The 72,089-nt window shown below is 42.1% G+C and overlaps 2 protein-coding genes across 2 annotated transcripts; one reads left to right on the top strand and one right to left on the bottom strand.

Annotated features, from left to right (window-relative positions):
* The first annotated feature begins 30,296 nt into the window (after positions 1-30,296).
* LOC139638092 (class E basic helix-loop-helix protein 23-like) lies at positions 30,297-31,113 on the top strand. The gene has a single exon (XM_071512126.1). The coding sequence runs from the start codon at positions 30,370-30,372 to the stop codon at positions 31,036-31,038; it is 669 nt and encodes a 222-aa protein (XP_071368227.1). The 5' UTR covers positions 30,297-30,369; the 3' UTR covers positions 31,039-31,113.
* A 3,328-nt stretch (positions 31,114-34,441) lies between these two features.
* Positions 34,442-58,613, bottom strand: cyp7b1 (cytochrome P450, family 7, subfamily B, polypeptide 1). Its single transcript, XM_071512113.1, has 6 exons — positions 58,403-58,613; positions 42,229-42,365; positions 40,243-40,863; positions 39,462-39,671; positions 36,669-36,847; positions 34,442-34,907 (listed from the first exon to the last, which is right to left on the bottom strand). The coding sequence occupies exons 1-6, from the start codon at positions 58,468-58,470 to the stop codon at positions 34,614-34,616; spliced, it is 1,509 nt and encodes a 502-aa protein (XP_071368214.1). The 5' UTR covers positions 58,471-58,613; the 3' UTR covers positions 34,442-34,613.
* Positions 58,614-72,089: the final 13,476 nt, after the last annotated feature.

Genomic DNA, 72,089 nt, shown 5'->3' with positions numbered 1-72,089 from the left:
AGGGGAAGTGTCTAAATCCCACTACTTGTCCACAGGGGTACCTCAAGGGTCAGTGCTTGGACCCCTTCTCTTTTCATTATACACCACCTCATTGGGTGCAGTGATCCGCTCACATGGCTTCTCTTATCATTCATATGCTGACGATACCCAGCTCCTCCTGTCGTTCCTGCCAGACGACCTCACAGTCTCGGCGCGGATATCGGCACGCCTCGCCGACATCTCGGCTTGGATGAAGGAACGCCACCTTCAGCTTAACCTGTCAAAGACTGAGCTCCTTGTCATCCCAGCCAGTCCCTCTGTTCAACAACAAATCAGTATCCAGCTCGAATCAACTGAGCTCATACCCACAAAGTCTGCCAGAAACTTGGGTGTCATGATTGATGACCAGCTAACCTTCAAGGAGCATGTGACTAATGTTGCTCGGTCATGCCGATTTGCTCTATACAATATCAGGAAGATCAGACCCTACCTGTCTGAGCATGCAGCACAACTCCTGGTACAGGCTCTTGTAATATCACGCCTTGACTACTGCAACTCCTTACTGGCAGGGCTCCCTGCCTGTACTTTCAAACCTCTGCAGATGATCCAGAACGCGGCGGCGCGTCTGGTCTTCAACCAGCCCAAAAGAGCACATGTCACTCCGCTATTCATATCCCTCCACTGGCTCCCAGTTGCTGCCCGCATCAAGTTCAAGTCCTTGATGCTCGCCTACAAAACAATAACCAAAACGGCTCCGACCTACCTGAACTCCCTCATTCAGGTCTATGCTCCCTCCCGCTCACTTCGCTCTGCCATGGAGCGGCGCCTGGTGCTGCCACCACAGCAAGGCCCTAAGTCTCTAGCCAGACTCTTCTCTTCTGTGGTTCCCCGGTGGTGGAACGAGTTGCCAAACTCCATTCGATCCGCAGAATCCCTCTCTATCCTTAAGAAAAGGCTAAAGACCCAGCTCTTTAGCAAATACCTTCTTTCATTAAAAAAAAAAAAATACATTTTTGCACTCTATGCATTGCCTCATAGCACTGCCTTGTAGCACTCCCTCGTAGCACCTATGTCCTGTTGGACCAGAACTTAGCTTGTTGCACTGTCTCGTAGCACCTTTGTCCTGTTGGACCAGAACTTAGCTCTATAGTACTTACTCTCGTTGTTCTCTCCTATCTAGAAACTTGCTTGTGTTGTATGCAAATCTCATGTGTAAGTCGCTTTGGATAAAAGCGTCTGCCAAATGTGAAATTGTAAATTGTAAAAGTTAAGAAATGTCAAGTTGAGCACCACTGTCTGCTTTCATCAGTGACAAAAGACAGTTAAAGGTGCAGTTGGACACTTTGCAGTTTGGTGTCCCCAAGTGGCAGCAGGAGTTAATTTACTGGCTTTAATTTGACAAATTGAGAATCTACTGCAGCTAAATTAGATAGGATGGGACACTGCTTATTATTTTTTTTTTATTATACACCAGTAATAAACTTAAAAAGTGAGAAGGAATTGAGATCGGTGCTTTAACAACAAGGAGAAGACCTAATACAGAAAAATGTACAAAATGGTTTGTCTGTTGAGCACCAATGTCTCTGTGAGTCCATTTTTCTTATGGATTTCATTGCCAACGTACAGATGTGTTATCTTCTTCTCCTGCCTGCCAGGTTTTTGTTCAGTGACTCTGGGTTTCCTGTCACTGTGGGCTGCACAGCACAGTAGTACAGAGCAGAGTCTGTCAGCAGCAGAGGAGATCTCCAGATCCACACGTCGCTGGTCTTTGACATGTTGGATGCTCAGTCCTGGTATGGGATTATTTACAATTCCTGAGTAGTCCAGTATGAGGAACTGGGGAACTGATCCAGGATACTGGCGGTACCATAACAGACTGTTAACTAGAGAGCTGTTGTATCTGCAGGAGAGCTTCACTTTACTGCCCTCAATAGCTTGTTCAACATCCTTCTCTGGTCTGATGGTGTCTTCAACACTTTGACCTGTAATGAAAAGTTTGAGTGAATGGAACTGAATCCAAAAGTCCTCAGAGAGTTTCACTAACTAATCCTGCATGCTAAACATATTCTTGAAAAAAAGAAACAAAAAAAAAAACACGTTTCTTTGCAAAATCCATGTGTGGTCTGATGGTATCAATTGATGAAAACAATGTCTCATTAAATTATATATTCTTACCCCATAATATGCAGCATAAAATAATTGAACACAGAATCTTCATAGTTAACTCAATGAACAGTACAATATGAGTAGAAAATCAAAAGGAATGATTTTCTTCTGAAGGATTCACATAAAAGTCTCTTCATCATCTGTAACTATGCTCCTCCTCTTGAGACATTTTGAATCATCATTATGCGTCTATCAGTAAATGTTGTCAGTGTGCAGAAGAATCCAACAGGAGGAGCCACAGTCAAGGCAATGGGTGAACTGTAGCCTCTATATCTTGTGCCAGAGGTTGTCAGGTTTTTGTACAGTGACTCTGGGTTTCCTGTCACTGTGGGCCTCACAGCACAGTAGTACAGAGCAGAGTCTGTCACTGCAGCAGAGGAGATCTCCAGATCCACAACACGCTTTCCTTCAGCCAGTTTAGTAGAGAACCTTGTGTCTGATTTCAGAAACTCTGCTGACGTTTTATAACCTGAGATGGACAGGAGGAATTCTGGTGGTTTTCCTGGATATTGTCGATACCAGAAGAAATAATCACTACCATCAGCAGTTTTGGAGTAATTGTATGACAGAGTAACTGTGCTGCCTTCTAAACTGTACTCTTCATTCTTGACTGGAGTGAGTTCTTCACAGCTGACACCTAAAGGAAGAGATGACTCTGTTATTTCATGCTCCAAAGTATTTTAGCAATGAAACTCTTTTAAAATCAATGAGATTTAAAGTTTCTAAAGCATTATCTCGAGGAAGAGATGACTCTGTTACTTCATGCTCCATAGGTTTTTAAACTCTATTAAAATCAATTTGATTAATCTTTTCTAATGCATTATCTCACATACTATACCTGTTAGCATGGTCAGAAACAAAGGAGAAAACACACACAAGTGCAGTGACACCATCTTAAAGAGAGAAACAAGTTGTGTTCTGTGTATTAAACACAACTGACTATGGAAGTTCCTTTCTCTTCTGTACTTCATTGGCAGTTTTACTCCTTCAATCTATCCCTCCCCTCATAGCACTGTCTTGTTTAACCCCACATTCACACTGCAAGCAACTGACTTGATGTGTTGCCCTATTCTGACTGTTTGTGGGTGGATCCAGAGTCTCAGAGGGCATATATGCAGAAGTCTGCAGTTTTGGTGCTTTGGTATAACATTACATTGTTTTGATGAGCTAACATTGCGAGCCAATAAATTAGCATTCATTGAAATAATCAGAAACAAACCTCAATAACATTATTTAGATGCTCAACATCGACCACAACAATGGATGCAGCCAGTCTCCCAGCATTATTTTTGAGATGTTTGTTCCTGTAGACATTGAAATAAAACTTGGGAAACTTTGAACTTTGCACTTGCCAAGTAGACTATGTTTATGAACTATTGTTCATGAAAACAAATCACATTGGTAGGGAAACAATAAAGTACGCAAACTGGATTGGAAATTCATGGGCAATGACCATGAAAAATTTAGCCATTGCCATCTTTTCTCAGCTGACAAGCTTGTTGACCATCCATACATCAGCCAAGTCTCCCTGGGAAATAAATTAACTTCCAATGACTTGTTCCTCCTGTTACTCACAGTGTGAACTCAGGGTAAATTATCTTAATAACAGTTCTTGTACCTAAACCTCCTGCCTGTCAGGTTTTTGATACCTACATAAAAATAATTTAATACAGTTAGTTATTGAATGAATTGATTGAATGATTTATGGACACTGTCCCAAGCATTTCATTGACAACTGCTCCATGCTATACTGTTACTGTGCATATGAAGAAGAGGCTGTTCATTCTCCTTATATGACGCTTCAGTTCGATTTAAAAAAAAAAAATTAAATTCGCTATGTACACTACGTTTTAATAATTTAGGATATTAAACTATATATTCTATTATTATACTATATAGTCTAATATTATCTGGCCCAGCAGGAGCATATACATTGAGAATAGAATAGGTCCCAGGATGGAACCCTGTGGTACTCCACATGTAACCCAGGCTAGAGACAATCTGGATGTTACAACTGTTAGAAAGAATGTTGTGTTCGTCAGGTAATAGGAAAACCAGTCAAGAGCAGTACCATGGATGCCGACCCAGTGTTTGAGATGATCTAATAAGAGGAGATGATCAACCGTGTGGAAGGCTGCGCTTAAATCAAGAACTGAGGATTTCCCAGAGTGAGCAACCAAAATCAGGTCATTTAAAACTTTGAGAAGGGCTGCATGCTGTGCAAGGCCCTAAAACCAGATTGAAACCTCTCAAAAAGAGGATTGCTGCACATAAATGTTATTGGGTTGCCACAGTCTTCTCCAATACTTGGGTGGTAGCTTTGATATTGATCTGCATTGGTCTGTAGTTATTTAAGGAGTCAGGGTCATGGGAGTGTTTCTTAACCGATAAGAAACGCTGCATTAACTGCTGTCTTAAAATATACAGGAACCACGCCAGAGGTTAAAGACGGATGACAGGAGCAACCAAAATAAAAAATTATTTCAGAAATATAGTTGGCAGCATGTCAAGGGAACAGGAGGTACTTCATTTTAGCTATGGTCTCATTCAAAACACCTGCAGAGATGCTATTAAAACACACAATTGTGCCCTAAATATGAGAAGCAACAGATGTGTTCTGGGCCGCTGGGGTGATATGCAGTCTAATATCATCAGTTTTCCCAACAAAGAAATTGAAAAACTGAATATTGAAATTGAAAAATTAAAAGTAAGTTCTAAAAAGATGATTCAGTTATGACATTAGGAGGAACATCTGCAAAGTCAGTGACAATCATCACAGCTCTCAGTCAGCAGTGTGTGTGATGTCTGCTTCTGTTTTTGTACAGTGACTCTGGGTTTCCTGTCACTGTGGGCTGCACAGCACAGTAGTACAGAGCAGAGTCTGTCACTGCAGCAGAGGAGATCTCCAGATCCACATGACTCTGCTCTTTGACATGTTGGATGCTCAGTCCTGGTATGGGATTAGTTATGACTCCTGAGTTTTCCAGTATGAGGAACTGTGGAGCTGATCCAGGATACTGGCGGTACCATAACAGACTGTAAACAGCTGAGCTGTTGTATCTGCAGGAGAGCTTCACTTTACTGCCCTCAATAGCTTGTTCAACATCCTTCTCTGGTGTGATGGTGTCTTCAACACTTTGACCTGTAATGAAAAGTTTGAGTGAATTCAAGCCTGCTGGATCCAGGTATCATGTGAAATCGTCTTCACTTAATTCTCTATCCTGAATTATTCTTTGCATATTTCAATTTTCTAGCAAAATTCACAATATATCTGAGTGTGGTGACAATATCTGTTACAGAAAACAATTCTCCTTTGAATTGAATTTTTTTGTATTTTGTGTGGGATATTTACCAACACATTTAATTCAAAATTCCTAATACTACAATCAAAACATTCCTCTACTGATATTTATAGAGTATATTCTTACCCCATAGCACGCTGATTAAAATGATTGAATAGAGAATCATCTTCTCTAAGTCAATGAACAGTGTTAAATGAGTAGAAAATGAACAGGAATGATTTTCCTCTGAAGGACTCACACTAAAGTTCTCTCCATCATATGGTCTAATGTCTACTATGCTCCTCCTTTTGACACATTTTGAATCATCATTATGAGTCCATCAGTAAATGTTGTCAGTGTCCAGAAGAATCCAGTAGGAGGCGCCACAGTCACAGGAAATGCTGAACTGTAGTGTCTATAACTTCTGCCAGAGGTTTTTGTACAGTGACTCTGGGTTTCCTGTCACTGTGGGCCTCACAGCACAGTAGTACAGAGCAGAGTCTGTCACTGCAGCAGAGGAGATCTCCAGATCCATTTGGGTTTTCTCCTTAGTCACATTAACAGACAGTCCAGAGTTTGGATCGGCTCTGTTCAATAGTGGACCTGTCCCCAAGTGAGAGATGAGGAACTGTGGTGGTTTTCCTGGGTCTTGGCGATACCAGTAGAAGTAATCATTACCAGCTGCAGTTTTGGAGTATTTGTATGACAGAGTAACAGTGCTGCCTTCTAAACTGTACTCTTCATTCTTGACTGGATCGAGTTCTTCACAGCTGACACCTAAAGGAAGAGAAACTCTGTGTTATAACATGTTGCAAAGTCTTGTGGGAACCACAACTAAATTCAAAGTTTTTCTTAATCTAGTAACATACCTGTAAGTATGATCAGAAACAGTAGACATAATACGCAAAAGTACAGTGACACCATCTTAAATGAAGGTATTGGTTATGGTTTGTATATTCAGCACTGATGAATGTGGAAGTATGTTTCTCTTCTATTGTTCAGTTACAGATTTGCTCCTCCCTGAATCCTCCCTCCCCTCCTAAAACTGGGTTTTCAGGTCTCAAAGTTACAGTTATTGAACCTCAAACTCTGAAAATGACAGTGATGCTGTAATCATCATCGAGTATAATCAATATGTATTATCGTATAGTATGTATTACTTATTATACACATACATAATGTGGGTTTTTTTTCTAACATAGAGACATACAGATAAAATACAATTTCGAATTCTAATTGTTATGCGGGGGCATCCTGGTGGCTTAATGGTCTTGGGCGTACCATGTAAATGTGACGTCCTGGATTTGAATCTGGCCCAAGTCCTGCCGTTCATGTCATCCTCCTCTCTCTCCCCAATCTTTCCTTTCTCTCTCTGATTTGAAGTATGAAATTAAGGCAAAAATGCAAAAACAAAAATGCTGATCTAATAACTCCAACTGATGGCACTATTGGTATTAAAATGAAGAACTGAAGTGTCTAAATAATATGTCAGGAGATGTCAGGTTTTTGTACAGTGACTCTGGGTTTCCTGTCACTGTGGGCTGCACAGCACAGTAGTACAGAGCAGAGTCTGTCACTGCAGCAGAGGAGATCTCCAGATCCATTTGGGTTTTCTCCTTCACTTTAACAGACAGTCCAGAGTTTGGATCTGCTCTGTTCAATAGTGGACCTGTCCCCAGGTGAGAGATGAGGAACTGTGGTGGTTTTCCTGGGTCTTGGCGATACCAGTAGAATTCATCAGTACCAGTTGCATTTGTATAGTATTTGTATGACAGAGTAACAGTGCTGCCTTCTAAACTGTACTCTTCATTCTTCACTGGAGTGAGTTCTTCACAGCTGACACCTAAAGGAAGAGATAACTGTGTTATAACATGTTGCAAAAGTCTTGTGGAATGACTAATGTTCAAAAGGCGTTGGAATTAAAACGTTTTCTTAGTACAGAATCTAACATACCTGTAAGAATGGTCAGAAACAGTAGACAAAACACACAATCATACAGTGACACCATCCTAAATACAGGTAATAGTTATGTTTTATAGATGCAACACTGATGAATATGGAAGTTCCTTTCTCTTCTATAGTTCAGTAACAGTTTTGCTCCTCCCTGAATCTCTCCCTCCACTCGCAGCACTGTATTTTCTCTGAGTTACAGTTCTGGTACATTAAGCTCTGGAAATGGCAGTAATGCTACAATCAGCATTGTGTAAATTAATGTATTACTCATGATGCATATAAATAAGGTGTTTTTCCAGCATAGACACATACAGATACAATACATCTAAGTGTTAAAATGATGGTAAAGGTTCCTGTATATAACATGAGGTCCACTAGGAAATCTCATCCACAACAGCAGTAACAAAAATAGTGGAGATAAAGAACACACTTGTCAAGTGTAGCATGTAGATGTAGGCTACATACTGACTCATAGTACAAGGACAACAGCAGCTCACATTCTGTACAGAGCAACACAGACAACAGACAGCTGACTGTACATTTCAGTCTACAGATGTACATTCAGCATTCAGTCAACATGAGTGTTCAGGCAGAGGGACATCAGGTCTGGTTGTAGCTGTAGAGCAGGGGTACTCAAATACAAATCTTAAAGGTCCACAAAGAAAATTTTCAATAAGACAAAGGTCCGTTTATTAAGGTCAGTCAAGCTTTTAAACAATTATAATTAAATTAAAAATATAAAATTAAATATAAAATATATATAATATAAAATGAAATTATATAAAATATATAAAATGAAATTAAATAAAACATAAAGTGACATATACAATTTAATTAAATAAAACATAAAATTACATATAAAATCAAATTATATAAAACATGAAATTACATATAAAATTAAATTAAATGGGATCTACAAATCACCATTTCCCCATTTTCGCCACCCCCCCCCCCAACCGGATCACCCACCCACCCACCAAAGGTGAATCAAACCATCCCAAGAATCAAAGTCCAAATAAGTCCAGAACTATTGTACATTGTATCAAGCACTGATGCTTAATGAGAGAAGTGGCACCTTTGGTCTGTTGCCAAGACTTTGAACTTTGGCACAAAAGGTGTGATGGCCAGGCGGAGACACTGATGCAAGTGTTCACCGGTGAGTCGGCTGTGGTACTTGTTCTTCACCATGTTCACTGTTGAGAATGCAGACTCACAGCTGTAGGTTGAGCCAAACATTGTGAGAATGTGAAGAGCCATCTTATGCAGGAGAGGAAAATTAGCTGCAGTAACCATCTTTGTCCAGAAGGTGGGAACGTCACAGTCAGCCTCTTTCAGTGCAAGGTTTTCCTGGAGGTCTATCAACTCACTTTGCAGAGAAGCAGCACTGGCCCATGGGAAGATTTGTTGTGCTCTGACATTTCTGACCAGAAATGGGTTTTCAATGTACAGTAGGACTTGTTTTCCTAATGTGAAGTCATCAAAGCGAGTCTTGAAATTTTCAATCAGCTTCTCCAGGAATTCAACATGATTCCGATGATGTTCTTCTCCTTTGGTCTGTTCCAAAAGTTTTGGGAAGTGGAGCAGTCCCTCCTGTAGGTAAAAAGGGTATGATGAAGTTTTGCAAGACATCTTTTTGTTTCAATGAAGACAGTATCAAACGGTGTTCATTGGAATCCAGGGAATGTGTGTGGTACTGCAGAAAAGTTTAAAAAGGCTTACCTGTAGGTCACTTTTGAAAACCTCCAGTTTCCTCTGGAAAGCACGCACTGCTGAGATGAGCTCACACACTGTGTTGTTCTTGCCCTGTAGCTTGAGATTTAGGTCATTGAGATGAGATGTTATATCAGCCAAAAATGCAACAGTTTCCATCTTTTCTTCATTTTGCATGAATTCCATGAACTGTTTTGCTTTTGCACTGTTTTGCTCTCACAGAAACACTTGCAGCTCTTTCCTAATGGCCCAAAAACGCTCCAGGACCTTGCCTTTGCTCAGCCATCTGACATTGTTGTGCAGGAGCAATTCATTAAAACCTGCATTGACCTCTGTCAGGAATGTGCGCAGCAAGCGATGCTGCAGTGAAGATGATGCTCTCAAAAGGTTTATGAGTTTCATCACTTTTGCCATGATTTCAGAGTACACTTCTCCAAGACTTGCATAAAGGACAGACTGGTGGATTATGCAGTGGTAAGATATCAGGTCAGGGTGGTGGTGTTTCAGGCGCTGAACCAGTCCTCTCTCTCTCCCCATCATGGCTGGAGCTCCATCAGTAGCAATTGACACCACTTTCTTCAAATCTATCCCTCTTTCATTCAGCATTCCCATGATTGCTTCATAAATGTCTTCCCCCCTTGTGTGTCCACTGAGGTTTGTCAGGCCCAACACATCTTCAACAAACTCCCCTTTTGCCTCATCATAAAACCTCACACACACCAGCAACTGAGCATTGTCAATGCTGTCAGTGGACTCATCCACAGCTAAGGAAATGCACTGTGCATTTTTTATTCCATCACAAAGCTGTTTAATCAAATCGCCAGCCAGTATTTCAGTTCTTCTGGTTGCTGTGGAATCTGAGAGGGGGATTTGCTTGATTTTACCTGTCATTTCCTCTTTTTGTTTGCCTTCAAACATGGTCTCCATCACTTCAGTCATACATTATTTTATTATTTCTGCATCAGAGAATGGCTTCTTGTGTTTACCCAACACCCATGCCACTCTGAGTGAGGACTCAGTTGCTTTTTCTCGTTGTGACATAGATGTAAAAAGAATTCTGCTTGCGGCTTGATATGACGATTTCATCCCATTGATTTTTGTGGTTCTTAGCTGTGAATTTTGAGGAAAGGTCGCTTCAAAATAATTGTGTTTTGTTTCAAAGTGACGTTTCAAATTGACACTCTTCACAAGAGCTACTGTTTCTTGGCATATTAGGGACATCGGTTTGGTGCTCATTGGAGGGAGGATGAACGCATATTTTTCAGTCCATTCTTCTTTGAATTGGCGATTTTCACTGTCGACTTTTCTTTTACTGGCCACCTTTGAACACGCCATTTTAAATTGACTCACGTTCGAAATCTAGACTACTAGCTAACTGCTAAACGAGCTGCGCTGTCAACTGCATTTGACCGGTCTTTCCTTGTATAAATAAAGTTTGAAAAAAAAGCGCGGCTCTATGACGCCGCGTCTGCGACCATCGTTGTCATGGAGATGACGGGACGCGGAATGTGATTGGACCAAAACAAAGCTGCTTGCAGTGGAGAAAGCGGAGAATTTTGACTCGTTGCGTTGCGGCGATGTCTCAGGTAATACAAATAATACATAATGAAAAGTATAATTTGCTCAGAGTCCGGAGACAGTTGTGGTTTGGTCCGGATCTGAATCGGAGTCCAGACTTTGAGGATGACCGCTGTAGAGGGACATGGTGAGAGTCCAGCAGGGCACTGGACCAATGTATCATGACACAGATATACTGAGGAGGATAAACTGGATAACATATGAGAATTATGTACATGTATGATCATGTTTCCAGAAGCTGTAATTTGTCAAGTGTACAAAGATCTGCCCAGACCAAACTGTGACCTTTTTTTATTATTTCATCTTTTGGAGAAAATCAGAAACACTTCACTGGCTTATTTGATGATTGAAATCTTCTGATTCAGATTTTGGAAAAAGCAGAACTTTTTGAAATCTGAAAAGCTGTAAAGCTATAAGAAAAGGGAAGATGAGTCCAAATTAAATTATAGTTGAAATGAATTAATTAACTGATCAGAAATTTGAAGGTTATTATTTAGTGAAGAAACATACTCTTTTATTTTTGTGCATTCAGTGTTTTTTTTTAGGGTGGTGTGTTTGTACCATCATAAAGTTGATTTGTCATTTATTTGGATTTCCTGCACATGAATCCTCCCACAGTGTTTCATTAGCAGGTGTAACCACAGTGGCTCTGATAAACCATGAATAACAGAATCCATCTGATATGAAGTTGTGGTTTGAATACCACTTCCCTCCTCTTTGAAGAATAGTGAGATATCTGTGTTCAGGTTTTTGTACAGCCTCTTCTAGACTTTCTATCACTGTGTTTCTAGAGCACAGTAGTAGAGAGCTGTGTCTGCCAGGGTGAGGCCTGTTATGGTGAGTTTGGTTGATGTTCTGGACGTTGTGGATTGATAACGATAATCAGGAATATATTGATCACTGCTCAGTGACCCAGCTCCTTTCAAGAGAATAAACTGAGGAGCCTGGTTAGATTGATGTCTGTACCAGTAAAGGTAAACACCCCCGCTGTTTGTATTATAGGAGCAGCTCAGTGTCACAGATTCTCCCTCTCTTCCACTGACTTCATCTTCTACAGGAGAGATGTTGTCTCCAGCTATTAGTCCTGGAAAAAGTAGAGAAAATGAATCCATTAGAGTAACATTGTCCATGAGGCTTAGAGGAGGAGACAGTGGAAAATTTCAACTGTACAGTGTTACTCTATGGCCACCAACACCTGAACTGTTCAGATTGTTTTCTGTCCTATGTATTTTCATATGAATATGAATAAAAAAAACAAATTATGTCCTTTCTACCATACCAAAGAGAAGTGCAGCAAGAATAATCCACAGCCAATGTTCCATCTCTACAACAAGGTTTAAAGCAACAGGAGAAACTAACTGATGTTCAACATTCAGTCTGAGAGTTGTTCTCTTCATGGCAGCAGTTATTAATGACAGAATGGTCAAACACAGTGCAGCAACAGTGCAACGCCTACTTGATAATGTCGCCCTCTAGTGGAGGTTAAAAGTTCAATTCAACAACGTAGAAAAAGGCTTCCAGCAGCTTGTCAGTATGTCAGCTTCTGTTTTTGTACAGTGACTCTGGGTTTCCTGTCACTGTGGGCTGCACAGCACAGTAGTACAGAGCAGAGTCTGTCACTGCAGCAGAGGAGATCTCCAGATCCATTTGGGTTTTCTCCTTATTCACTTTAAAAGACAGTCTAGAGTTTGGACCTGCTCTGTTCAACGGTGAACCTGTTCCCGAGTGAGAGATGAGGAACTGTGGTGGTTTTCCTGGGTCTTGGCGATACCAGTAGAAGTAATCATTGCCAGCTGCAGTTTGTGAGTATTTGTATGACAGAGTAACAGTGCTGCCTTCTAAACTGTACTCTTCATTCTTGACTGGAGTGAGTTCTTCACAGCTGACACCTAAAGGAAGAGAAACTCTGTGTTATAACATGTTGCAAAAGTCTTGTGGAAACGGCAATGAAATTCAAACTTTTTCTTAATCTAGTAACATACCTGTAAGTATGATCAGAAATAGTAGACAGAATACGCAAAAGTACAGTGACACCATCTTAAATGAAGGTGTTAGTTAAGGTTTGTGTTTTCAACACTGATGAATGTGGAAGTATGTTTTTCTTCTATTGTTCAGTTACAGTTTTGCTCCTCCCTGAATCCTCCCTCCCCTCCTAAAACTGGGTTATCAGTTCTCAAAGTTACAGTTATTGAACCTGAATCTCTGTAAAAGACAGTGATGCTGTAATCATCATAGAGTATAATCAATATGTATTATCTTATAGTATGTATTACTTATTATACACATAAATAATGTGGGTTTTTATCTAACATAGAGACATACAGATAAAATACAATTTAGAATTCTAATTATTTTACGGGGGCGTCCTGGTGGCTTAATTGTCTTGGGCGTACCATGTAAATGTGACGTTTTGGGTTTGAACCCGGCCCAAGTCCTGCCGTTCATGTCATCCTCCCTCCTCTCTCTCCCCAATCTTTCCTGTCTCTCTCTGATTTGAAGTATGAAATTAAGGCAAAAATACAAAAACAAAAATGCTGATCTAATAACTCCACCTGATGGCACTATTGGTATTAAAATGAAGAACTGAAGCATATAAATATTCTCTCAGGAGATGTCAGGTTTTTGTACAGTGACTCTGGGTTTCCTGTCACTGTGGGCCTCAAAGCACAGTAGTACAAAGCAGAGTCTGACAGCTGCAGCTTCTGGATCCTCAGAGGAACTGATGTGTTGTTGATTTTGGCATCAAATCTCTCTTTCTGGAACTCTGGAGTACTATCTCCTGATCCAGAGGTGTAGCGCCACAACATATACTTGGGAACATCATTTACTTCTTGTTTGTACCAGAACAAATAGGTATTTGTGCTAGTTGTCTCAAATGTACAAACAAGTGTAACTGTCTCTCCTTCAATAGCAATGACATCTCCTGTTGGCTGGGTCACTCTGTCTTCTCCTTTACACTCTGGATGAATAGAACATACAGAAGAAGAAATTAATCAATAATGATAAATGACTGAAGGAGAACAAATCAGTAGGTTTAAAGAGTTACCTCGCCAGAGAGTAAGAATCAGGATGTTTCTCAGCCAGTGTTTCATGTCTGCAGTGAGAGGGGAGGAGAGAGAGGAAGAACACTGATACTCTGATGGATCTGGGCCTTCACATCATTGGCTCTTCCTCTTTATCATTTGTTGAGGGACTCTTAACATTTAAATCACATTTACATTTCAGGTATTTAGCTGAAAGTCGTATCCAGAACTCACTTGTACCTGTGCCTTTCAGTTATGGGATAGTCTAGCCTCTGTAACCACTAGACCACCTTGTCGTAATTATTAAACCATTGATAATTGTTCCAATATTTGTTGCTTGTTCACTGGCACAATGATTAACAACAATTCAGTAACAATTCAGCCTTGATAGAGAATATACTCATTTGTGTATCCAGACATTTCACATGGTCAGATTTGGGTATCTGGACAAGTTGATCGTGTCATTCTGAGTGCATGTAGTTTTTGTGTGTTTTGTGTTTTCTGCAGTAATTGCTCTCAATTAAATTCTGCCAAAATAGATTTGACTCACTATCATGTATTTAAACATTTCGCCAGATTACATTTGACATAGTGGGTTAAAAAGAGATGTTTCGCATGTAAAATTGACTTTGTATACCAAGTGATTTATAACAGGGTTTACTTTTAACAATACACAACAGCAACAGTGTGTACAATGATAACATGTTGGATGAAATTCCACACTCTATTCACTTCTTGTGTTTATTGGTGGTCCCTCCCCTTTTCATGACATTGGTGCTGTCACAGTGTGTTTTAAGTTCTCCAAAGGTTTTTGTACAGTGACTCTGGGTTTCCTGTCACTGTGGGCTTCACAGCACAGTAGTACAGAGCAGAGTCTGTCACTGCAGCAGAGGAGATCTCCAGATCCACACGTCGCTGGTCTTTGACATGTTTGATGCTCAGTCCTGGTATGGGATTATTTACGATTCCTATGTACTCCAGTATGAGGAATTGTGGAGCTGATCCAGGATACTGGCGGTACCATAACAGACTGTTAACTGTTGAGCTGTTGTATCTGCAGGAGAGCTTCACTTTACTGCCCTCAATAGCTTGTTCAACATCCTTCTCTGGTGTGATGGTGTCTTCAACACTTTGACCTGTAATGAAAAGTTTGAGTGAATGGAACTGGATTCAAAAGTCCTTTGAGGGTTACATCAAGTAATTTTGTATGTTAAAATATTCTTTCAAACATTTCAATGTTTCCAAAAGACTTCACAAGATGTGTATGTGGTCTGATGGTATCAGTTCAAGAAAACAATTCCTCATTAAATTAGATATTCTTACCCCATAATATGCAGAATACAATAATTGAACAGAGAATCATCATAGCTACAGTACAATATGAGTAGAGCAGGAATGATTTTCCTCTGAAGGATTCACACAAAAGTCTCATCATCATCTGTTCTAATGTGCAACTATGCTCCTCCTCTTCACACATTTTGAATCATCATTATGAGTCCATCAGTAAATGGTGTCAATGTCCACAAGAATCCAGTAGGAGGCGCCACAGTCAAAATGAAAGGTGAACTGTAGTGTCTATAACTTCTGCCAGAGGTTGTCAGGTTTTTGTACAGTGACTCTGGGTTTCCTGTCACTGTGGGCTTCACAGCACAGTAGTACAGAGCAGAGTCTGTCACTGCAGCAGAGGAGATCTCCAGATGAAACCTTTCTGGGTCACGTTTAAAAGTCAATCCAGGTATGTTGCTGAAGTCTGTGATGAGAAAGTCTGGAGCTGAACTGGGGAACTGGAGATACCAGAAGAAGTAGTTTGCTGAAGAGTAGTTACAGGAGAGAGTAACTGTGTCTCCTTCTAGAGCCTGAACTCTGTCTTGGAGTGACTGGATGGTTTGCTGATAACTGGAACCTGCAGATGTGAAGAATTGGATGAGATATTTGTTTATCATGTTGGATAAATAACTTCATTCAGTAAGTAAAATAATGCAAACAAATGTAATATAAATGTATGTATGCACTGTAAATAAATGTCAAAAATAATGATAATAATAATAATAATAAGTAAATAAATAAATGGTCAGAAATGGGTCTTTCTAAAATTGGGGAGTTAGTCTAAAATGAACAGTGCTGCCAAAAACATCACTTACCAGCAAACACACCAAATAAAATAATAGAGAGGATGAACTGCATAGCTGATGTTGGACCTCATGCATATACTGTAACAACAACCAACTAATCTATCAGCAGTTGTTTTTACAGATCATTTCTGTTCTCCTGCCTGTCAGGCTCCACCTCCTGGTGAAATGGTAACAAGGACTGGAAAAGCGAGGATATCACCATATAGTTTACTGACTCTGTAGGTTTAAAGTATTAATCCACAACTGTAGGTTGTGACTGGCTCCCTTCCAGAAGCTGGATAATTTCCAGAGTATAGACTGAATTGCCTGCTTAGAATGATGTCTGTACAACTAAAGGAAAATATCCTTTTCGTTTGTATCATAGGAGCATTTCAGTGTCACAGATTCTCCCTCTCTTCCACTGACTTCATCTTCTACAGGAGAGATATTGTCTCCAGCTATTAGCCCTGGAAAAAGTAGAGAAAATTAAGGCAAGGCAAGGCAAGGCAAGTTTATTTATATAGCACATTTCAGCAACAAGGCAATTCAAAGTGCTTTACATAAAACATTAAAAGCATCGAGACAAAATGAAAACGATAAAATTCAAATAAAAGACCAAGAAAAATAAAGTTCATTAAAGAGCTAAGAGAATAAAAAAAAAAAAAAAAAATAGGCTAAAATAGAATAGCCTTGATTTAAAAGAACTGAGAGTTGCAGCAGACCTGCAGTTTTCTGGGAGTTTGTTCCAGATATGTGGAGCATAAAAACTGAACGCTGCTTCTCCATGTTTAGTTTTGACTCTGGGGACAGAAAGCAGACCTGTCCCAGACGACCTGAGAGGTCTGGATGGTTCATAACATAGCAGAAGATCAGAAATGTATTTTGGCCCTAAACCATTCAGTGCTTTATAAACCAACAGTAGTATTTTGAAATCAATTCTTTGACAGACAGGAAGCCAGTGTAAAGACCTCAGAACTGGAGTGATGTGATCCACTTTCTTGGTCTTAGTGAGGATTCGAGCAGCAGCGTTCTGAATCAGCTGCAGCTGTCTGATCGATTTTTTAGGGAGACCTGTAAAGACTCCGTTACAGTAGTCCAGTCTACTGAAGATAAATGCATGGACAAGTTTTTCCAAATCCTGCTGAGACATAAGTCCTTTAATCCTTGATATATTCTTAAGGTGATAGTAGGCTGACTTAGTAATTGTCTTAATGTGGCTGTTGAAATTCAAGTCTGAGTCCATGACTACTCCAAGATTTCTGGCTTGGTTTGTGGTTTTTAACATTACCGATTGAAGCTGTGCACTGACTTTTAATCGTTCTTCCTTGGCTCCAAAAACAATTACTTCAGTTTTATCTTTGTTTAATTGAAGAAAATTCTGACACATCCAGTCATTGATTTGTTCAATGCACTTACTCAGCGTTTGTATGGGATTATAGTCCCCTGGTGATATGGTTATGTAAATTTGTGTGTCGTCTGCATAATTATGGTAACATATTTTGTTGTTTTCCATAATCTGAGCCAGTGGAAGCATGTAGATGTTGAATAGAAGAGGCCCCAGAATGGAGCCTTGGGGAACTCCGCATGTCATTTTTGTCCGCTCAGATGTGTAATTACTTATAGACACAAAGTAGTCCCTGTCCTTTAAATAGGATTCAAACCAATTTAGTACTGTGCCGGAAAGTCCCACCCAGTTTTCCAGTCGGTCCAGTAATATGTTGTGGTCGACCGTGTCGAATGCAGCACTGAGATCCAGTAATACTAAGACTGAAATTCTGCCACTGTCTGTGTTTAAGTGGATGTCATTGAAGACCTTAACAAGGGCAGTCTCAGTGCTGTGGTGTGGTCGAAATCCTGACTGGAAGACATCAAAACAGTTGTTTAGTGCCAAGAAGTTGTTCAGCTGTTGAAAAACGGCTTTTTCAATGATTTTACTTAAAAACGGGAGGTTTGATATGGGCCTATAATTGTTCATTAGTGACGTGTCCAGGTTGTTCTTTTTTAAGAGTGGCTTGATGACTGCAGTTTTCAGGGCCTGTGGAAAGACACCTGAGAGAAGAGACATGTTTACAATTTGTAGAAGGTCTGAGGCCATACAATTTGAAACATTTTTGAAAAAGCCTGTTGGCAGAATATCAAGGCAGCAGGAGGAGGATTTCAGATGTTGTATAATGTCCTCCAGGTTTTTATGGTTGATCGGATAAAATTGTGTCATGGTATTTGAATTGATTTGAAGTGGACACAGGGACAACACATATCCTGTACCTGATATGGAGGCACTGACTGCTTGTCTAATTTTCTGAATTTTGTCAGTGAAGAAGGAGGCAAATTCATTGCAGGCCCTGGTGGATAGAAGTTCAGAGGCTATTGACACAGGAGGGTTTGTTAGCCTGTCAACAGTAGCAAACAAGGCGCGTGCGTTATTATTTTTTCTGGTGATGATGTCAGAGAAAAAGGACCGCCTTGCATTTCTCAGTTCCAAATTATAAATGCGAAGTCTCTCTTTATAGATGTCATAATGAACCTGGAGATTTGTTTTTCGCCACCTGCGTTCAGCCTTTCGACACTCTCTTTTTTCTATTCTGACCAGCGTGGTATTTCTCCATGGAGATCTTTTCTTACCAGAGACAACCTTCACCTTAGTGGGTGCAATGGCATCAATAACATTTGTAATTTTAGAATTGAAATTATCTACAAGCTCATTGACTGAGACCCAAGAGAGGGCGGGTGTGGAAGAGAAAGCCTGAATAAATAAATCACTGGTGTTTTCAGTGATATACCGTTTTGCGATTGCCTCTGTTTGAACATTTGTGTGCACGGAGATAGTACTCTCAAAGAAAACACAGAAATGATCAGAGAGAGCAACATCAGTCACCACAACCTTAGAAATGTTCAGACCCTTGGAGATAATTAAGTCCAAGGTGTGGCCCTTGTTGTGTGTGGGCTCCGTCACATGCTGAGTCAGTCCATAGTTATCAAGAACACAACACAGTTCTTTAGTCCCTTTGTCCTGGGGATTGTCAACATGGATGTTAAAATCACCAACAATAACTACACAGTCAAAGTCAATACAGATTATAGACAGCAGTTCTGTAAAGTCATCAAAAAAGGTTGCACAGTATTTAGGTGGCCTGTAGATATTTAGGAACATAGCTCGAGAAGAGGAATTCAACTGAAGAGCCACATATTCAAAAGAAGCAAAATTTCCATAAGATATCTGCTTGCATTGGAGGGAATCATTAAACAAAATGGCAACTCCACCTCCTTTCTTATGCACTCTAGCTTCACTCATAAAACTGAAGTTGGGAGGAGTTGACTCGATAAGAACAGCTGCACTGTTATCTTGGTCTAACCAAGTTTCAGTTAAAAACATAAAATCAAGATTGTGCTTAATGATAAAATCATTGATTACAAATGTTTTTCCTGCCAAAGACCTGACGTTTAATAAAGCTAGATTTATTGTGTTAAAAGCATTATCTGCCCAATCTTTTGGGACAGGCTGTGGCTGACGAGGAATGGATGCTAAATTTGCTAAGTTTGCAGAATCGGTTGAGTGCTTCTTGTTACTTAGCAGATTCACCATTCTTTTTCTATTACCTATCAAGACAGAAATTGAGGAAGCTATTGGCACACAGGGCCCCGGCTTAACCTGGGAAGAATCATGAGTGCCATTATCCTTGTAGCCTGGACCCAGCAGATATCAGTTAGAGCTTGTTGCATTTTGTACACAAACAACTGGACGTGCTGTGCTTTTATCAGGCTGGGGAGATAGACGATGACTCCGATGCCGTCGTGGGGGGGGGGGAGGTGGGCGCCGTAACTGTGGCAATTGTGTCAGAACTGGCTGAGGACTTGAAGGGGTTTAGGGGAGAGAAAATGGGAGTAGGGCGGGGGGTAAGTTTGGTCCCAGCAGTGACCAGCTCTTTCATCTGATAAGTGAACTCCAAGAGGGGGGAGGAGGGAGAAAGGGTGACTGGAGAGGAGGGTGACCTGGATGGGGCCTGGGGGGTTGAAGGAGGTGAATCCTCACAGGCGGTTGCGGGTGAGGGGGGTAGAGACTCTTCCTCTCGGCTCTGATGTCTCTCATGATTAAAGATCTCGTCAGGCGGGGGCCGAGGCGGCTCTCCTTCACGGTTTCTGCTGCGCTGTGTTATCTCTTCCTCCTGTTTTGATTCCTCTTGTCTCTTGTCCTTGGCAGAGGGAACAGATGGGTGACGCAGGAAGTAAAATAGGTTAGAGGTGAACAATTTTACTCCTGACTTGTTAAGGCAAAGTCCATCTGACTTAAAAAGATGTCTGCGGTCCCAGAAAAAGTTGAAATTGTCAATAAAATGCACTGAATGGACGGTACATGCAGTCGAAAGCCATGTGTTCAGTGCCAACAATCTGCTGAATCTCTCAACTCCTCTTCTGACTGGCGGTAGAGGGCCACTGATAAACACCTCAGCATTCAGAGAGCTGACTGTGTTCAACATATCAATAAAGTCTCGTTTCAGCAATTCAGACTGTTGTTTTACAACATCATTAGTCCCTATGTGCACTATGATGGTTTTCACCATCCTGCTAAGTACAGGGGTTGAAGAGGCATTCTGCCTGGATGATAATGCAGGCCAGCCAGTCGCATCACAAATCTCAGGGCGCTGGGCTCTGCCTGTTACTCGTCCTCCCATTTCCCAGGGAAGTGATCTACTCTTAGGCTTTGCACCAAGAGAGTTCCAGGGAGGACTACCACTTGTAGATTTATTACCCGGTACACAGCCCTCCTGTTTCTTGGTAGTTTTGTTGGTGCTAATTAGCCGCGTGTTAGCATTCTCTTGTCCGCTGTTCTGAGTCCATGGTAAAGTGGTGTTGTTCCCACATAGTCCATTTACTTCCACATTCACTTCTAACTGGTGAATTTTGGTTTCCAGCACTGCAATCTTCTGTAGAAGTTTGTGGTAGTCGTCCGTGGAGAAGGGGGGCATCTTGCTGCTAATTAGCTTTAGCTAAGTACCACGTATCCAGTCACTGCAGTACAGGCTTGTGCTGTTGGTAGGCCACGCTCACGTAGTACTGAGGAGGTCATAAAAATGTGGAAATATGGCAATAGCCTACTATATCTACAAATAATTACAGTCCCAGTGATTTATAAGTATCCAGGAGCCGCTGCACGTAGTTTCTCACAGAAGAAAAGCAAGAATATTAGCAGAAAAATGCAAACAGAGGCGAGAGCAAGCAGTAAAGCATCTGCACTGTAAGAAAGCAGGAAGAGAAGAGCCTATTAACCTATTAGACTAACATTGTCCATGAGGCTTAGAGGAGGAGACAGTGGAAAATGTCAATTGTACAGTGTTACTCTATGGCCAGCAACACCTGAACTGTTAAGATAGTTTACTGTAGCTGAGATCATAACATGACTAGTTTGTGCATGACTATTTGACACAGACATCTAGATTAGTTAGTAGGAGAAAGACAAAATTATTTGTTCATCGCAAACTTTTTCATGAGCAAATATTTACATACAATAAGGCAATTAGAATGTCCAGGCAACTCTGTTTTTCTAAATGAATCAGTGATAATCAGAACAATCTGTGTGCTATTTAATTCAGTTGAACGTCTGATCAACCCTGTACCCTTGAGTACAAGAGATATTTCTTCTACATTGAAATGTGAAGAATTTGCAGCTTACTTGAGAGACGGATAGAGATATAGGTAACATTAGGTATGGTATCTCTTAGGAAAACAATTTTGCTGGCACATACGAAATTCCTATAATATCATATATGGAAACATATATGATATTAGAGAAGTGGGAAACTTAGAGGAGGCTTCACACTTTGACTTAACCAACCACCAGAGTGCAGGATAACAGCTGTCCATGCATTTACAGGCAGATTTCAAACTAGTGTCAAATATTCAGTATTCAAGACACAATTGAGAATTTGCATACTTCATCTAGACAACATAGAGATGTCTGTAATTTGTTTTTGACAAAGATTGATTGCTCCATAAGCCATAAACTGATGTTTAAAGATGCTCTATTTCCATTGACTGCAATAGTTTAAGTCAAAAATTAAGTTTTTGAGATAAAATTCTGAAATTTTACACACTTCATTTGCCATGACTGGAAAATTTTGTCATTTATTTTCATGAACATTGGTAATTTATTTTGCAAGATTTTGCAGTAGCTGTGTAAAGTAATGTTTACAGTAAAACATTTTGATGCACTGTGGGCTCAATTTTTGATAATTCAAAAATCTGGCTGGATTGTTTGTGGAGGACAGTCTGAAGATGCAGTGTAGCGCGTTTGGTGTCAATAGAGCAAAAAATGTGGGAGGAGATAGGTTAAATTAGTTTTACAGTTTTTGAAAAAAAACAGAGTGATGGACTTCATAATTTGCACTAGGCTGAAGTTTACAAAAGTTTCTTCACACTTGGGCCTACATTGAGGTTGCAAAGCTGTAGTACATATGGCTGATTTTTAATTCAAAGTTCTAAACTTTGAAAATGGTTCCGGTACGCCTCCATCAGGACTATTGACCCCCAAAGCCAGTTGAGTAAGTTTGGCATGGGACTGGACCTATGTGCATAATTATATAATAATAATAATAATAATAATAATAATAATAACAATAATAATAATAATAACATTGGGAAAAACAAGAGGGACCAGCAGCAGAGCTGCCCGGCCCCTAACAAGGAGTCCAGGGCTGGCAGGTAGTTAGAGAAAAAAACTTACTAACAAAACACAGGGAATCAGGGCAGGTAATCAGGCAAGGAACACAACACGTAATAAAACTGATGAACTGGCAACACAAACTGAAACACACAAAAACCTTGACTCTTCAGTACTTAGCAATTTTAGACCAGTATCTAATCTACCATCTCTAAGCAAAATTGTAGAGAAGATTGTTTTTAAACAATTTAATGATTTTCTAAAATTATAAGGACACCCTAGAAAACTTTCAATCGGGCTTTCATACCTATCATAGCACCAAGATGGCTTTAGTAAAAGTTGCAAATGATCTCAGATGCAATCTGGATGCCAATAAACTGTCAATACTTGTACTACTCAATCTAAGTGCAGCGTTTGACACTGTTGACCACTCTATCCTCCTAGACAGACTCCATAGATATGTTGTTCTGGCTGGCACAGTTCTTAATTTGTTCAAGTCTTACCTCTCTGGCAGAGATTTCCTAGTGACCATTGATGGACATGTGTCAAAAAGTTATGCCATTACTTGTGGTGTTCCACAAGGCTCAATTTTAGGCCCTTTACTTTTTAATTTGTATATGCTCCCACTGGGTAGGATCATCAGGAGACGCAGAATATATTTTCATAGCTACGCAGACGATACTCAACTGTACATTGCGATCTCCAGATGACAAAAGCCCCACTGATGTTCTTTTTAACTGTATTTTAGATATTAATTAAAAAACTTTTTACAACTGGACCAGGATGAAACAGAAGAACTGCTTATTGGGGAAAAGACTCAGAGAGAGAAACTGACTGCTAAACTCCAATCCATATCATTAACTCTAACCCCAGATCTACACAGCATGCACTCCATTTGCATATCTGAACTTGTTGCAGCCCAGTTGCAGCACAGCAGTTTAAGATGCTACACCAACTCTGTTATAGTTCTGTCCGCGGTCTGCCCGTTGCGTTGCAAGTATCTAGGATTTTACCTATGGGTAAGTGAACACAGTTATCTACTTTTGCTTATTGTTCCAAAAACAACTCAGGTTGTACCATGAGGAACATTAATGCACCATAGAGGAGTACTTATGTCACTTTTTTTGAGAGTGTAGGAATAGGGCCAAGGCTGATAAGTTGTGTAAACAAGTTTTCAGCTTTAAGAATAAAACAGCAGTGGAGAGAGCGGACACCCATGGTGTTTGCCTCTCAGTTCTATAGGGGGTGTCATACAGCTTGCTATGTGATACTGTCCTATTTATGTAATCATACCTCATGCATTTTGTCATTAATGCTAAGAAATGAAAACTTATTATAACATACCATTGACATTTAATTGTATTTGCCTCCCTCTAGTGGACATTGTGGAGTATTGTGTTGTCTTTGCATAAAGGAAAGAGGCAGCGAAGGTTTTTGTACTGAGTTTTGGTGTTTCCTGTCACTGTAGGCCTCAAAGCACAGTAGTAGAGTCTGAGAGGGGAGGAGAGAGAGGAAGAACATTGATACTCTGATGGATCTGGGCCTTCAAATCATTGGCCCTTCCTCTTTATCATTTGATGAGGAATGCTTAACATCTAAATCACATTTACATTTCATTTATATATTTTTGCTTGCAAAATATAAAAAAATGCATTTTGGATGTAGGTTTTATTTTCTGGTAAAGCAAAGTAATAGCCTATCAATACACAGGTGACTATAACGGTATCACTGTCACTTATATCACTTATCATTTAAAATGTTTAATGAAGCGTGGAATATTATGTTTTCTATTCTGATATTTTCCATTTTAGTTACCAGAGTAAAGATAGACTGAAGACAACATAAAAGTTGGATTCTGTCACTCTGCTGCTAGTGGAACTGTTGTCCACAGGGAGGTGTTGCATTGTCACTCCATCAACATTGTCTGCTATAGGAATGAACGGACATCTGGCGTACCGTAACAGAATATTCACTTGTGAAAGAGGTGTTACCTTACCTTGATAGTTTTGCCCTCTCTTGTCTACTCGTAATTACAATTACGAGTTAGACAGGGGTTTTGATTTCATCCCATTCTGTTTGTCTGTTTGTCTGTTAGCAGGATGACTCCAAAAGTTATCCACGGATTTGCATGAAACATTGTGGAAAGATTGGTCATGGGGCAAGGAAGACCGGATTAACATTTCACACCCATTGGTCAAAGGGGGGCATGGCAGTGGGCGTGACTTCTCATAAAAAGGCATATAACTTCTGAACGGACTTTGTGGAAATGCTGATCGTGAACTACTACCTCAGTCCTTGTGCATGCACCATTTGAAACTGCTGGTCTACAACTGCTGCTCGTTTGAAAATGTGGCATATTTTTTTGAAGTTTAATGCACTTTTTGCCAGATATACAGCATCAAAAGAATTAACAAAAGTTTAATTTGGTCAGCTATCCCACGTTGAAATGGCATATCTTGACAATTGCTTACGTTGACAATTGCTGACAATTGCTAACGTTGCGCTCTATTGAGTGCCATCTTTGTAGTTCTACATTTGGAGTCAGAGAGTGGGTCATGATGAATGCTGTGAGAAATTATACTAAGCTTATAAATGATTTTAAAACATAGAGGTAAAAGAAACAAAATTATTGTGTAAATTATGTGTGATCTGTTGAGTGAGAGAAGATATAAGGGGAGTCATGTACAAAGAAATAGAGTGAGAGAGTTTTTGTACAGTGACTCTGGGTTTCCTGTCACTGTGGGCTTCACAGCACAGTAGTACAGAGCAGAGTCTGTCACTGCAGCAGAGGAGATCTCCAGATGAAACGCTTCTGGGTCACTTTTAAAAGTTAATCCAGGTTTACTGATGTCGTTTGAAATGAGAAACTGTGGAGCTGAACTGGAGTACTAGAAAAATCACAAGAAGTAAATTGCTGAAGAGTATTTACAGGAGAGAGTTACTGTGTCTCCTTCTAGAGCCTGAACTCTGTCTTGGATTGACTGGATGGTTTGCTGATAACTGGAACCTGCAGATGTGAAGAATTTGATTCGTCATTTGTTCCTCATGTTGGATAAATAACTTCATTCAGTAAGTAAAATAATGCTAATAAATGTAATATAAATGTATGTATGCAATGTAAATAAATGTAAAAAAATAAATAAATAAATAAACTGACAGAAATTTGTCTTGTCTAACATGAGTCTAAATCTAAAATGGGCAGTGCAGCCAAAATTGCTTACCAGCAAACACACCAAATAAAATAGCAGACAGGATGAACTGCATAGCTGATGTTGGATGTCAAGCATATACTGTAGCAACAACCAATTAATCTGTCAGCAGTTGTTTTTACAGATCATTTCTGTTCTCCTGCCTGTCAGGCTCCGCCTCCTGGTAAAATGGTAACAAAGACTGGAAAAGCTAGGATATCACCATTTAGTTTACTGACTTGTTTACTGACTGAAGGTTTAACAGGGAAGTAGGAACAGAAGTAGTAGTATTAGTACCTCACAGTCTGCATAGGGCAAGGGGACAGTGTGAGAAATACAACAGACAGTAGACCAGAGATGTGACTAAGTCAACTTTGCTTGAGTCCCAAGTCAGTCTCAAGTCTTGAGGCACAAGTCTCAAGTCAAGTCCCAAGTCTGAATGTAGATTACCAAGTCAAGTCCATGTCATTAATGTCAAGTCTCAAGTCAGGTCAGAACAAATCAAGAGTCCAGTATCAATTTAATATCTTAACGAAAACTAAATATCTAGGACTTTTCAATGCAATATGGTTTTAATAGGATAAAAACTTGGTAAGAGCATCATGAGTTTGATTTCTATAATCAGTTTCAACTTCAATAAATTCAATCATTCCATACAAATTCAGAAAACAGATTTTAAATTCAGTCGTCTGCTGGAACAAATCTCATCACTTTCAATCTAAGTCATTTACACAAACACAAGATCTCAAGTCAAGACTTTAGAAACCTTTTCAAGTCATCAGAGTACAAGTCAGAGTCAAGTCCCAAGTCATCAGAACCCATGTCAAGTCAAGTCTCAAGTCTTCTCTTCATGCATCAAGTCAAGTCTAAAGCAATTAAAACTGTGACTTGAGTCCAAGTCATGTAATAAATAAAACATCCTGCAGCATAAGCTAATGCAACTAACTTAATTTAAACAAATGTTAGTTATGATGGTTAGTCTTAGTTTGTATTTTCAAAATACAAAACATGTTCCATGTTGAGAAGGTTAAAGGTCATCATTGCGTCATAACTCGGAAACTCAGGTAGCAATTTTTTGTCAGGCTTTCTGATTTCATCATCTGACTTTTAATGGTGTTCATGTGGAATTTCAAGTGCAAAGTTAATTTCTTTAATATAGCACGTGTAAGAAGGTTAAGAAGAATTTATTAAACAGATGTTAAAAAAAATATATTTTACTGACGTCACCTTGCAGGATGTCTGGGTGACGAAGTCCTTCACGCTTTCCAAAATTGAAGTTATTATTTCTCACTGCCACTTGAGGCCGCCAAAGTGCAAATTTGCCTTAATATCCACTATATTATAAACGTTAAAGAGTAACTAAACCCTACCTAAATCTCACACCTCTTTCACCTAATGGTGAAAAGTAGGATACTGAACTGACCTTCTGCTATTGGCTGGTCTCTGTGCCCTGTGATGTCACCCTCTAAAGAGTACAACAGGTGGTGACATCACCTGCCGCAGCTCAATGCACTGATTTGATGGTCTTCACATACATCCACACTGTATGCTAAAGCGAACTTTATTATCATTAGGGGTTCAAGCTTGTAGGGCTGAAACCATAGACTGTAAAAAAAGATAGACGTAGTGACACCCATAGGTTTCTGAAGGGCCGTTTTCAAGCCAAAAGCGCTTACAATCAGCACCATGGTGAAATTTTTTGGAGCCAGAGCAGCCAGCGAGAAGCCGGGGGTTGACCGCAGCGCCGCCTGCTATTGGTCCATGATCAACGACCTGTCGTTGGCTGGACAGGCAACCTGTCAATCACTAGGAAATCAACCCTGTTCTATAACCGTTATAGCGAATGACGTAATTATTTTGAAACTCGCCATATGGACACACATTAGAAGAAATTAAGCTACATGGGACCATAATCTCTTGTCAAAAATGTATTGACTTCATATTTTGAGTGAAGTTGGGCTGACATTGAATTCATGGAGTTGGGAGGTTTGGAGTCTTTTTGGAGCCAACCTCTAGCGGACATTAGAGGAACTGCAGCTTTCAGCCTCTTCCTTATTGGCTTCAAAATTCACCCGTGGTTTTGGCAGCATGGCTGAGACCCTATTGAGGTGCTAAACCCCAATAACTGACTCTTCCTTTCTCTCTTTCTTTATTTATTTCTTCTTTTTCTCCACTAAAAGTGTCTGCATTTTACTACAAATAGGAACTGGTTCTAATAATAATAATAATAAACTTTATTTGTATAGCACCTTTCATACAAGAAATGCAGCTCAAAGTGCTTTACAACAAAGAAATTACATGCATGAAAATAGACATAGAATGAGCATAACACAAGATGGAAAATAAAACCACTGAATAATAATAAAAACAAAGTTAAGAAATAGAGTACATAGAATGCATAAAATCAAGTAAAATACAACATTTTAAAAGAAGTGCAGCAGTGCATAAGTGCGAAGCAAGTGCAAAAAAAAAAAAAGAGTTTAAGGCCTGTATCAGGAAAGTCGTAGCTAGTTAAAGGCTAAAGTGAAGAGATAAGTTTTTAGCTTTCTTTTAAAAATATTTAGCAAGCTGGCTTCCCTGATATCTATAGGCAGAGTGTTCCATAGCTTTGGGGCATGAATGACAAAGGCTGCATCCCCGATTTTCTTTTGGCTGTTGCTGGGAACCTCCAATAAACCAGCAGCAGATGATCACAGTGTTCTTGAAGGCAAGTAGTGAACAAGGGAGTTAGCAATGTAGCTCAGTCCTAGCCCATTAAGGGCTTTGTATATAAGGAGAAGGACCTTAAAATCAATTCTAAATGTTACAGGAAGCCAGTGTAGATGTGCTCTCTCCTCTTGGTTCTGGTTAATAGCCGAGCTGCAGAGTTTTGAATAAGTTTTGAATAAGTCTCTCAGTGTTTTTTTTCGGGAGACCAGTAAAAAGTGTGTTACAGTAATCAAGTCGGCTTGAAATAAAGGCATGAATCAGTTTTTCAGCATCTTTTTGATTTATAAATGGTCGCACTTTAGCTATGTTTCTAAGGTGGAAAAATGATGTTTTCGTCACCTTGTTAACTGACTTAACCTTGGGACTTGAAGCTTAGATCTGAATCTAGGATAACATCAAGACTTGTAACCTCAGATTTAATTCAGGGAGTCAATGTTCCCAGATTATTAAACAGCATTTCCCTTTTTGTTTTAGGGCCGACTAGTAGGATTTCAGTTTTGTCCTCGTTTAACTTAAAAAAAAATTTGCTCATCCATTTATTTATTGCCAAAAGACATGTAGTAATGGAGTTTATGGCTGCAGCATCATTTGGTTCAGCAGAGATGTACAGTTGCGTGTCATCCGCATAACTATGGAAACATACATTGTGCTCTCTAATGATGTCACCAAGTGGCAGCATGTATAGTGAGAATAATAATGGACCAAGGCAGCTCCCTTGTGCAACCCCAAAACAGATGTCATGTTTCTCAGACACATGATCTCCAAGATTGACGTAAAACTTTCTCCCTTTGATGTATGTTTTGAACCAGTTTAACACATGACACTATCATGTTATCATTACCATGCTATCCTCATCACTTACCATGGATAATACTGAAACCATGGTAATTGTCCTCTAAACAAGTGATTCTCAACCATTTTCATATCAAGGACCCTAATTTAGTCCACATTGGAGCCACGGACCCCCATTTGATGAGATTTTGTCTCTCGAACCCAAATCTGAGAATATTTTTATTTTTAGCTATGATTTTGTCCAGAATTCCATGACTATCTGTATTGTAGGTAGAGAGATAACAGAGAAACTATGATCAAAATAGTCTTTCTTGTACATTCTCTGATTGTGTTAACTTCTAGTGAATTAAATAATGGTGAAGTTTAACAGTTGATCAATTTGCTGGGGACCCCCTGGAACCCCCTCAAGGAGCCCTGGTGGTCCCCGGATCCCACGCTGAGAACCACTGCTCTAAACCATGGTAAAATCATGGTAAAAAAACAAAAAACAAAAAAAACAACAGAAACCATGATTATCATGAACCTGTGGCAATCTCATATTTACCAATACCTATCATTATTATTATTATTATTATTATTATTATTATTATTATTATTATTTGTGTTATTATTATTGTTCTCAAATTGCCAGGAGCTGGTAAATCACAGAGACATCAAAATTGGACCAATGGTAGATATTGATGTGCTAATGCTGCACAACAAATATTACCCCAATCGGACTGATGGGGTCGCTATAATTAATGGTCAAAATGTCCAATTTTGAAAGGCCATAACTCCTACACCTTGAGTCCGATTTACACCAAACCTGCTCCACATATCCAGCTCTCTTTGTGCTTCACATTTGCCTCAGAACCACGAACAAATCTTTTCCATGTTGATAATTTTTAGCGATTATATTGTTTTTACTTTCTAGTTTAATCTTTTTATCCTTGCTTTCTTGGTTTTAGACATGTTTTCATTCATTTTCATTTCATAAGTTTTATGTTTGATTTTATTTGGCTGTTAAAGCACTCTGTGTTTATATTTTATTTATTTTAATTTAGCTGTAGCCTATTTATTATTACTATTATTATCCTATTAACATTATAAACGCAAGTTTAAGCTCAGTAGCTACGATGTGTGTGTGTGTGTGTGTGTGTGTGTGTGTGTGTGTGTGTGCGTGTGCGTGACGCTGCAAGAGCGCACAGACCTCCTTCACACCGTGCAGCAGTCTGACCGGTAAGGATGGACTCTTCCAGACCGACCGCCGGTAACGAGCCACCGCCAACAGACTGGAAACACCCGGCAGATGTTTTGATCAGGAGTTTTTTCGGTCAAACGTTCGCGCTCAGAGCTGAAACAACCGGAGCTCCACCGGGAACACCGGGCTCCCCGCCCGGGCCGCCGTGCGTAAAACACGCGGTTCGGTTCACGGAGAACCCGGAGGAGGGGGAGGAGGAGGATGAGGAAGAAGAGGAGGAAGAGGAGGACGGAATCGATACCGTGCCTTCTACCGGGAGAAGGCTCGTGGCCGGTACGAAGCACGAGGGACGGAGGGTCGTGCGTCTGAACGTCAACGCGCGCGAGAGGCGGCGGATGCACGACCTGAACGACGCGCTGGACGAGCTGCGCTCGGTGATCCCGTACCCGCACGGGCCGTCGGTGCGGAAGCTGTCGAAGATCGCGACCCTGCTGCTCGCCAGGAACCACATCCTGCTGCAGAGCCGGGCGATCCGCGAGCTGAAGCGGCTCCTGCCCGGCGCGTCACCGGGACTGGGACCGGGGTTGGGCTTCTACGACCGGCCGGCAGAATACCCGGTTCCCGCCGAGGTGCCGAGCTCCGGTGCCGTTTTTAGCCCCACTGGTGTCGTGATCGGTGATCAGAGCAGCGGTTGCTCCATCGACCGGTTCTGACTGGATCCCACTTAATCCGAACTGATGAACCGATGATGCTGCAAAACCAGGATCATCTGGACCGCAGACTGAGTTCAAACCTGATCTGGTAGTTTTTAGCATTATAATGGAGAGTAAAGATCAAGCAGAAATTGACAGAAATTTATTTGGAAGCCGAGTCTAAAAAAAAAAAAAAAAAGGACCAAAATTCCCTTTAAGCTGATAGTTTGCCACACCGACTAAACATGATCTAGTCAGTCATCAGTCAGCAGGTTTAGTAGTTTTGGTGGTAAATGATCTGTTAGATGCGGGGATTAGTTTAGGGTTTTGTGAATTGATGTTCCTGCAGATTATGTGCAAAATTCAACAGGATCCTTTGGCTCAAACAGATGAGACTGATTAGATCTGATTATCCATTGCATTATGACAAAACATTTTGTTGCAACTTTGATTCACTGACAATCAGAAACCTAATGTAGAGCTGGTTAGAAACGGGGGAAAATAACAGGTTTTAGTCTGGCCATGCATTTATTGAAACAGTAGAATGAATCCACCAGACGCAACACAGTATTACATAACTCATATAACTCGTCCAGCATGTTCAGTGTGTGAGCAGCTGAATAGACGGGCTTGTCTGTTCTTAATGTGTCTCAGATTTTTCTTTACTTTCATACAGCTGGACCTGAGAATGACTCGCCTGTTTACAATCATTTGACCTCCAAAAATGTTTGAATAAAATTATCGCAAGTGAAATTCTCCATCCTCACCCTAATGTTGGCGTACTTTTGAAAAAATAAACTGGTGATGAATTGGAGATGATTTGTGATGCATTAGTGATAGTGTTGTTGTTTCAACATAAAGATCAAAATGTCAGTGTTATGTTACTTAGCATTAGGGTTTCGGTTTCACAAACCCTATAACAAAGAGTAAAGAGGCAACTGAGAAGGATCTTCAGGTTAATATGAGGTTGTCCGTTAGATAGAGCCTGCAGGTTCATGAAAGTGTAACCGGTTTTGTTCAGGATCAGGACCAAGATCAGAAGCAGTGCTGTGTAATTTATAATAAATACAACAAATAAATTCGGGCCTCTATATAAATGCTCACCTTGGATTATGACACAAGGGATATTAACATCATACCCTGTGTATTGATAAATGAAATAATAAAAATGGAATTGTGTTATTAGTGACAGCAACCTCCAATTTGCTGCAATGTGTTTGTCAGTGGGAGGCGTTTCAGATGCTGTCAGTGTGTCAGTGAGGTGTGATGAATCTCCCACGATGATGACTCACATTTAAACTGAGTGAATCCTCGGCTGAAGCATCTTATTCGCCCCCCAGCTGGAAACCCCAAACTCTCAAAGAAAAGACAAAGGACATGAAACATAATAAATAATTTACTCAAGATCGATGAGAGAAATGGTTTAGTGACACGATCATCTCAGGCCTGTTACAAGCTGCTCGTTCAGTCACACTTTTCATGACAGTAACAGAAATTTTAGTATCAACAGCAGTAGTGTAGCAACTTTAAAAACTGAAAATGATTAAAAAACAACAGATAAAGACATTATAATTCACATGAAAACACATCAGACTCTGCCGTCCTGCATGAGGCCGTCCCACCTGTACATCTGTCATAGATCTGAGGTTCAGGATCAATACAACCAGAATACGATGGGATCAAGGCAAGGCAAGGCAGCTGTATTTGTATAGCACATTTCATAGACTGGGGCAATTCACTGGGGCTTTACAGAGTAATAAAAATACAGTAAAGGTCAAAGATTTACAATTAAAAAGTGCAAAAGTACAGACAAGAGATACAAAAGATAAAAAGACTTAAAAAGTAAACTAGCGCAGTTCAAATCAAATGAGATAGAAAGATAAAAGAACACAACAAATACTCCCACTTTTAGATGCACATTGTGAGTGAACCCATATGTTTTTCTTTAATTTTCTTATCCCCCGTCCTTCCTGATACTACTCTTGATCTGATATCTGACTGTGCAGAATTCTGTTTATTTCTGAGACTCAGATCTTTCCAGCGATGCCATTGGCTGCTAGAATGTAAACAACAATTTAAAAATGTCGTTACAAAGTGACAACAATATAATTTGGATGGAGAGCTTGTGAAACTGTGACGGTCAAGAGTCTCATTAGTGATTACTACAGCAGAATAACATGGAGCTGATATCACCATTCATGTTCCTGACAGCAGAATAACATGGAGCTGATATCACCATTCATGTTCCTGACAGCAGAATAACATGGAGCTGATATCACCATTCATGTTCCTGACACAGCAGACGGATTGAAACATTTTTGTACTGAGATATATTGAATTTTGATACATCGTCCTATCACTAGTCGACAAAGAAATAGGTACAGCTGTAATGAGAGCTTGTGTGTGTGTGTGTGTGTGTGTGTGTGTGTGTGTGTGTGTGTGTGTGTGTGTGTGTGTCTATAACTGCAAGCATTTGATGGACAGCGACGTGCAGGAGGCCAAGTTCAACATCAAAAGAAAACCAGCACAAAAGTTTCACAACATGCTATTAATGCCATGTTAAAAACGATTAAAACAGCTTTGGAAACTGTTGATATCAGAAAGATATTTTGAGGTCCAGCTTTGATCTCAGGCTGCGATCCGAGCAGTCCGACGTCCCGAGTCTCAGCTGCTCATTCAGTCACTCTTCATGACAGCGACAGCCATTTTAATAGTGTGAAGTGATTAAAAAAAAAAAAAAAAAAGTGAGATTAAGACATTGTACTTCACATTAAAACACACCGTACACGTGTGCCTTTAAAGTTTAGCCTTCACTACATGGCCTTCCTCTCCTTACAGCTGTTTCTCAGTGCTCAGTTTAAAGCTCTGTGTGCCTCTGGTAGAGTCTTGGGTCGTGTCTCTTCCTCCATGATAAAACACCCAAAATCAGTGATTCTGTGATCTGTTGCTCCGGTAGAGCAGACTGACTGGAGAATTGTGTTTTTTTCTCTCTCTCCATTCACTGCCATTGTCTGGAGGAACAGTCTGAAAATCACTTCCAGCACATAAAGGAACGCCGACAAAGCAGATTCTGACTATATATAAAAAAACGAGTTTCTCACTTTTTGTACAATTTTTGGTAAACGTTTTATTTTCCTCCCAAGTTTCCTCCAACCGGATTTCGGTGTTCCACTTGTCCAGACTGAAAGGTTTAATAAACATAAAGAAAGAGATTAATTTCAAAACAATTCAGCAGCAGGACTAGTTTTTTTTATATATTATCAGAATCTGCTTTGTCGGTGTTCCTTTATGTGCTAGAAGAGATTTTCAGACTGTTCCTCCAGACAATGGGAGTGAATGGAGAGAGAGAAAAACACAATTCTCCAGTCTGCTCTACCGGAGCAACAGATCACAGAATCACTGATTTGGGGGTTTTATCATGGAGGAAGAGACACGACCCAAGACTCTACCAGAGCTACACAGAGCTTTAATATTTACAGTGCAGTATAACGTGTCACATAATATCATAAGGGATAGGCCACTTACACAGCACAACACACACACACACACACACACATACACACAAAATCCATTCGTTCATGTAGAACCTGCTCCAGTTAGGCGGTGCGCAGCCGGTAGCGGAACCGGACGTCGTTGGCGGGCAGCAGGATGCCGAGTCCGGCCCGGCCGGGGTCCAGGGCGACCTTGGTTTGACCTTCCTCCAGCTGAAGGTCGAAGTAGAGCAGCAGGAGGAACAGGAACTGCTTGATCTCGTTGACGGCGAAGTAGCGTCCGGGACACATGGTGGAGCCCGAGCCGAACGGCATGCGGTAATACTTCAGCCTCTGGCCGTCCTTGTAGAAGTCCGTCCTCTCCCGGCCGTCCCGCACGAAGCGGTCGTGGCGGTACGTCTGTCGGCACAGAGACGGGTGCAGCTTTCAAGAGAGTTCGATTCTGGTTCATTAACACAAATAATGAGAATAACTTAAAGCAGTGGATCTTCACCTTTGTTCAAATGGAGCTTTAGCGAAGGTTCAGTCAGGAGGACGATCTTTTGCATTGCATCCTGCCGTTCACTTCTCTCACACATGCTCACTCATTATTTCCTTGCTTTCTTTTCCCGGGCTGTCAATTGAGATATCAGCTGTTCACATCAGCTGGTCACATCTATCCAATAGCACAGTGACACACCTCTATCGTTAGCCTATCATCTTGCTGCTGTCTTTTTAAATATGTTTCTCTCTCCGCTGTAGTCCATCCATGCTGCTGTTATGCGCTCACCCCTCCACCTCCCCGTCTCCGCCCAGTCTTCGCAGATTCATCAGATTCATCAGATTCATCAGATTCATCAGATTCATCAGCTTCTTCACTCATCAGCCTCACCAGCTATCAGTCTCAGCAGAATCATCAGCCACCACCACCAGTGTCTGGACTCCACAGGGGGATTTATCTTGCTGCTGCTCAGGGCCGGTGCCCCTCGATTGCAAAATCTCCCTGTAGAGTCTAAGCGCCAAAGACTCTTGTTAAGTCTTAATTTTCACTATATCATCTGTTATAATAAACTATTATCTTTACTTCATTCACTTGTCTCTCCTGATTGAAATATTTTCTTGCAACAATTAGTAACAAAGTAACAATCAATTAACATTAGCCAATTTACAATCTATTCACACAAACACATTTGTACCTATACCCATCCATACAAAAACCCCTGTGCTCATTTCCCAGGAGAAAAAAAAATCTAGCTATTGATTATGTAGTATTAACAATAGCTGGAGGAAGCGTCTTGCTTTGGTTCGCACGCTGGCTTGACTGGGATGTGATTGACAGGAGGCGGGGCCTAATGTAACCGCACAGAACGTTTGCTATTGGCTGAAAGATTTAATTTTGAGAGAAAAACTTGGAAATCGGACACATGGTGAAACTTTAGATTGCTTTGTTCTCGTCTCTCGCTGTGTTTGCGAGTGCGGCGCATAAATATGACACAGCAGTGAATGGAACTTGTTTCAAAATGTAAAAGTTTATAGCCTGATATTAGCGTTCTGATGCAACTTGATGGCTTGATCAATGGCTTCTCATTCACAGTGATGGATTACCTTTACCGACTGAATTAGAAGTGAATGGGAGTGAAGGAGCTTGAGAGGCACGGCGAGCCTTGTTCATTCGTCCATATGTCACAGGCGATATCTCAGACACCACTGATCTAAATTTGAAATAACTTGGAGAAGTGATGCCTCTTACTGCTGCAATTTAACATTTTCAAAATTACACTGATCGGCCCATAGGGGGCACTACCGCTACAAGCCAAAACTAGGTGGCATATTTGTTGCTGATTGGCTGTGTAGGGGACGACATGTTTCCTGCTGTCTTTTGTTCCATTTAATACAACAGACAAGAATCATAATAATGAAGGAGGGCGGATATTCCTACACATGCACGTACACATACACACACACACAAGCATGAATGCATGGACACACACACACACACTCAGACACACACATCCCCACATACACCCCAGGAGGTGTTGTGGGTGGACAGGCCAGCTGAGGTCAGCAGCAGATAGCGTGAAGAGCTGCAGCCTCCAGCTGTTTCACCCCCCACCCCACATACACACACACACACACACACGCACACACACTGAGCGTCCGGCCGGCGGTTGGCTCTCGTACCTCCGGCTCTTCGTAGATCTCCGGGTCCATGTGCATGCTCTGCGGGTAGAGAGCGATAATGTCTCCTTTCCTGACCGCCACCGACCGCTCGCCCTCCAGCCGCAGACCGAAGTCCTCCTGAGCCACTCGGATGTTCATGGAGGCGGAGGAGAGGCGGAGGCTCTCGTTGACGGCGCTCTCTGTGAAGGCAGATCAGACCTGGTGTTACCGCGGGGCGCTTTGGGCTTCGCTGCGGTGCCTTGTCGGCCTGGAGTGGCCGAAAGACTGCGGTATGTACAGTGGAATAAAGGATGCACTTGGAGAGATGTTTTCTAAAACACTACGTCTGTTATGAAAAAAAACAAAACAAAAAGAAAACCAACATGACCTGAAGGCCATCACTGAATATCTGTAAAATATCCAGGATCCAGTGTGCAAAGAATCATTTTGTCAACCATGGACTTAGGTTTTGTGCTTTCTGTAAAGTGTAGATCCAAATGGCGCAGATCTTATTTTGGAAACAGAAGAAACCAGCGTTAGACGAGTTCTAGAAATATGAACAAAATTTTACAAAATGGTAACCTGAGACCTAGACTTGCTGTTTTATGGATTTTTGTAGTGCCGCTGTCCCATGTTCCTTGTTTTCCGATGGGATTTCTTTTTTTGTTGTGAGATGTGGAGAGCTGAATTTTCCTATTGTGCCATTTAAGTGCTGTAGCCTGTTGTTGCAGTTAAACTAAAGCTTAAACTAGTATGAATAATAATAATAATAATAATAATAATAATAATAATAATAATAATAATATTGTAAAGGGCGCACAAACTGACATAGTTCCAATATAGCCGTAAGTTACAACTTTAAACATTAAGTCCTCGAGTCGTGGCATAGAGCATCACTTGATAGATCTGATAGATCTCAAACTGATGAAGAACCAAACAATCAATTTTATCTAAATAAAAATAAAATAAAACACTTTTTTTCAGTAATAGGGTAATTACAACAGGCCTATCTACATAGCTTTTACCCTATTGAAATTAACAGTTTCACCACTTGATGTCACTATTGTTGTCTGTATTAGTTACATCTAGTTGTATACATAGATTTATGTCTGTGGTTGCAGTGGCTTTGGGAGACAAAACACAAATGAATCCTTATACTTTGTACTAGATAAAGTACCTGTTTGTTGATGTCTGGTAATGAATTATCCAGGTTCATTCTCTTCTCTTGCCATCATGTAAGTTGGCTTATATTAAGTCAGGTTTTAGTTAGTTTTCCCTTGATGCTTTACTACTTAAGATGTAGCTTAAGTCTCCATGGTGCAACTACACAAACGCACAGTTTTAGTGTCAAACTAATGAGTTTCAATGTTTAGTGTCGACTTAACACCCTAACTTACAACCCAACACACATTCAGCTGCAGCAACAGGCTGCCTGAGTGTTCAGGTGCACGGTACGTGGACCTTGGCATTCTGTGTTCATACGGAGCTTGCGTGTGTCTGCCCACACAGAAAGCTTGAGCCAGGCGTTCCTCCGCTGTCCGCTGCAGCAGAGCGCTCTGCACCGCCGGCCGCCGCTGTCAGCACTGATGAGCAGAGCTGCGTCACAGCTGCAGGCAGCGAGATCTGATGTGACACGACTACAGTCCGCAGCTCCGCAGCTCTGCAACTGAGACGACTAGTATAGTTAGTGTGATCACACTCCCTGGTGTGGCTGGCTGGCGGGCGTGTGTGTGTGTGTGTGTGTGTGTGTGTGTGTGTGTGTGTGTGTGTGCCCTCTCTTCGTCAGGCCATTTCTTTATTTTTGTCATTTCTTTATCAATGTCAGTGCAGAGAGCCCAATCCGTAATCTTACAAAACATTACCCTACAGTTAGACATGTTATCTGTCTGTGTGTGTGTGTGTGTGTGTGTGTGTGTGTGTGTGTGTGTGTGTGTGTGTGTGTGTGTGTGCGCGTGCGTGCCCTCTCTTCGTCAGGCCATTTCTTTATTTTTGTCATTTCTTTATCAATGTCAGTGCAGAGAGCCCAATCTGTAATCTTACAAAACATTACCCTACAGTTCGACATGTTATCTGTGTGTGTGTGTGTGTGTGTGTGTGTGTGTGTGTGTGTGTGAGCCCTTGATCAGGGCCCTTAAATTCCAACTGCTCTAGTGGAGCTGCTCGGTGGCCACCAGTATCAAGGAGAATTGGAAAAGTACTGTACCGATACTAAGCAACATTCCTATATGCTCACTTCATATGTAACCTTTGACCCATTTACACCTTAACTGCCTAAAACTCAAGAATACTGAATCTGCTTCACCATTATAAGATTATTATCTAAAGTAACATCTTGTGTGCAAATGCCCAAATCTCACAGACAACACTGACCAAGTGGCTGTGGCAAAATAATAACTTGTTGTCTTCTGGAAGAAGGTGGTCACCTCTTATTATGTGTCTCCATAAAGTGCTAGAACTTGTCATTGGTTGTCTTGTTCAACTGACCCTATACCTTTTGACCAATAGCTTATTATATTTAACTGTATAAACATAATCATGAATATTCAACACTATAAAACACTGTATAATCATCCAGATTTTGGGTTCCTTGGCTCCCAACCTGCAGATTGAATAAACCAGTCAAACTGACACTCTCACTCCTGACTTGTCTTCCACAAGACTGTGGTTGTACTGGTCAGCTCTGAGTGTGAATGTGTTGAACTGCATGAATGTGAATCAGGGTGGAGCTGAAAAAGAGCCTGGAGCTCAGTGAACCTTCTCTGGATCAATTAACAACAAACAGAACAACATCAGACAAATATCAGGGAAAACTACCCAGATAGAGCAGCTGATCCAGTTGATCTCTGGTGAAAACGATGTCTCTGTCTCTGTCGATGTCCTCGACCCCGCCGAGCTTCAGGACGCTGTGGATCTCATGGCGGACGGCCTCCAGCGCCTCTGGGTGGCTCACCAGGTAGTACATGGCCCAGAATGTGGCTGGGACCGTGTTCGCCGCCGAGGCCCACAGTATGGCAAAGTGATGAGCTGGAAAATGGAAACGGGAAAGATTTATCAGGTTTGGTTTAGAATGATGCACGTTAGGGCTGCGTAGTTAATACAACATAGATAGAATGGTCCAAATGCAAAAAGTAGAATGCATGTTTGTTTCTAGTTTTCTAGTTTCAACTTTTCTTTTGAGTGCGGACCACACCATTTACATTGTTTAGTCTTCTGTTTTTGGTCAGCCCAACAAATAATGAATGAATGAATGAATAACAAAATCAAAATCAACCTAATGTTATAAAATGACATGACTTACCTTACCTTGAAATTAATCTATTAGCTAGCCAAACATTTCCACAACCGATTTTAATTGTAGAGAAATGTGAAATGGAAAAATTAAACTTGAAACCTAGCAACAGCAGGAGCATCAGCTGGTTTATAAAGGTTCCTACAACAGGCATTTCAGACAAAATAGTTCAACTACGACCTAAAGAAAATCCTACAGGCTCTTAGCCACATCAGCACATGGAGATGCTAAACTTTCTGGCAAGCATAAAAATAAAGCAAACGTCAATGCCAGGAGGACTTTGCATGAACAATTTTTTTATGCTACCTGCTTTATCGATGTCTCCCAGCGAGTCGTATTGCTCAAACACCTCTGATCGCTTTTTAATGAACTGCGAAGTGTTGGACCAGCATGACACTTTCTGTGGCAGGAAGTAATTGATCAGCTTCTCCCGAATCTCCTTGGTCCTCCCCAGCAGCCAGATGGGGATGCGTGCGATCAGCAGGGGGAACATGGTGTCGAACTTGACAAAGTCCTCTCTCAGCACCCCCATCCCGCTGTGCCGCCTGGTGGCCGCCGGCCTGCCGTACATCGTGAGGAAGGTGGCCTCGAACATCACCGAGTTGCAGAACTCATACATGCTGTCGGTCCTCCAACCTCCCTCCTCCGATTCCTCCTCCCTCCTCTTGCCCAGGTGGTCTTGCCGGAAGACCAGCATGAGATTACCCATCATGCTCTCCGTCAAGGCAGTGAGATTATCTCCCTGGAGGAATTGGAAGGAGCGCTGTATCTGCTCGTGCATGCCGGGGAACTTGACTTTCAGCACGGGCGGGTAGCCAAACGTCTTAGGGGCCACCTGGTTGGAGAACTCATGGAAGTCCAGTTGCCTGCCGTGCTTGATGATGTACGGATACAGTAAGGGGTTCATGATGAACGTCATGTATTTACCTGGAGGGGGAGAGAGGAGACGATTGAGTAAATTCATGGATACCTCAGTGACACAACATCTAGGGAGGATTTGATTTTTAACAAGTGGGTTTGTCACAAAGTGCTTTATGAAAGGCTTTCAGGTGATATACACCCTCTGGCGGCCATATTCAAGTCTCAACTCTTGGCAACAATGGCTGAGAACAGCTGATTGCATTTCTAACTTTATGACTCAGTTGTCTCAAAAGGATGACATGCAACAATGGTCCCAGGCCGGATTCAAACCCAGGACATTGCAGTTACATGGTACGCACCTTAGCCAAGGGAGCCACCACAACGCTGTTTGTTGTTTTTGACTGGCAACTGATCATTTCATTACTGATCCATCTGATTGATTTAGTGTTTAGATCATGTCAGCTTGTTAGCTAGCTAACCATAGTATCTGGTCAGCTAACCATCACTGTTTTGTTGTTAACACATCTGATTAGCACACTAACATAGTAGTATCTAGCCTTAGCACGCTAACATTAATATAAGTGTCTTTCCTAAATGAGCCTGCTGGCTACCTAGCTAGCTAACAGTTTGACCAGCTTAACTGAGCTGACTCTTCTCAAGCTACAACTCAAGACTAGGTTGACCTAGTGCAAGCCGGGCCCTTGATGTCTCGCCTCCTCTGGGCTTTCGCACCCTAGTATAATACATGTTCTGTAGCCCTCTGCATTGTAGTAATATACTATATATGTGGCACTTTGTACAATTTTAAAGGCCCATTCACATCTAGAACGATAACTATAAAGATAACTGTAACAAGGCTTAAATCGTTCTAAGTAAATAGAATGCCTGTGTTCACACTACAGCTATAACTATAAAAACATCCAAAACGACAAATATATTGTTGGTTCCATCTCAGAGCGATTTCTTTTGGATGTAGAGAAAATGATAAAACATTGTCAACCAATCAAAATAAAGTTCCACAAAGGAAGGGGTGGGACATTTTGGTAGTTCACTGCAGTGATGGCATTGCTTGCTGAGGAACTGATTACAGAAGTCCAGAGGAACCCGGCGCTATTTGACAAAGACCATCGGCTCTAAAAATGATGGAAGAGCTCTTAGGATTAGCAGTAAGGAGTTTACTGACTTGGATATATACTCCTTTCTGTTATTATCTTTTTAATGTCTATGACCGGAAGGTAACAAGTAGCCTATTGAAAACCTGTTTAGCCACGGTGAAGTCCCAGGTGTTCTCAGGAAACTCTCTGGAGACTAGCCTCTTTGATCCACAGTAGATAAGTGTCAGCTATAACTGACCTGAGAGAAGCAAGACTGTAAATAACTATTTTCTTAAGCATACCAACATACACAGCTTTGCACATTTTAAATACCAACCTGCTATCTGGACTGTAAATATATCTCCATATTGCTTCCTGTGTTTTTCAAGAAATTTATGGGCATCTTTTCCAAACTCCAAAGCCTTGCCAAGGAAAGGAATCCAGCCTTTTATTAGTGGAGGCTCACCATCTCTTCTGCAAAAGAGGGAAAGAGAAATCAATTTCAAAAACAACAACACCACCTGGGATCCGTCTTCATGATGAAAGTTCAAAAGAAGAGATTGTCATGTTCTACTGATGGACTTTCCCCAGCAGAACACACGTTTACATACAGTGTTGATTGTAGGCATCAAATGTAATATAAAAAAAAAATCCTAAAAATGCTCTTTTTCGTCTGCAGTTAGCGCAGAATGCAGCTGCAGGGCTTTTAGCTAAATCTAAGAGCCATGACCATATTACCTCTATTTTAGCTTCTCTACACGGGCTGCCAGGACATTTTAGAATTGATTTTAAGATTTTACTTATCACCTACAAGGCTCATGCTGATCACAGCTTGAGCAGGACATTGTTAGTCGTTCCAAAATCCAGGGTGAAAGCGAAGGCCTTCTCAGTTAGGGCACCGGTACTATGAAACAAGCTGCCTGCGGAGATCAGGCAGCTTCTTCAGTGTCTGAATTTCTGAGTCCTCATAACTCTGAGATCTCTTGCGTCCTCAAGAGATCTCACAGAGTTACGAGGACTCAAGAGACCTCTTGTGTCCTCAAACTGATGATTCCACGGACTAGGTTACATCTAAAAAGGCATTCGTGCCTTCTTTACCCAGCTACTAAATGGCTCCCCAGTCACACATCAGAACCTTATTTTTTTTATTACCTTTTTAATGTTTTTACTTTACTGATCTGATACTTGGACTTAAGATACTTTGATTTGAACTTGACGCAAGGCCGCAATAGAAATACACATTCGCTCACATAGTAGCCCACCTCACGGTAAGAAGATACCTCACATATGCCTGTTGGAAGTGCTCTATAAATAAAGTTTATCATTACTATTATTACTGAAAAGCGTCTGGATTCTTAAAATGAGAAACCAAGCGTTCAATCTGGTTTATGAGAAATGGTACTGAAGAAACCAATTTCATGTGGTCTGATTCTCTACAGAGAAGCAGATGCAGGGTAACAAATTTGTAACAATTTTCTTTTCTTTTTTTGGGGTGGGGGTGGGTTTAGAGGGCATTTTTTGCTCCCTTGATCTGATTCTAAGGGGCATTTTCGAGGGTAATTTTATTTAATTTTATTTTGTAATGTATTTGCATTTCATATTGGCAAATAAACACACAATTTGTACCACTAAGATTTGTTTTTACAATTCAGTAACAACAGTTCATTTTTAAGAGACCTTTAATGAACTTTCAAGGGCTTTTTGCCCTGCTGAGACCCTGTTCATTTCTAAACCTGGTTTTCTATTTCATGCACATACCATTACATAGCACCAGCTCTGGGTAGGGCACTGGGCACTTATGAATACTGCGCTGGAGGTGGTGAACTGTAGCTTAGTGAGGTAAACATGTGGGTGTGATGCACCGGGACGCTGCTTCAGACCTCAAGTCTTTTCATGTTCAGAAATGTTAATTATAAGCCAATGAGTGTCAGGTACAAGCAGTGTGGCTGTTTCTCAAACATGCTGTGAGTTATCCGTAGTTTAAAACACGTAACTGTTTGCACATAATTGCTGTCAGTAGTATGAACACTTGTAGAAATAAGATGATAAACACAGCACACCCAAATTCAGAAACAGCTCAGCAGCATAAGCAGCTATCTGTCCCTACCCGCCTGTCTTGGTGTTGGTTGGCTCCCTAATGGAGCAGAAATATTATTGCTAAAACCAGTCTGCAATGTCTTCCAGCTGTCTACGCATTTTGACGTTAGGCCCCTAAACTGTTCTTCAGCAGTGTGACCCAGCGGCTCAAAGTGTGGGACAGCTACATGTAATGTTTGAGGTTGTGGGTTCAAGTCTCAGAAAGTTGGTAAATTATGGGTTATGAAGGAGAACGCCACACACAGATGAAATTTTACAAACATGTCAAGTTGCATCAAGGTTTTTTTTTAAATATTGGAAATCTTTTGCCATTGCATGATGTAATGTATTATATATGCAGATTGAGTCCAGCAGTGTTTAGTCTAATTATATATAGTATGTTTGTCTACATGTTGTTGATAGATTTACATATAGTGTCTTACATTTTGCATTTGTCTCTCCACATATTGTGTCAGTTACATAGTAACTGTGTCTATATATTGTACCTGTCCCTGTGTTGGAGCAGCCTATAGGAGGCAGTATATTGCTGTGCAGTGTCTTTTCCAGTCATTTGCAGACTGGTTTTAGCAACAACATTTAGGTAGTGACAGATAAATTAGCTGCTTATCCGGTTAGGCTTTGCCCTCTGACAGAAAGTTATGAACAAGGCACTTAAGCCCTGCTGCTCCAGTGGAGCTGCTCTGTGGCCAACAGTAGAAGACAGTGGAAAGTCAGCTTCTACTGTCAGTGGCCAACAGTAGAAGACACCCAGTGTAAATGTGTGGAACTGTATTAATGTGCGTTGGCAGATACTCAATATTTAAAGGGTCTATGTGTAATTTCTGGTCCAATGTTGGCCTCTATTAGATTAGATTAGATAAACTTTATTATCCCACGCAGGGAAATTCAATGCGGTGAAACAATAAAGAAACAGTGTTGTCAGTCAGTGTTGTCATGACGACAGTATTCTGCCCTCCGAAGAGCGAGACCATCATCAGCATGGTGGGCAGTTTGGACTGTTTCACAATCAACAACAATGGATCTTCTATCATGTTTTAGAGCATTTTTGTTCGCTGTGATCAGGATCCTGACATCACCACAGTTCTGTTGTCTGTGGATTTTTAGAACATATCAAAAGGTAAAGAGCCGCTCCGTTAAAATTCAAACTGTTCGGAGGATTATATGCACGCCGAATTTACCAGACCACCCTACCGATTAGTAATAAAGTCTCAAATTATATTTTCCAATGTGTGTTTTTTGCTGATATGCAAGGCAAAATCAAATTGCCAGATTTTTGAAGGGACCTTGGTGTGGCAGGAGGGCTTTCAGGAACCTCTGCTGATATTTACTAGTCATATTATGCTTCAGGAAAGCAGAAATATTACACATTTAACATTTAATAATTTGGATATGTAACAGAGACAAATTTAGATTGGGACATCCACAGTGTGATCATCTCCATAGAAGCACTACAGATAAAAACTGAATCATGAAAATTACAAATTACAAAAGGATACTCAGTCGTTCATAATCTTTCTAGGGAAACAGGAAAAGCAAAAACTATTTGTGTGGTGGCTACTGATAATTTCTCATCCTAATGTTATATTTAAGAGATCAATAAAGTTAATGTGTTTATGTGATTTTGTCATACAGGTCTGAAATACAGCGTTGAACAATTGAGATTTTTTTATCTTAAATTCCATGATATTATCACAATTATATAAATAAAAATTTCTCCTCAGCTCTTATTTCCATACCTGCCATTTCTCTATCATCATCTTCTATTGTCTGGCTGCTGTGACCTTTGACCCTTGACCTCTTAACTATTGGTTGCTTGTAATGTCGGTGATCAGGGAACTGAGGCTTGTTCGTCTGGTGGTTTCATCCTAAGTTGCTCCGGATAAAGACGGCCTTAAACTGGAAACACAAAGGAACTCATTTTTTTCTTTTTTGTTCTCGCTTTTCCCCGAAATCCACAGCATGCGAGAAGTCGGTTCATTTGGTGCCAAGAAGCAACAAACAACAAAGCCATGGTGTAAAGCCCCCACCCACACAGCGAGCAGACTCCAGAGTGAGCTGAGTGGAGACAGATGTTATATAATGACTACAGAGCTCAGACTGGGGGTCCAGCATTCCTCACATGCCACTGACTCCCTCACAGCGTTACAGTTTCACTATGACCGAAAGCTGCAGGAGACCATGGGAAAACAAACAAAAAGCCCTGCGTCTCTTTATATAAACTAGATTTGTAGGCAGTGGAATCGGTCGTTTTTTTTTCACCAAGCAGGAACAGATTCATTAAAGCTGCACTAGGTAGAGCCTGACCCAGTGTTGGCTGTTTTCGGGGTACCGGGTCATCTTAGAGGGCTCAATTCTACTGTGGCAGGATTCATTACCCTTTTAATTCTACTGAACTGGAAGCAGGCACAGCCTCCCACTTACACTATGTTGATTAAAGATGTTATGCAACACCTTAAATTGGAAAAAACTCAGATTCACTCTACGTGGTTCCATTGAGAAGTTCCATAAGACATGGCAACCCTTCATTGATTATGTTGAGGCAATAAATGTCCTCTTGGTTCTTTGCTTCAACAACTAGGTTATACCTAATGTAAGATGTCGACGATCACCATGTAAAGCAGCTTTGTACACTGAATGATACTTGTACTGTATACTGTATATGTTTTGTATGTGTCCTATATTATTTTTTTTATTTTATTTTTTTTTTGTCTATTTATTATTATTATGTATTTATTTATTTTATTTTTATTTATTTATTTATTTATTTATTTATTTATTTATTTTTACTGTGTGGTTGTCTGTGTATACACTCTGTACTGCTTTTTGGTTTTTAAAAAAAAAATACTTTATATAATTTGTATACACTGTTTACTGTTTGTTGACTAAAATACCAATAAACAGACGTTAAATATATATATTTTTATGTAATTGCGTAAAATTGTGTAAATGTTATTTTTGGACACATGTTGGTTTTCATATGTGAACACGTGAAAATTCCCATGTCCCATGCAAAAATGACATTTTCACTTGTGAATTGTCTCATTACATGTGAAATTAAGCTTTCACATTGTCAAATGTAATGGCAGATGAAAAAGTGATAAAAAAAAAAAATTCACCTATGAATTTAAATTTTCGCATTTGAAGTAAAAGCTGTTATATGTGATGTCACAATACAAGGTGAAAAAAATTGTTCACATATGAAAACCAACATGTATCCAAAAAGCACATGTGACTTTTTTGAGTGAAATCCAAAAGTGACAGCAGCAGAGAAAGCATTAGATCTTTTCCTCTCTGGTTTCTTTGGTTTCGCCTACCTGACCTCATCACCAAACCCCATCACAGTCCCTGACCCAGATCACCCACTCCATCTCTTCATCTCATTAAATAATAGATAGGTAGGAAGAAGGCGAGAACATGGACCTTCAGCTACTAGAAACCGTAGACGCTCTGTCATGTAGAGCTGGCTTCAGGCTTCAGGCTTAATATGGGTGGTTAGCACTGTAGCATACCCAAGGAAACAGTTCTGCCAATTCATTTCATGTCTTAGTATTTTGAAAATAGCTGTATATTTAGTCAGATTTTAGTCACGGCATATTGATTAAATTTTGTTAATTATTTACGGACTAAAATGGCCTCTGATTTTAGTCGAGAAAATTACATTATAGTTGGTGAAAATATGTCCACTTCAATAGTTAAACCTTATAAAGAGAAAACAAGCACAGATCCTGTACAGGACTGTAACGTTACTTAAATAACACAAGATGATAACGTTACCTAACTTTACATTTTGTAGGGCAGCAAAAGACGTGTTACAGTCTACAAATCCCAGGTGAGTTTGGAGTAAATTGTAGAATGTCAAGTTTCACTTTTATTTTCAAACCGGAGACTCTGTTGGATTGAGTTCACTGCTGCTGGTCTGCTGTCTGCGCTTCTCCACATGACAGACGTGACGTGATGTGAGATTGATTTAGATCAATTTCTATACACTGATCAACTTTTGACTTTGTGCCTCTGTATGTAAACACTGCATCTCACAGTCAAAGACGCCCTCTAGAGGCCATCTGATGAAGCGACAGATGTCTGACTGACCGCCTGACCTGAATTTGGTTCCTGATGCCTGATGCCCAGCAGCACTCTTTTAGTGCGGATTACATTTGCAACATAGTGAAGATAATTCGTTGGACGAAATCAGACGTGACCAGGCCTTAAAGGACAATTCCAGCCTGATTTAAGGTTTTGCAATTTTTTTTTTATTTTCCATTCTTTTAATGTTAATTGTGACATTGTGACATAAGTGACATTTTCTCTATTTTATGATACTTTTAAATCTGTGTTGCCAAACCTCTCAGGTTCATTCACTCCCATTCAATTCCAAATGGCAGAGAAAATTCAGTCGGTAGGTAATTCATCACTGTGAATGAGAAGCCGATATTTGCTGTTTGCAAAGTTGCATCAGAACAATAATATCAGGTTAGAAACGTTTACATTTTGGAAGAAGAGTGGGCGGCGTTTCATGTTAATGTGTGCGTTCCAGAACGCAGCCGAGACGAGCCGCCATCTTACCTCTTTCCACCTCTCTGATTTCCGTGTTTTCCTCTCCAAAATAAAACCAATAGCTAACATTCATTGTTACTGTCTGTAAAGCATCTTTGAGTATCTAGAAAAGCGCTCAACAAATATAATGTATCATTATTATTATTATTATTATCATTATTATTATTATTCTCTGGGGTTACATTAAGCTCCGCCTCCTGTCAATCACAACCGAGTCAAGCCAACAGACAAATCAAAGCAAGACTCCTTTAAAGAGTTCACATCCTTCCACAAATATTTGGATTGGAAGATAATGTTTGATACCGAAGGTGTAGGATGTCCTTATTTACCCTTATTTTACTCTTGTAAATTAAATAAAACATTGGCAGAATAATTGTTAGATTTAGAGTTCATTAACCTGGTTCTGTGTCCCAGCTCGGTACAATCTGTTCCTCCCTGTTCTTGTTCCTCCCTGTTCCAAGAATAATGAGATATCGTTCTGCACACTTAGTACTGAATACCTGTCACTGTTTTACACAATGATTTCAGGAAAAACACAAAAGCCATTTGTCAGGCTGACAGCATGACCGTGGGTTTAACTGTGCTATTTTCTTTAAGGCGGGGCGAGGAGCATACACACTCGACCTGGACTCTCTGCTATACTCCCTGCAGATATAATAAACCATTATAAACCAGCAATCGTTGTTACAGACGTGTTTATTGATCCCACTGTTAGACTCACAGGGACTTGTGCCCATTTAAAAAGATTGTTCACCTTATTTTCAAAATGTTTTGGTTCAGGTGATAAAGCAGGTCCCTCTACCAGAGGTTGATAAATCAAATGGACTTTGGACTTCACCTCTGACTCTGAAGTGTTGTAACCTAATAGCCAACTTCCTGAGAAATATCTGAGTATGTCAGACATTAATCCCAGGCCTCCACCTGGCCTTGACCCATTTGGAAACAGAAGGTGTGTGTGTGAATGTCTCATACTCAGCATGCAACACCTTCATACAGCAGAAACTGGTCTCTAAACTCGGCACACTATAGGAACTATATTTGAACTGGATAGAGGAACAGACACACGTAGACAAACATACATACATACTCAAAGACCACGTACATGCATGCAGACGGTGACACACGCCTATAAATATTATGCACATACACATAAAGTATATTGCCATGAATTAGGGAACATACACACGTGCACACATACACTTACGCAACACATGTAAAATGATTGTAATGTGATGTAAATATTGTAATTTTTGTATGATCATGTCACACGTATGAGAATGTCACTATTTATTATGTGCTCAATTAACTAATGTACTTTTGGTAATGATGATATGTTATGACCATTTTTAAGTGGAAAAGCCTAACCAGGGACAGGGGTCACAAATCAGCCTTGGCTAGAAATCCCATATGCAACACATCTGTATCATGTTTGTTTTGCATTGTCCCTGACAAATAAACTATACTGAACAAAAATACAAACGCAACACTTTTGTTTTTGCTCCCATTTTTCATGAGTGGGAATAAAAGATCTAAGACTTTTTCTATGCGCACAAAAGGCTTTTTTCTCTCAAATTTTGTTCACAAATTTGTTTAAATCCGTGTTAGTGAGCACTTCTCCTTTGCCAAGATAATCCATCCACCTGACAGGTGTGGCATATCAAGATGCTGATTAAACAGCATGATTACTGCACAGGTGTGCCTTGGGCTGGTCACAATAAAAGGCCGCTCTAAAATGTGCAGTTTTATCTTGAAAAAATACATTTATTAGGCACTGAACTATGGATCTCACATGACTAGGGCTACAGATATGCATTTTTTGAAAACCAGTCAGTATCTGGTGTGACCACCGTTTGCCTCATGCAGTGCGACACATCTCCTTCGCATAGAGTTGCTCAGGTTGCTCTGGGATGTACTATCACCTGTACATTTATACCCAATAAAGTCAATCAATCAATCAAAGTACTGGTATAAAATTCTACTGAAGTAAACGTAAAAAGTCTCAATCTAATTTAAAATGTCGTCAGAGTAAAAGTTCCTCTTTAGAACAGAGAACGTTGTTAGCTGTGATCTTTTCCATGTGACTCTAAAAGGAGAGAGGACAGAGTTCAAACTAGATTATTCTAAGTAAATGTAATTAGTCACTTCCACTGTTGTCGGTGACCATGGCCCACTGCTGTACTCTCTGTTCATCGGTAATGGAAAACGTCCTTGAATCCTTAAGTAAAGTAGGAACACCATAATGGAAAAATACTCCAGTAAGTCCTACATTCAAAGTTTAAGTAAAAGTCTGAAAGTATTAGCCGTAAAATGTACTGAAATATGAAAAGTAAAAGTCGTCATTCTTTCAGAGTGTTAAAGTATTGAAGCATTAACCTGTAAGAAGTATTTTAATGTTCTCGGTCTAACTGCTCCATATACTGTTGGGGAGTTTAAACTCTTAAGCTTAAACTGTATTTTATGAGCTCATCGTATGTTTTGCGTGTAAAACCTTATTCTGCACACTAACTAGTAACTCCAGCCGTCAGATAAATGTAGTGGAGGAAAAAGTACCTCATAATTGCACTTCAGTACAATTCTTGCGTGAATGTACTTTGTTACTTTCCACCTCTGCTGTTCATCCATCACTGTGTGGCCATGCATGAGTCCAGCACCATTATTAAAGGGGCAGTCAGTCAGGCTTTTACTGCTCCACATTACCAAATGAACATAATATATCTGCAGGGGTTGACAGGGATGTTAATCGATACCAAAGACTCAACGATTACTTGGCAGCTGCTGAGATTTCTGGCTTTCAATACTAACAAACTAACCCGCCCACTGGAGTTTCAACACACTCCCAATCCCCAGTTTCTTGCAGGCCACATCACCATTAACTCCTCTTCTCTAGATAAAAACTTAAGAAAGCAGACCCGCGCCTCAACTGCCTGAGGAGTCTGAGAAGAGTCAAGCTGTCCTCCAAAACCATCAGCTTCTACAGGTGGAACAGAGAGCATGCACGGCCTCAGACCACAAAGCCTTGCAACAGGTGGTGAAAACAGACAAATACTCCCAAACATACAGAGGAAGGCTTCATCAGTATCATCAGAAACCAATGTTCCTGCGGTAGAGTCCTGTCCTGTGCCGACCAAACCCCAGAATCTGGACCCCACTGGCTGTCGGCGACCAAACCCACCACAACCATGGACCGTTTGGTCGGTCTGGTAACAGCTTAACTGACTCAGGAACAGTTTTTAACCCTAGAGGGACGCAGCTCAGCGTCCATATTACATCATAGATATTCTCATTAACAACTCAGAGCTCCTATCACATAGAGACTAGCGGATAAAATGTGCCGAAAGTGCAGACTCTGAACTTTCAAATGTTATGAAGTCTGTAGACCAGAGATGGATTGGCCATCTGGAAGTTCTGGAGAAGTCCAGAACGGCTGCTCGTTCCAGGACGGCCGCCGGCCGCTGGCCTGGCCCATTCGGCCGCACACATATTGCTAAGATCTGAATGACAGTTCCTTATTATTTCTGAGTCAGAAAATTGAGTCATAGTGTTATATCGACAGTTGCCACAGAGGGCGCTAATGCAACCATTTGGTTCCTCCTTAGCCTCAAAACACCTGAAGAAGTAAGCGGAAGTCAGATCGTGAGCTACAGTCCGAAATTAAAACATAAAATTAACTAGTAAACTTGCTACCTGCCTCTTCACTTGTCAGTGTGGGACATGTGACCTTCAGCAGGCGAAAGATCTGTATAGATATATCTATTATCTATCTAATATATCTGTGAGACTGGAAACTGGTGACACTTCTCCATCGGTACTGGAATTGGGCTCAGCACCAGAATACCATGTTCAGGATCAGTTTCCACTCTGATATTTATTTACTTGTTTATTTAACAGGGACAAATGCATTAAACATTGTTTCATATATAAAACACAAAATAGATGCCATGCAAATGGGTTTTTAGCCACGGCTAATTTGCAAACCCCTGTCCCTGGCTAGGCTTTTGGAGCCTAGACAAAATAATTGCAGCCTCATGCAATTTGGAAATTGCAGTAGTTTGTAATGTGATTTTAGATTTGTTTTGATTAATTGTGCAGCCCTAGGGCAAATCAGGTGGTTACATTGTATAATAATTCTCCAGTGCAGAGGTTCGCAATCATGTTCCATCATGAGCAAAGAGTGTTTAGGCTTCCATTCCAGCCAATCAATACAGCAGCCGATTTCACTGATTAACACACTTTCACCCAGAGAGGAGGAACCGCTCGGTGACATGAGCTGCTGTGGCGTTTGGCCGGAGTGAAAACCTGCAGCCTGCAGCCGGATCACAGTGCATCAGCCGACCGGCCTTCCTGTGGGAGCTAATCAAGCCGTTTCCCCTGAGCAGGAGGACGTTCCTCTGTGCGGAGAGCGGCCGCCTGCCTCTGACCTACTTCTCACACAGAAAACACAAAACTGCTGAACTCACACAGCAAACGACACCCAACAACACCCATTCAGTCCGTCTGACCTACGGAGGAAACAGGGATTGTGTAACGTAATTAGGGCAGGAAACCAACTTTTTCATCCACCGGCCACAGTAGCTGATAGACTGAAAAGTTACCCGCTGCTTTCACTATTTCACCAGCCAACTGGATGTTAAGAATAGAATAGGACTCCAAATGATGGCTGGTTACCTGCCAAAGTGGCTGCTAGAGTAGAAAGACTTACCCAAAATCATTTGGCTGCTGGTCATTCCTCAACCTGGTTGTAATTAAAGGGGCCGCTGCACACGATGCATGCTAATGGAGAGTAAAACTACTGAGGGGTTTATATTCCAAAATGCTGTCTATTCTATATTTTGGGGGAAAAATGCCTGAAATTCATAATTCAGCATCTCTAGAGGATCTAGTTTGTAAGTGTTCTGATTTTGTCAACCAGGGAGTTAAGTTACTATCGTTTAAGATCATCTGTTTTAATTAATTTAATAAATTGCGTGTGTCAATCATTTTGTATGAGACTTTTTTTCAAATCTCATCTTGCACTAACTCAATAAAACCCTCGTAAAAAACATAAAACTTTTCTTATCACTCCATGTCCTTCAAATGTGCAACGGCAACAACATAAACAAACCTGCATTTCTTGATTCTCTTAGAAAGGAATTTCCAAACACATCCATGTGTCTTGTACACAGTTATGACCTACATGTGACCTCATATGTAGGTCAAGTTCCTTCACTACACCACGCCTGATCTCTGTGATAAACCAAGCCTCTCCTAACAATAGAGACCCATGTTTCCAGAAACGGTGAGTAGTTACCTGGAGATTTTAAACAGTTTTCTTTACAAAGTTTTAATACGTAAATAGCTGGGGGGGTTTTCTCCCTCTTTCAGCTACAGGTAGATGAGCCGTAGTGAAGCTGATGTTGCTCTTACAAACTTATGCAGTTGTGAATAAAAGGGGAGTAAACTTTGATATATCATTATAAAGCAAACAACCACAAAATAAAAAAAAAATCAATACATATGATGTAGTTGTAAATACAAACAAGGGTAAACTGTAACCTCCTGATCGCCACCTGAGGCTGATGGAGTCGAGCGTCTGCATGTCTGTGAACGTGCGCGGGCCTCGTGCGCGGGCCTCGTGCGCGGGCCTCGTGCACGGGCCTCGTGCGCGGCTGTGCTCATAGCTGTCTGCCAACATACTTGCATGTAACGCTTACATGTGCACTAGAGGGCAGTGTGGCATTTACCAAACCTAAACACAGAGGAGAAGCCGAAAATAAAATCTAAACAAAGAGACGCGCGCTCTGGACGATCTCGTGATGTCACTCGTTGCATCGTAGCGTTTCGTGTTGAGAAATGGAAGCGGCTCAGAGTGACAGCAGCCTGTGACCGGATGTTGAAGCAGAGTTTAGTAGTTTAGTAGTTTAGTAGTTTAGTAGTTTAGTAGTTTAGTTGCGTGCTGCGCTGACGTCAAGCTACCGCAGATCCTTCCCTGCTCAGCCAATCAGTGTTTGTCTGACGCTCGGGAACGCAGATACACTCGTCCCAGTGCGGCCCCTTAACGCTCGGCCGAGACACTAACCGTCAAATTTGTGCGTTCCCGTGAGCCGCGCCGTGACAGAGGGCGTCCCGTCACCAAGTGAAGCGAGGCTCCCTCCAAAATGAGGCAGTTGAAGTGCAGGTGGAGGAGGAGACAAATTAACTCTAAATTAACTGGTTACAATCTAAATTAGTGTAGTGTTATATTTAATTCTAAGAAACAATGTAAATAAAATAGATGTGGATTTGCCACATTATGTTTGAAAACAATTAAGTTTGATAACTATGAAATTATAAAAAGGAAAACATGGCTAAACCATGGGGAATATCAAACAATGAAAGTCTGCACACTGTAGCTCTCTTTTGTTGCTTTATTTGCACCACAGTCTGAGCACACTGCTCTTCTTCAGACTTGAAAAAAGGTGTAGACCAAACAATTAGTCAGATCAGACCACCTGGGGTAAGTCACATGGTGTGGTAAAGTTCACCATCTAAGTGCAATCATATAGCATATCTATACACACATAAGAATTAACCATGGGGAAAACATAAAAACAAGACTTAATATATTATACAAAAGAGCAACTTCTCAGGTAGAAACAGACATTTTACAATTTCGCCATTCATTTATGCTTGGCAGATTTTTATTTTTTTTCAATGATTTAATTTATTTATTCAGGCCCATGAGGCTCTGAAACAAACACACTGACAATATTGAGAAAATGCGTGTTGCTCAATCTGTAATGCACCAATGATGAAACACATGCAGGAGTCTTCTTTTTATGGTCTATGGGCAGCGCTGCATATCTTTTTTTTTTGGTGTTTTTGTTTTTCTGTTTCCCCTTTTTTTGAGTGGGCATGTCCTCCCGAAAATGTATTTTGGTATATACAGTATATATTTTGTATATTTGTACATGGATGAATTTGAAGTTATAGGACCCCATGGGGCATTTGTATACTGTAGACTTGGGCTGTGTCTTATATATATATACCACTAACCTGAAAAAAATGCTTCGCTTATTAGTAATATCAAAAGGATTTTGAATGTGTACGATTATAAATATTGTATGTTTTGACAGTTGAGGGAATCTTGAATGACACAGCTGTGGACTATTACGCAATCATGGGCTGTATTTAAGCACTATGTCACTTTATGAATGATAAGTCTTTAGAAAGGTCAGTGTGGCCGAAACGTCGACTCTTTTTAATAAATCAATGCAGAGGTGATGCGGGTGAAGTGTGTGCGGGAATTGACTTTTTTTTCTTTGGAGTTGGATCTTCGGGGTAAATGATTCCCTGCACCACAAAAGAGACAAAGCGAGTGGTGTGTGTGTTGCCTTCTACTCATCCAGCGCTGCATGTGGAGCGTCATCATGGTGGAGCGGCAGAAACAGCAGCAGCTTCGCTCAGAACCGAGCCGCTTCATACAAACAAGATGAATTCACTTGAACACATTGTTTAACACATCGGGTTGAAAATAGGAAAGAATGTCTAGATTCTTCTTTCTCTGCACAACAACCTGTCAGCTCCGGCTCAGAGTAAACTGTCGTCATTTGATTGTGCGTTTGTTTAATGTGGCCCGGCATCCAGGTTGAGTGGAGTTTTCCATTTTTAAGCACTGTGATTGGTCCAAATGTCCAAACACCGCCCAGCCAGAAAACTTTGGTCGTAAAACGAACCAACCAGTAGTTTAAGCTCCTAAAACAGGTGCAACCACCGGTACTGCTCTGTATTGATTTTTTCATAACCGGAACACGCAACGACCCCCTGATATAGACTTAGATTTGTTTCCTCTGTCAACAAACATTCCTGACTAAAGCCCCGGAAGCCTGATGCTGATGAGGGAGCGCTGCGCGACGCGTTTATCTGTTAAACGACCTGTTCACCAACATCACAGACCACAGGTGACAACCTGACCGACCGTTAGGGTTTGCAGGACAGCAGAAGATGTGGATGTCTGTAAAAAAAAAAAAAGTGTGGCTCTGTGTGAGATTCAATATGGCGTTATCAGTATGAGACTTTAGCTGCGTTTAGCGCATAGGAGAGAGACCATCTGTTAGTCAGAGGCGCCCTCTAGAGGACATCTCACTAAGTGTTACCTGACTGACTGACTGACTGACTGACTGACTGACTGACCTGAGAAAGTGGGAAAAAGCAAAACAAAAGATGGAGGGTGAGGGAGAGACGCAGACTTTCAGCTGTAAGTTTTCCCATTACTTTGAATCGATCTCAGTCAAGGATGCAAAGAACATTCTGGTCCGTTGTAAACTTTGTGTGGCAGCAAATCACTTTCCACAGAGAAAAACACAACATCCAATTTATCAAAGCATCTGATAAGACGGCAACACAGCGATGTGAAACCAGGGAAAAACAACCCGACAAGGAGGATCTACTGCCAACGACGAACGCACTCCGACTGAACAACAGATCTGGGATCTCATTTATAAAACAGTGTGTAGGATCCATACCAAAAGTGTACGTGCGCACAAAAGCCGAAAATGGCGTGCGCCCAAAAAAAAATCAGACTTATAAAACCGTGCTTACGCACACCTGCACGCAATTTCCCCTTTATCCAACTTGAAATGTTGCGCACGTGCCTCATACTCCGCCCCTTCACTCCCACAATTAACCATAGATGGTCAATGAAACGCCCTGAATGAATACTGATGTGTATGTAAATATGTTTGTCATTCCATTCTCCCGTGTGAGAAAATGGCAAAGCCAAGATACATTTCCCCGGTGGAAAAACGCATAGACAAGTTATGTATTCTCATTTTCTGACTCGGGGATCAGACAGTGAGACCGGGGTGAACAAGAGGACGCTGCGCCTGGCACCGGCGTCTCCAATGCGCCCCGTGCGTCATAACGCATCATTTATTACCTTGAGACATCCAGTCCAATTGCCTAACACCTTGAATTTGTCGGATTTAATTGTGACAAACTGGGTCTCTGCTAAAAGACTGCAATGTACGTACTTGAGACTAATTCACACCATGTCAGCCTATAATGACATATAGATGCTATGTGGACAAATGATCAGTTTGGAACTAAAGCAACAAAGACGCTATTTAGTTATAACCTAGACGTTCTACCGACAAGGACTATTATTATTAGAGGGGTTTCTAAGTTGATGTGGAATCGGCCTGGAAATTAACTTAGTGTAAAGGCCATTTTTTGCTTTATTTTACTACTTTGCCATCTCAATCACCGTTTCCTGTCTCCAAAATGTTCGTACGCATGGGTCAGAGTTAACGTAGCCTACAGGTGCGCACATTCTCCCGTCAAGTTTGTTTTTTATAGATCACAACTTTTGCGTGGCAATTGGCGTACGCCTCTTTCAGGCCCCGTTTTGTGCGTACGCAACGTTTATAAATGAGGCCCCTGGACTTCAGAACAGCTACTCAGCAGAAAAAGAAGTGATGGATTATTTGGGGTCAGGAGGATCTGGGATTGAGACCCTCAACCAGCTCTCAAACATCAAAATCATTTACATGAAGTACAAAACCCTGACCACATCTTTACAAAAGACTAAAGTGAGTCTAGTCTCAAAGACTAAGGCTACACTTACTGCTGCGTTGTGTTTATGTAATAGAGAAATGACATTTCAGGGATAGCTCTAACCCTAACCCTCATTTGACCCGCACCCGCCCGACCCGTTCTCCGTATTATCTTCAGTAACTCGCCCATCCGCGCATCACTACCGCACAGCGAACATGTTCGGGTTGTCGGAGCCGCGCGCGCGTGCGTGCGTGCGTGCGTGCGTGCGTGCGTGCGTGCGTGCGTGCGTGCGTGCGTGTGTGTGTGTAACCAAACTGAAATGAAACTTGTGTAAAGTTAGATAAACTTACCTTTTCCTGCCATAGTGCAGATAGAGCAGGTAGCAGGAGAGGAAGCCGAGCAGGACGAGCAGCAGCATGTCAGTCCAGGTCTGTCGGTTCTGTTCTGTTCTGTTCTTTTATTTTACTTTCTGTTCCTTCTGTTCTTTCTGTTGTCTGTTCCTTTCTGTCTGTTCTGTCTGTTCCCGTCTGCTCTGTTATTTCTGTTCCTGTCTGTTCTGTCAGTTCTGTCAGTTCTCAGTCTGTTCTGGGACAGTCTGTTTGTCGGTATTTTACACTGCTGTCAAGCCAGATAGAGTAAAACAAAAAGCATTTCCGGTCCCAACCTTCAAAATAAAATCCGTACGGAAGAAATCAAATTCAATATCAACTTTTAAATCACTGCTCAGCAGTGACGATTCTAATACATTAAAAATGAACTGTAATGCAATACAGTTTGATTGTTTTTAATCAACTGTGTCGAAATCCAGCAAAAAGAAATTATTAAACAAATGACAAGTTTCATTTGACTTGTATTGTATTATTTAAAAACAGACTCTAGACTGAAATATGTGGAGAAGAAGAAACTTAACATCGACACCTGTCGCTCCTCAGCTCTTCTTTCTGCCAAAAGGCGTCTTATGGCACAAACTCTTAAAACAGCAAAATTTTACATTTTTTGGGGTGGCACCAAGGGCGGCCAATCGGATTCAGAGGTGGTTGAAGTTCACAAATTCCTTACTACTTACTAAAAGTGCAAATACTAATCTAAATATATACTCTGGTAAATGGTGAAGCACCATTTCAAATCCTTTACTGAAGTCGAAGTACTAAAGTAGGCCTATATGCCGTTAAATTTACTTAAAGCAAGTAGTTTTACTTTGAAAAGTGGCAGGGACAAATCAGTAGGGTGTCTCAAGGTTGTCCCTCAAAAATTGTATTATTCTTTAAACACATTTACTGCAATTCCATGCAACTTTCTATGCCTACTCTTGACCACAATAAAAGTTGGATAATTATAGTCCAAACACATATATACATTTGAATAATTTATTTCAATTAAGCAGTCCTCCAATCACTACAGCACTATACAAGCCCTCAATCTAACACTGGCACCAACACTCCTTCATCCTACTGAGGACGACCCTGCCTGCACCACTCTCTCTGTGTACGGCCCAAATACACCTGCACCATGAGCAAACATAAGAATTCATTTTTCTAAGAAAGAAAAGATGCTGTTCAGGGTTCCTACACATTTTCAATTTGTTTTGAAGATTTTGTCTGGTGTTCAATATGATTTACGCAGATAGACATCTTGCCCCTGCTAACTAGGTCATATCACTGAAGACTGTTCTTCACAGCAACAAATATCAGAATATGTGAGATGATTGGCAGGGTTCCTACACGCTTTCCATTTTAAAATTCCAGATTTTTCCCAGACCCTATGTTCTTGACCGGATTTGATTTTGGTGGGTATTTGATATAATGCATGCTGACAGCGGCTGGGTAATAAGAGCGTCCCTCTATCTGAACATTATTCTGCACATCAACAAAACCTGTGGACTCAAAGTGGGTCTACAACATAAAAGCTACAATTATGTGTGTATCGGACCTTAACCGCAACATTTTCCATACTTTTCCAGACATTTTTTCAAATTCCCAAACTATTCAAGACCTGGAAATGATCAAATTCATTTTTAATACTTTTCCAGACTTTCCAGACCTGCGTAGGAACCCTGGCTGTTGTGCTTTTCTAAAATCAGCCTCACATTGGCTCCAAAAGAGAGTTTGTTGTTAATGATTGTACCAAGGCTACTTCTAATTATCTACCAGCTCAATGGATGCATGGAATCACCTATCACAGTCAGCTGAGGACCAGGTGGAGACTTTCCAAAGTCTGCAATCATGTCTTTTGTTTTTGTGACATTTAAGTGTAAAAAGCACTTCTCATACCAAGAAATAAAGTCATGGACCGCAGGCCCATGATCCCGCTCCTTTCCCTTAAGAAAGACTCACTATCACAGAATCATCTACAAACTTTTGGATTAATCTATTTTCATAAGAACTGCGACAGTCATTTGTGTACAATATATAAAGAAGAGACAACAAAAGACAGACAACAGCCTTGAGTGGAGCCAGTGGATGAAAGCAACTGCTTCTTACTGACCTCTGCCCAGTGACGTCATTCCGGTTTCACGCTGGTACCTCGCTGCTAGTGTGTCCACCTGTCTTATCATTCGTTTATACCCTTTTGATCTTTCCATTTAATCTGTTCCTTTTGATCTGTACACTTTGACTTCTGTTGGCTCATCTGTAGCAAGTTAGTAACATCCGCTCGCTTAGCTTGGCGCAGAAAGTTAGCAGCTTTTGCTATTAGCCCCTGCTTGGTTGGCTTATTTGTAGCCAGATAGTAACATCCGCTCGCTTAGCTTGGTTTGCTACCCACAGCAAATTAACACCTTTTGCTAGCTTAGCCCTATCGCCTACTGTGACGGCCCCTGCCTATCTGCTTTGCCTATCAGTGTGTGTGCTTTTGTCATTCTGCTGCAGGTACCTGGTTGGTGGACTGGGGCATTTGCCAGATTGGGAACACCTGGGCCCGGTGTTCCCAAGGGCAACAGACTCTGGAGACTCTGGCCTCACTTGCTGTCCCTCTGCATCCAGCTTGTTTGGTTTTGTTTGACTTTGACCTGTTTGCTTTTACACCTACAGCACCATACCCTTCACACATGCACTCACCTACATCACTGATCCTACTGATTTCCATGCCATATGCATCCATAATATTTACAATAAATTTTAACTTTTGCTGGCACTGCGCATCCATCTCCCCTTTTTGTCATGGCCTTACAGGCTGGGTTATGACACCTACTCAGCGTAGCTTTATATCATAGTGTAACGTTGTCACAGGTTAGTTTCCCCCCTCCAACGAATGCAAACGCCCGGAACTGATTTTGCAACAGGCACGTTTTATTCACACCACAACTTAAAATGCGTCCGCAACGTCTTTTATGGCGAGTCAGTTTACAGCTCAACACATACTCCGAAAACAGTGACATAGGTTTCAACAGACACTCCGCTCCAACTCCCCCTTGAAACATCAAGAAAAACAACATATTCAATAATCCAGCGAATACAATAATCCAGCAAATACATCCGAACATACAATATATACACACCCATAACATCCACAATCCCAAACACATACCGGTCTCGAAGCTTTTGCTCCTAAAGCTTGCAACCCAGATGAGCCTCACAGAGTCCCCGCACCTTCACAGTATAAACACAGGTACAACGCAATCAGCCTTTTACGCACTTCACCGCACAGCCCTCTAGCAGACCACATAACATAGTGTAAACATACCATTTAATGTAGCCTCAGCTCCTCGGTGCCCCAGGGAAAAATATCGCCTCACGCCGCAAGGCAGTCGGCGTCCAGCCAGCACACTTTCCCAACTAAACTTGGCACTTCCTTATCACGTCAACAGCAGCGCGCCCGGCTACCGTAATACTGTTATTCTGCGCGCAGCCACACTCGCAGCTGCCGCGCCTTACATTCACCCCCCCAACATAGATCATCGTCCCGAGGATAAAGACACAGAGCTAAGTACCTGCCAGGTCCAATTACCCTACATCACTGAACCCTCGTCTAGATTATCAATCAAGGTGGACAGAATATCTTTTAAGGTGCCTAACCACAGACTGTTAATGTGAGCCACTACCCGAGCTCCAGCCCTTCCTCCTCGCCTTGGGACCGCAGATCGTGGCAGATGAAAAGGATTGGAGTGCACGCCTGCCGTGCTTCTGGTAGACCGCCGCAGCACCACCGGAGAAGAGTCCCGTTCGTCTTCCGACAGCTCCGTTTCAGACCCCTGCTGTAAATCAACCGCTACATCCTCCACGTCACTCTGCTCATGCTCCACAGGCCCTGCCTGCAGATCTGCCTCCTCCAAATCACTGGCTTGCCCGAGCACTCGGTCAGGATTCTGCCCTTCCGTGCCCTCTTCTGAAGAAAACTTTGTTAGCAGCACCGCAGTTTCCTCTTCAGACCCCTCGTCAGCCGAGGCCCCGCTCTGCTCTAAGCCAGATTCCCCACCCATCCCGGGAGTCTGGTCCGCAGCCCGATCAGTACCACAGGGCCTGAGTTCAAGCCGGTGTACACTACTGGGAGCCTGGGAACCATCCACCGGAGCAACGGTGTAAACCGCCCCTTTGGGATTCGGCCGAGACAACACCTGATATGGCACTGGCAGCCACAGGTCTTGGATCTTGTGCCGACCCTTGAACGTGCGATTCCGCCGGTAGACCAACTGTCCCTCGTGCAGAGCACTTTGCCGTGAAGGGGGCCCGTTGCGTCGTCTCCGGGCCTCTGCATGCAGTGCCATTTGCCTCTGTGCATGACTGTGAGCTGCCTTTAACTGCCGCTGGTGTACGTAGATCCAATCGTCAGCAGTCCCATCATATTCCTCCTCCCCTACTCCCAACAGAATGTCCACTGGCAGATTAGGGGACCTGCCAAACATCAAGAAATATGGTGTGTAGCCAGTGCTGGAATGTTCTGATGTATTATATGCAAAGACCACCTCCGGCAAATGCTCCACCCACCTCCTCTTCTTCTCCGGAGGAAGTGTCCTCAACAGGTCATGGAGAGTGCGATTAAACCGTTCGCACTGCCCATTTCCCTGCGGATGATAAGGGGTAGTACGGCTTCGGTTCATTCCATAAACCTTGCACAGATTCTGTATTATCTCTGCTTCAAAACATCTTCCTTGATCCGAATGAATTCTTTGAGGAACCCCATACTTATGAATCCATTCCTTCACCAAGGCCCTTGCTACTGTCACAGCCTTCTGATCTCGGGTTGGAACTGCCACCGTGAACTTGGAGAATACATCTGTGAACAGCAGCACATTTTCACGGCCATCGCTTGAAGGCTCCAACACTGTAAAATCCATAGCCAGCACTTCCAGCGGTCGAGACGCCAAAAGACTCCCCCATTCTGTAACCACCTTTGGCAGTGGGGCCTTGGCCACAATGCACCGCTTGCACTTCCGGCAGTATTCCTCAATCTCTGCGTGCATCCCTGGCCAGTAGCACCTTGCTCGCACCAGCTGAAATGTCCTCTCTACTCCCTGGTGCCCATGACCATCATGCATGTGCCCCAGGACTTCCGCACGCAAACTGCGGGGTAGCAGCAGCTGCTTCAGGCGCCCCCGTCTGGAATCCAGGAGCTCCCGGTACAGCACCCCCGCCTCCTCAGTGATGTTATCCCATTGCCTCAGGAGTTCCACCGTTTCCCTGTCCTCCTGCGCACGTTCTGCCCGGGTGGGTTTCCATCCCCTCCCCCAATACTTATGGAATGCCGTGATCACCGCATCAGCTTGCTGCTGCGAACCCAAGAAGTCACTAGAATACTTAGGGAAGCTTGACGATACCCCCATGGTATTCACCGAAGCGGTGCGGTTGCCCCCTACCCCAGCTGACAGAGTAGTTTTCACTTGCTCGGCCGTTTGCCAAACCCCCGGGCCCTCAGCCTGTACATACTGCCTTGAAAATCCATCAGCATTGGCATTCTGCCTCCCCGGCCGGTATCGCAACTCGAAGTCAAACTGGGCCAGCTCTGACACCCATCTCTGCTCCACCGCTCCCAACTTTGCTGTTGCTAGGTGACTCAGGGGATTATTGTCTGTGAACACTGTGAATTTCCGCCCCAGCAGATAGTCGCGGAATTTATCTGTGACCGCCCACTTCAGAGCCAGCAGCTCCAACTTCATGGCGCTGTAGTTGTCCATATTCCTCTCGGAGCGCCGCAGCCCTCGGCTTGCATAGGCCACTGGCCTCCGGCCCCCCTCCCCGTCCTGTGACAGCACCGCCCCCAGCCCCTGATGGCTAGCATCAATCTCCAAATAAAAAGCTTTGGTGAAATCTGCATAAACCAACACAGGAGCCGAGGTGAGCCGCCTCTTCAGCATCTGAAAAGCACTGTCACATTCCGGGCTCCACAACTGATTAAAGGGGACCCCACCGGACCTTGAACCACGCCCCTTGTGGGAGCTCATGGCCGAGAGGGCATGAAGCGGTGCTGCGATACGTGAGAAGTTTTCCACGAATCTCCTGTAATAACCCGCAAAACCCAGGAAAGACTGGAGCTCTGCACAGTTTCCAGGACGCCTCCACTCAGCCACTGCACATATTTTCTCAGGGTCAGTAGCCACCCCCTCGGCAGAGATGACATGGCCCAGGTAGGACACTTCACTTTGGAATAGGGAACACTTGCTCCACTTCACCTTCAAGCCATGCTCGCGAAACCGTGACAACACCATACGCAGGCGAGCGAGGTGCTGGTTGAAGGACGTGGAGAACACCACCACGTCATCCAGGTACAGGAGCAGAGACTGAAAATGCTCATCCCCAAAGATGCGTTCCATGAGGCGCTGAAAGGTCCCTGGCGCATTGCACAGGCCGAAAGGCATGCGGTTAAACTCGAACAGGCCGAACGGTGTGCAGAATGCCGTCTTCTGGCGGTCACCCTCCGCTACCACAACCTGGTTGTAACCGCTGGCCAGGTCGAGCGTTGAAAACCATTGAGCACCCCCCAGCGCATCCAGTGACTCCTCAATTCGGGGCAGGGGGTACGCGTCTTTCCGGGTCTTCGCGTTGAGTTGACGATAATCCACACACATCCTCAGGGTCCCGTCCTTCTTCCGCACGATCACCAGAGGCGAGGAGTACGGGCTGCAACTCTCCCTAATAACCCCCTGCTGCAACAGCTGCATTATATGTGCTTTAACCTCCTCATACTGACTTGGAGGAAGCCTCCGGTAACGCTGCTTAACGGGGGTGTTCTCTAGCAGGGGAATCTCATGCTGTATAATCTCGGTGCAGCCCAATTCGCTATTACTCCTGGCAAATACATCTGCATTTTCATCCAGCAAATCTCTTACCTGTGCTAACTGCTGCTCATCCAAATGGGGACAGTTAAAGTCAAATGGAAACTTGGGCACCCCTACTGATGGCTGCGCCACTGTAGCCTCCTGTATGTTTACAGAAACCTCCACTTCCTGCGGCCCTACCTCCTGGAATGCTACCGAGTTAACACCCCCGGCCACCACATCCGCTACACTTATGCGTGCCAGGCGAGTGTGTGGATTTAAGCACACATCTGTATGGCCCACGTTAACAACAGGGACCATTAGCTCTCCTCCCTGCATCCACATATAAGACGTGGACACCAACAGATTACCCGGTAGCAACCCCTCCTCCACTCCTAGTGCCTCCACTACCACTGCCTGACCTGTGGAGTTGTTACTCTGAAACCCTGAAGCTGAAACAAGGCACATAGACCCGGCAGGTACGACAACAGGTGCAGAGGCCAGCACTTTAGCAAACCCCTCAGTAGTGGCTGAGGAAGGGGGCTCACATGAAAGACCAGGTGGACATGATGAACAATCTTTGCATTTCTTTATTATATTCATCCCAATTATACCCGGTACCATTTTCCTTTTTTCCCGTGTTACCTCGTCAGAGGGGTCTTTCACAATCAACAGCCCACACTGGGGATACCCCACCCCTGCAATTTCCACATCAAGTCGCAAATACCCCACGTATGGCAAAGGTGTCCCATTAGCCCCTTTCAAACTGAGCCACCCACATGCCTTCAAAGCAGCATCACCCATGTTTGAGAAATGTTGTCGAAAAAAACTTTCAGTAAGAACTGACACATTAGACCCAGTATCCCACAGACAGGCCAACGGGACCCCCCCCACCACAGCTTGTATTACTGGAACAGGACCCATCAGTGCTTCAGCTATCTCCTCCTGATCACTAGCTATCTCCACTGAGCCTCCTTGCCTCCCATCCGTAGTTTGGCTCCCCACTACAGAGGGGGAAAGTTTCCCTGCTGCCCCTGTGCAATCTCCCCTACAGCTGCCCTAGCACCACCAGCCCCTCCGGTGCCAGCACTACCTGCTCGCCCTGGCATCCCCCTGCACATCCTTGCTATGTGCCCTACGCCTTGGCATCTGAAACAGATAGGCCTACCTGCTGAGTCGTATCTGGGCTCCTGCCTCATGGCACGGGGCCGCCCCCCCATCTGAACCTGGAGCTGTGCTACCTCGTTAGCTAGAGCCTCCATTTTGTCGTTCTGCCTTTTCATAGCCTCCCTCAACTCCAGTAAAATGGGGTCCGGCTGTGCTGAAGCATTCACAGCAGAACACTCCGCTGCCGCTTCACAGGCATATGCAGTTCTCCCCCTCACATCGTCATCAGCCAACAATATAGCCTCCCCACATAATTTCTTTAAGCTAAGATCAGGATCCTGCCTCAACAGCTTTTTGAGCTCCCTGCGCAATGTAACATCCTTCACATTCTCAGCAAACTGATGTTTAATTGACTCCTCCCCACACAATTGATCACCCCCCTTACAGCGGCTCACTTCTGCAGCCAGGGACAGTAATGCATGAGAATACTCTCTCAACCCCTCCCCATCCCTCTGCTTTCTGTCAAAAAAACGCTTTTGAGCTTTTACCAATGAAGGTGGGTGACCATAGGCCTCCTCAAGCACTTTTAACATCCATTCCGAGTTTTTCCTCACCTCAACTGCAGAATGCTTTATCTCCTGCTGAGCCTCCCCTTCCAAGTGATCATAAATATAGGCAGCTTTTTCTTTACCCTTATACCTGTGATAACTAACAGAATTCTCAAGCTCATCAACCCAGTCATAGAAAGTCAAAGAACCTGCCTGACCAGAAAACATCACCGCTTTTCTCTCCTTTGGCAAATATACAATCTCCAAGGAAGGTGGGGGGGGTACAGGGAAGGAGGAAGGTGCGGCAGAAGCTCCAGCAGGTGAGTCACTCGTTTCCTGTGCATCAGGCTTTATTGTCCCATGCAGCTGTGCGGTTAACTGTTCATTCTGCGTACGCAGTTCGTCCATCTCTGCCTTTTCGCGCACCAACCTCTCCCGTAATGCCCGAACCTCGTGCTCCAAGTCCTGAGTAGACATTGCGTACCGACCAGCGCCGATGCGCAGCCACAGCCCGAAGAAAGCCGACAGCAGAGTGTCCCACGCTGATCTGGCCGATGTCTTCCCCTATGCCACTGTTTCTACAATTGCCACCGCAACTCCACCACCCACTCGCCACAAAAGACCCTGCTCACAGCGCCAAATTGTAACGTTGTCACAGGTTAGTTTCCCCCCTCCAACGAATGCAAACGCCCGGAACTGATTTTGCAACAGGCACGTTTTATTCACACCACAACTTAAAATGCGTCCGCAACGTCTTTTATGGCGAGTCAGTTTACAGCTCAACACATACTCCGAAAACAGTGACATAGGTTGCAACAGACACTCCGCTCCAACTCCCCCTTGAAACATCAAGAAAAACAACATATTCAATAATCCAGCGAATACAATAATCCAGCAAATACATCCGAACATACAATATATACACACCCATAACATCCACAATCCCAAACACATACCGGTCTCGAAGCTTTTGCTCCTAAAGCTTGCAACCCAGATGAGCCTCACAGAGTCCCCGCACCTTCACAGTATAAACACAGGTACAACGCAATCAGCCTTTTACGCACTTCACCGCACAGCCCTCTAGCAGACCACATAACATAGTGTAAACATACCATTTAATGTAGCCTCAGCTCCTCGGTGCCCCAGGGAAAAATATCGCCTCACGCCGCAAGGCAGTCGGCGTCCAGCCAGCACACTTTCCCAACTAAACTTGGCACTTCCTTATCACGTCAACAGCAGCGCGCCCGGCTACCGTAATACTGTTATTCTGCGCGCAGCCACACTCGCAGCTGCCGCGCCTTACAATAGCATCTGGTAGCCGCTAGCATAGCCTAAACTCCTAGCCTTCAGTTATTCATCTCCATCGCTACACTGGCAAGTACGGCTTCCTGTTCTGCCTGCCTTACTTTTAGAGAGGCTCACTCTATTAGAGAGTCGTGTCCGTCAGCTTGAGGACGATAGATTAGTCACGCTAGATACGACGGGCACTCCAGATATCTTATGGTCCTGGTCGGCTAGCAGGCCTGTTAGTGGTAGCGTTAGCCCGAGCATTAGCCACAACTCCCCAGCTAGTGTTGCCCCATCAACAATGAGTGACGACTTTATCCCGGTCCCGAGGCGTCGGAGTGCCTGCACGAGCTAGCTATTTTCAACCATTGCTCCCGGTTGAAAATCGTTTTGCTCCGCTTGGTAGTCCCTGTGTCCGGCATGCTGCCCCAGCTCCTCAGCCCTGCATTACACCACGCACCCTAGTTATTGGCGACTCCATTACCCGCAACATTAGGCTAGATACGCTGGCCGAAAAAGTCTGTCTACCAGAGGCCAGAGTTCTCAACATAGAGGCTAACGTTAGGGTGCTGGCAAACCACAGGCATAGGCACAAGGATAAAGCACACAACAAACAGACTACCTTGATACCACTGTAGTACATCCAATACCAACAATGCTAGGATGAAGCAATCTGAGATCAGTAAGATCAGCATAGCCAGGACACATGACCTCGCCAGAAAGATGAGTCAGCATCGATTAATCATCTCTGGTCCCTTTCCTGTGACTCTTAATGATGATATGATGACAGCAGACTAGTCGCCCTAAATCATTGGCTGGCCAAATTCTGTGAGCAACAGGGTTTCATGTTTTTTAGATAACTGGCCCTCCTTTTGGGGTAAACCCGGCATGCTTAAAGCGGACAGCATACACCTTACTGGGTCTGATGCCCTTACTTGGTCAAGGAACATCGACAGGTGCTTGAGACAGGCATGACACATTCCTCTAAGGCATGCTGGGTCGCAGGCACTTAGTGCGGGTTTGGAGTCTGATGGTTCAGACAGCATAGTGTATCTGATTATGACTATGTCCCTCCCTCGCCGTGCCACCACTTACCATCTCCTAGCCAAACATACTCACAATAAATGTATTCATATTGACCCAACTGGCAGCAGCATTGCCTCAACAAAAAAACGTAATGCATTCTCTCAAATCAGTACTGTATCCCTTCCTCGACTCCCCCCGTGCCAGCTCGTCCGCCCCCGGAGCAAAACACAGTACCTTAACTGAGATTAAACCTATTCCCAATGTTAATGAGTGCCCCAATACTAATCTCCCCTTCCACTCTAAAGTCTTGGAAAGAATAGTTTCTATCCAACTAACTGACTATCTCTCCAGCAATAATCTTTTTGAACCATCTCAATCTGGCTTTAGGTCTCGAGACTACTCTCACAAAGGTGGTAAATGAGCTACTCCTCGCCTCAGATTTTAACTAATTGTACTGTTATTTCCACTTGCCATATGTCTCAATTTATTATATCTTACCTATTAAATAATGTTTAGACTGATGGAATAAATGTCTTAGGACCATTTAGTAGTACTTTTTAGGGTCTTAGGTTAGTCTTAGGTGTTTTGTAGGTTGTAAATGTTACTGTATAATACATGCACTTTTTCAAATCTAGACGTGTTAGTAAACATATATTTTAAATTCTTAGTGTCTGGGCCCCTGTTCTCAAGCTTCAGATAGCTTATCAGGGTGTCCCATTTCACATATCTCCATTATGTCTCATATGATTCTACTTGTATTTTAACTGATTTGTGAATAAACTGAACTGAACTGAACTGACTCCATTCCTAGTTATCTATTATACAACAGGTAGTTCCGACCAAGCAATCTGATTGGTCAACTAGACATTTAGAACGTGATCAAATCAGCATGACAGCACACCTAGCCGTGCTCATCACTAAAAATATTACTCCGCCATATTATTGTACAATATATTTAAATATAACTGTGTTCAGCCTTGATGTTACGATGCTCTGGTATCCTCCATCAGCTGTGCCGGTGAGTCGGTGACACGGCGCTACTAGCTTAAAAATACATGTGAAGTTCGCGGACGTAGCAGCTAAATCTGTCCATGGAAAAATTATTTTTTTCAGCAGATATCTTAGTTACAACAAGATCGAGCTAGCGAGGCAGTTTTGTGTTTATATGTGTGGTATTTATTCAGTTTGGGAAATCCCACGATCTCTAGAAAGCATTAGCTCAAGTTGGCCGGCTGACTCAACAGGGACTAGAACTCGTCTGTTGCAGGTCGTTGCTAAGGCTCCGCCTACTTGCTGGAGCAGTAAACTCGGGGCATGTTCAATCTCAAAACAGTGTGCACCGTTTTGCTACGGTTTCCGGGTTGAACGTCATGTTTCCTCGAAATGGTGTGAAACGGGCTTTGAGCTACGTTGTCCCTCGTCTGGTGGGTGTGTCAGAGCTGCTACCCAATCAGCAGCGACGTGTATATAAACCCCACGGTATTAAAAAGGCAGTGCGCACAGACATATTTGACATATAAGATATATTTGTATCTTTTGCTATTGTATGTACCATTGTGGAGTGACACTTTCATAAACTTTTCTACTCCACTCTACTCCTCTAAATATACAATGGTAAATATTACAATATCATATCACAACAACAGTGATCAGCAATAATGATAGGCCTAATACTCATCATAAAATAATTAGCTCATATAGATCCTAACGCAGTCTCAAAGGTAAGAAGTGGATTATCCTTCACCTGAAATGTTTGCCTTGTCATCCTGAAATGCAAATGAGGCAAATGTTGGATCACTATAATTAGGAACCACAGTTTCCACAAACCCCTTCAGTCCATTGGGATGTTCTCTGCTATTCTGGACGGCAAGGGCAGTGACTGTAACATCGAGCGTATTTTGTAGTATTAAACACGGATTTAAAGAATGCAAAGAATGGCCTTCTCAGCTGCCATAGTTGCAACGCTTGCGTAACACAACAGGCTGTTCAACGCACCACCGTTTCCGTTTAAATAAACGTTTTGCTACGTTTTGTCGGGGCTGAACGCAGGGCAGGTTTCATTACATAGGAGTCTACTGACGTGACTGATTGTTTTCATCAGACCCCATGCATTTCCAGGGAAACGGAGATAACACTAGCAAAAAGTTTTTTTTATTTTGAGAGCGAATTGCCCCACAATATGAATACATTTTGTTTATATCTTTTATTTTGTTGGTAACCGTTGTATAATCGCAATATTACACGAGAGGGTGACCGCATCACTGTCGTGCCAATAATGACGGTAAAGCTCACCGTCTGGTGTAATATTGCTTAAATAGAATACACTGTCTCACACAACATTATCTCCAAACACTGTAAAGTTAACTTTGGAGTACCGCAGGGTTCTGTGCTACCTTTGCTTTTCTCCATTTACATGCTACTTTTAGGCGAAATTTTCTGCAGCCATGGTGTTAAATTTCACCGTTACATGGACAACACTCGAACATACAAACCCATTAGACCCTAGAATTATGCCTATTCGCTGTCAAAAATTGGATGTCACATAACTTCTTGCGACTAAATGGCAACAAAACTGAGACGCTACTGGTTGGCCCCAAAACCCAACTGCCTTCTGTTGCAGACCTTACTTTACATTTTGGGGATTGCTTAATTACCCAGAGTTCCACAGTAAAAAAATCTTGGCATTACTTTCAACCCACCTCTCTCATTTGACTCCAACATTAAGGATATCACAAAGATAGCATTTTTCTGTTGGTTAAGAAATCTTCAATCCAGCCAACAACATTTTTTTGGCAAGTAAATGCAGCTAGAGTGGCGATTTCAGCGAAATAATGGTGTAAATGTCAGTCTTTTCAAGATACTTGGGGATCGTTTGGCTTC

Source organism: Centroberyx affinis, unplaced genomic scaffold (genome assembly GCF_046629955.1).
Source record: "Centroberyx affinis isolate AG114_WGS23_722 - 3 ecotype Tasmania unplaced genomic scaffold, CSIRO-AGI_Caff_v1 ptg000272l_1, whole genome shotgun sequence".
Lineage (NCBI taxonomy): Eukaryota > Metazoa > Chordata > Actinopteri > Beryciformes > Berycidae > Centroberyx > Centroberyx affinis.
Note: the sequence above shows the minus strand (reverse complement) of the source record. Positions and strands in the feature narration are given on the sequence as shown.

Coding starts and splice junctions, on each gene's coding strand:
- LOC139638092 (XM_071512126.1), top strand. CDS start 30,370: ATGGACTCTTCCAGACCGACCGCCGGTAACGAGCCACCGCCAACAGAC.
- cyp7b1 (XM_071512113.1), bottom strand. CDS start 58,470: ATGCTGCTGCTCGTCCTGCTCGGCTTCCTCTCCTGCTACCTGCTCTAT. Junction 36,848..39,461: donor GGATCAGCTGCTCTATCTGG/GTAGTTTTCCCT, acceptor CTGCCTTCACAG/AGAGCGCCGTCAACGAGAGC. Junction 34,908..36,668: donor AGATCTACGAAGAGCCGGAG/GTACGAGAGCCA, acceptor CTGTGCCGACAG/ACGTACCGCCACGACCGCTT.